The sequence below is a fragment of the Typha latifolia genome, chromosome 7, assembly GCF_019914945.1.
Source record: "Typha latifolia isolate L0001 chromosome 7, TyphaL0001v2, whole genome shotgun sequence".
NCBI lineage: Eukaryota > Viridiplantae > Streptophyta > Magnoliopsida > Poales > Typhaceae > Typha > Typha latifolia.
In genome coordinates, this window is record NC_133092.1 from 6,072,484 (window position 1) to 6,144,572 (window position 72,089).

General features: G+C 36.6%; 3 protein-coding genes across 6 annotated transcripts in view; 1 reads left to right on the top strand and 2 right to left on the bottom strand.

The window, feature by feature from the left end:
- The first annotated feature begins 15,516 nt into the window (after nt 1-15,516).
- On the top strand, nt 15,517-31,994 carry LOC140792724 (CMP-sialic acid transporter 2-like). Of its 3 annotated transcripts, none has more exons than XM_073143884.1 (16): nt 15,517-15,824; nt 16,277-16,512; nt 16,943-17,059; nt 17,997-18,053; nt 20,091-20,168; nt 20,372-20,416; nt 21,999-22,058; nt 22,361-22,483; nt 24,359-24,436; nt 24,609-24,678; nt 27,029-27,136; nt 27,247-27,380; nt 27,459-27,535; nt 28,680-28,728; nt 28,821-28,883; nt 31,547-31,994. In XM_073143884.1, exons 2-15 carry the CDS (start codon nt 16,360-16,362, stop codon nt 28,869-28,871), a joined length of 1,200 nt encoding a protein of 399 aa, XP_072999985.1. In that variant the 5' UTR covers nt 15,517-15,824; nt 16,277-16,359; the 3' UTR covers nt 28,872-28,883; nt 31,547-31,994. The 3 variants fall into 3 exon arrangements, with proteins under 3 accessions (XP_072999985.1, XP_072999988.1, XP_072999986.1); XM_073143887.1 differs by having other exon boundaries at nt 15,561-15,824; nt 16,412-16,512; XM_073143885.1 differs by having other exon boundaries at nt 15,568-15,867.
- A 1,912-nt stretch (nt 31,995-33,906) lies between these two features.
- On the bottom strand, nt 33,907-60,194 carry LOC140792743 (PTI1-like tyrosine-protein kinase 3). Of its 2 annotated transcripts, none has more exons than XM_073143905.1 (8): nt 59,988-60,194; nt 59,005-59,140; nt 56,013-56,263; nt 55,740-55,866; nt 55,381-55,654; nt 49,597-49,729; nt 34,602-34,688; nt 33,907-34,456 (listed from the first exon to the last, which is right to left on the bottom strand). In XM_073143905.1, the coding sequence occupies exons 2-8, from the start codon at nt 59,096-59,098 to the stop codon at nt 34,310-34,312; spliced, it is 1,113 nt and encodes a 370-aa protein (XP_073000006.1). In that variant the 5' UTR covers nt 59,099-59,140; nt 59,988-60,194; the 3' UTR covers nt 33,907-34,309. The 2 variants fall into 2 exon arrangements, with proteins under 2 accessions (XP_073000006.1, XP_073000007.1); XM_073143906.1 differs by lacking the exon at nt 59,988-60,194 and adding an exon at nt 59,817-59,882.
- Nucleotides 60,195-64,892: 4,698 nt separating this feature from the next.
- Nucleotides 64,893-72,089, bottom strand: part of LOC140792472 (probable methyltransferase PMT19) — a 7,815-nt gene continuing 618 nt past the window's right edge. The window contains exons 1-6 of the mRNA XM_073143497.1: nt 71,754-72,089; nt 69,907-70,117; nt 69,106-69,403; nt 67,213-67,602; nt 66,630-66,707; nt 64,893-65,593 (exon numbers count right to left, since the gene is read on the bottom strand). The exon at nt 71,754-72,089 is cut by the window's right edge and continues 618 nt beyond it. Coding sequence (XP_072999598.1) covers nt 65,386-65,593; nt 66,630-66,707; nt 67,213-67,602; nt 69,106-69,403; nt 69,907-70,117; nt 71,754-72,089 — 1,521 coding nt within the window. The 3' untranslated portion in view covers nt 64,893-65,385. The remainder of the gene's footprint in view (nt 65,594-66,629; nt 66,708-67,212; nt 67,603-69,105; nt 69,404-69,906; nt 70,118-71,753) is intronic.

Sequence of the window (72,089 nt, forward strand, 5' to 3'; positions counted from 1 at the left end):
CATGATGTACTCCTTTGCTAGATAAACTGCATTTTTCAGTTAAAGATCTACAATTTTGATTGTACAATAAACTCTACTTTGGTAGCTTTTCTTGTTGTCGTAGTGATTGTTCTGCATATATTTATTTATGCATATGAAGTAACTTCTTAACTCGTTCAGGTTCCGCCTAGGGGATAGGGCACTCTTTTTTACTTGTAAAAGCAATCTGAACTTGCTTATTTTGAGATTTCATCAAATTGCTTCCTTGGGCATTTCATGCTAAAGTACCTCAAACAAACAGGCCTTAAATAAGGTTTGCTTGGACACAACCAGGGGGAGGAGGGAGGCACAAGTTGTGTTGAGTATGTTCTTTTACCCTTTGGATAAAAGTGTAATTTTACTGGTCATTTGCTTGACAGTTTCTAGTGAACTTCATTGGTTGTGCTTTTATTGCTGCTGGTGTTAGTATGTTCTTTTCCCTGCTCTAGGGCAGTACTTACAGGAATGGATCTCGTTATCATTCCTGCTGGTGTCCTTAGAAAACCAGGAATTACAAATGATGATTTGTTTGACACCAATGCTGGAACTGTTCTCTGTTTTTATCAATTACTATGATTGAAACTATTTTTCTATGTTTTCATCATGAATCTCAGTCAAAACTAGTGGAAATGGATTTTTAGCTTTTATTTTCTATCTAACATATACTTTTCTCCACCCTTCACATTTAACACTGAGCTCACCTAGTGGTCGCTCTAACAAATCTTTTCAGTTGCTCTGCATTTTAGTAAACTTAGTAAGTGTTTTTTTTTTCATTTCTTTTTTCTCTTTTTCTTACCCATTCTTTTAAGTTCATCGTTTTTATTATTGCAAAACAACAGTGAAGAAAGATAGCATTTTACTCCTACAATCATAATTTAAGTCCACCCTTCACATTTAACACCGAGCTCACCTAGTGGTCGCTCTGACAAATCTTTTCAGTTACTCAGCATTTTGGTAAACTTGAGTAAGTGTTTTTTTATTCATTTCTTTTTTCTCTTTTTTTTACCCACTCTTTTAAGTTCATTGTTTTTATTATTGCAAAACAACAGTGAAAAGAGATAGCATTTTACTTCTGTAATTGTAATCTATGAGTATATAAATTTATCAGGTCCAGTTTGAAATTTTTATTTTCAAGGTGGACTTGGTAATATGTGAGTAATTTCTATCTTCTTACTTTTTTTCATTTTTTTCTAAATATTTAAAAAAATTTATATACCGTTAAATAATATTTAAAATTTTACGTAATTAAAAAATAATTTGATTTGATACGGGCGGCCGATAAATATTATTTTTGTTTTTCCGAGCTGCCAATCCCAATTCCTATCTTGAGTTTCAGAACTTTAGTTTTCATGTTCTTTAACTGTCATCAATATTAATAGAACTAATACCCGACAGTTCCGTGATTGTTTTGTATTAGTCGATTTAAGTAAGTAGGAAGTGAGTTGAGTTTACTTCTAAGTGTATATACTCATTAAGAATTAATAAAAACAGAGTGATAAGTATATTTTGGTACTTTCATGTGATGAGCTATATAATATTTGTCTAGGCTTTGCTTTGTTTGAGACCAACCCCCAAACTCGGTTAGCCAGTCTCACCTTTTAGTGGTGTTCTTGATTAACCGGTGTTGTTGGAATTTGAATATGGGTGTACTTATCTAACATAAATTTCAGAAATTATTTGAGCACCATCTCATTGGCATCAAATGATCTTTAGTTGAAGACTGCGGATGATGCTTCTTTTGAAATGACCTATCAAGAGTTATATTGTAGGGATTAGGGATTTTCATGTTTCACTGCCAGGACTTGAAGGGGAACAATTGATAGTTCTTAGTGCAAGAGTGCTGCTATTAATTGCAAAGAGGATGAGAAGGAACGAAGAACAAACTATAAAGAAGTACAGAAACAATCTCTTGAAAAGTACCTATGATCAGTGATTAGCTGCTTAAAAATTCTAAGTAGCTGATGATCTTTATGGCCAATTAGGTAAAGTCAATTTAGAAGAGTAATCTCTCAAATATTTTACAGACAAAATGGAGGTGCATGTAGTAATGTAGAACCAGGAGATATAGCTCATCATTGATGATATTATTGCCATACGAGGAACTCTTATATATATATATATTAGTTGTTTGTAGTTTTCTAACATAATTATCTTTATTATTTGTAATTTATATTTTGGTAATATTTCTATCTTTATAATTGAATTAGGTTTTATTTCAAGTTTGATTCAAACTTGGTGATTCAAAAATAGCTTAAATTGATAAGGCTTGAATTTGTTAATTGAGTAGTTCGTTTAAGCTCGAGATTGGCTCGAGTTTGGAATAAACTCAAAATTAGCTCGAATTAAATTTTTTTTTAATTCAAGCTTGATCATGAGTCAGAGTTGAAATTAATTTCAATCCAAGCTTAATCAAAGCGAGGCTTAATCCACTGTCAGGCTTCTAAATTGTTTCTAGCATCCACATTGAACTTCTCACTAATACATGATTGCTTGTGTTCCCGTTCACTGTTTTGCTATTCTTTCTTTTTCCTCGAATATATAAAACTCCCATTTCTAAATTATTATGTGCAAAGGCATTTATTTCAATTTTAGCATGTTAATGGATGAAAAAGAACTGGAGATTCCTACATGTCCTTGGCTTTAGAGAGCGTTTGGTAAATTGTCATTTCATATTGCTTCTCAGGACTTGCTAGTTTCTTCTACTGAGTTGGTCAATTTTACACCTAACTTTTTGCTCAATTTGTTGTCATAGTAATTGGTTTTTGCATATAATTATTCTACGAACTAGCACTTATCTCTAGTCCTGTTCGATCTCTTCTTTTTGATTGAGAAAAATAATTGTAGTGAAAAATAAGAGGAGGAAGAGTTACCAGTGATGAAGATGACCAAATAGTAGGAAGACAAGATTTTTGTATTTATTTATTATTATTATTAGCTTCTACAGGTTTAGAACCCATAATTAAAAACCTTTTAATAGCTTCTGCAAGTTGATTGCTTTGCAGTTCATGCTCTTTGATTTCGTATTGTTAAACAGAAAGGGATGAAGAGTGACACCATGAATTCTTGTTTACTACTAGCTATTAGTATTGACTGCCATGATCTTGTTTACTGCAAAGGGATGAAGAGATACTTTTTTAATAGCTTCTACTGTGGTACCAGTAAGTAAAGGGCTTTAGGAGTTACTGTAGCATTGACTACCATGCTCCAGGCATCAAGCCTACTGTGACCACCCTCATGCTTAAGGGCTAATCTATAGAGGAGAATCAGACAGCTCTTGTGAAATGGGAGCCCAGAGAACTAAGGTCCACAGTTTCCTTTTTTTCTTTACAAAAAGAGCACTGGTCCTCACTACTAGGAAAATGTGAGGTAAATCCTCCCAAATGACAACTTGTCTTTGACAAAATGACAACTTAAGTGAAACACCCAGACCTCCAAATACACGTGTAAATCGCGTGGGTAAATCCTCCCACGCGGTGCATCACATGACCTGTCAGTACAAGGATTTCACAAGGCACACAACAGCACAATTTTACTATAAATAAACTCAACTAAAAGAGTCCGGATACAAGTTCCACAGGCCACAACAAGCCTTCCAAATATACATCCAAAATACTATGCTAAAGTCCAAAATACAACATCATCATCACACCCTCGCAAGAGCTTAATACAACTAATATACGTACTAGAAAGGAAAAGCAGCTACTCCTCGCTACCCGCACCTGCGTCCCTTAGCTCTGAAATAATACCGCCACGAGGGGTGAGCTTACAGCCCAGCGAGTAGGATCCATACAATCTAAAATAATGACATCACATGTGTATATCTAATGTATGCCTATATTTGCTAACGATAACGATATGCTTTTTGAAGTGACTTACAACAATTTACTAAGTCAATGCAATTGATAAAGATTACCAATCACTATCCTGGAACATGCTAGTTCCTAAACGTATCATGATAAGTTCACATAGATATAAAGCTTGATACAATCTCTTATTCGTACACATCTCAATCATAGGTTTTACATGTTATGCATAGCAATAAAATAGCAGTTTAGTTATCTCATGCCTACCAAAGCATTAATCATACTTATCATCGCTCACCGAGCTATTCACCACACAGGGTAAATACTCTCATGAAATAATCATCCATCACATAATCATCCATCATCTCATACATCAAGGGGGGATATATATACATCTAGCGGTAATGTCACCTACACGTGTATGGCGACACTACATGTGACCAGTTGTCTATGGCCATCAGACTAAGGACCCCAGTCGTAAGCCCGTATCTCACTCTCTCTAAATCATCACCGCTCTCAGCGGGAGAATCAGGAGCCCTTGGCTCATCCACAGACGCCCTAACCCTGCGTCGTCGGGTACTGCTAGAGTTATATCCCCGCCTCATAATCATATTCTTCTATCATCATAATCTAGTCCTAACTATGTAGTATAACTACCTGAATGCCACATAGGCTTCCCGACCTCAGGTGTAGGCCGCTAATAGTATAGTTATATAAGATACACTCTACCCTTAACCCTGGGCTGAGTGAGTAAGGGTACTGCATAGTTAGAATTCGACTACTAATAATAGGTGGAAGTGGTGCAGTGTCTATGAGTGTATAAAGCATGTTATAGTTATCATGATCATTACATTCTATATTCACAGCAATCATACATCTATGCAATAGTATACCATACAGGACACATATAAAGCATTATCGCACTAATGTTTATGCTACATTAACATTCTCATAATGTTATGATGAGCAAGTTATCAATAACCACATATGCAAGGATATAACATGGTCTACTAACTGCATGCATTAATACTGACATTTTTTACAGTGTCATGACAGGTATAATGACTGTAATTATGTTATTCTAGATTTGTATAACTCTACTCGCTTGGGGGGTCTCCATAGTATGGTAAAACTCGTCAGCTCCGGAAGCCCAAAATCCTCCTCACGCGGTGTCAATCCTATTAATTCACGCAAGTAAGCCATACGTAAGATTAGCGAACTAATAGAATTAATTATCTTATTAGCGTATTTATGTTTGGTAAAATACATGAGTTAAGGGTCTCCTAGGAGTCTTATGTTATCCCAAAATTCACACGAGGGATCAAGCTAATCAAATCAGGAAAAAAATAAATAGGGTTATAGGGTTCAAATGGCCCCAAATGGGCTAGGCTAGAGGCAAAGGGTAGGCTCAAACCCAACCCAAAAAGCAATAGGGCCTTGGTGGGCTGGGGGCCAGCCACAGCCCACCAAGGTTGGAATAGTGGGCTGCAGACTGCAGCCCACCCAACAATGGGCTAATGTGCTGCAGCCTGCAGCCCACCCGGATCCAAGGCCAAGTGGGCTGCGCCCTGCAGCCCACCCAAATCTAGGTGGGCTGCGGCCTGCAGCCCACCCCAAAACCGGCTTACTGGTCTGCAGACCACTGCAACCCACTAAGGGGGAATGGGTGGGGGTTTAACCCCCACCCCTCCACCCCATCTCCTCCCGATAGAAGGAGGTTGAGACGGTGAGAGGAATCCACGGGGTTGCGGGGCTGCAGGCGGCGTGGCATGAGGCCGGCGGCGCAACACAAGGTCGGCGACGGCCACGAGACCGATGGGTAAGTGAAAAGGGAAAAGGGAAAGAAAAAGGGGAAGGAGGTGAACCCGACGGCGACGGCCGCTGCCGACGGCCATGGGGAGTCCATCCTCCCCCCAATACCAAGGGCTCGAAGCCCAGAGATGGCTTCTCTCCCTCCATCGAGGCTTCTCGGATCGGCGGCTAGACGCGAGGTCGTTGGCCGCCGAGGGCTCCGATGACGGCGAGGGAGGGGGGGTTTTACACTATCAAGATTAAAGGCAGGGGGAAGGCTTACCGGGGTTTGGTCGGCGGGCTCGGCAACTCTCGGTCCGGCTTCGGCGGCAACGGTACTTCGTCGCCTCCGGCTCCGGCAATCCGCGAGAGAGGGAGAGAGAGGTGAGGTATAGGAGAAGATGAGAGGCTGGAGGTGGGAGGGCTGCAGTGAGGGGAAGGAGACAGAGGAGGTGGGGAAGGTGGCGTGCACGGCAAGGGAAAGGGAAGAAGGAGGACGGGAGGAAGCTGGGGGCAGGGTGGCAGGCGCCTGTGACGCACGCGCTCGTGCGTCACGGTATTTTTTTTTTTAATTTGGGGTGTTACATTAAGTGAGTCAAGAATTAGTTGACTTGTAGTGTTTATAATAGTCATTTATGGGCTTAAGTGCATATTTGCTGGCTTATATGATGCTTATAATAGTCATTTGCGAGGCTTAAATGTATATTTGTTGGCTTATATGGTGTCTATAATAATTATTTTGTGAGCGCATATTTGCTGGCCTATATAATGTAAAGAGAGGAGAGACTCGATTGAACATGAAGAGATATGATTGATAAGATATATTGAACTAGATTAGGAAAAAACATAATTTGATGTCTGGTTACTAAATTAGGTTAAAGATCCTTGAACTAGTTCAAGACCCTCCCCCCATCTCCAACCAAGAAACAAGATCGTACATAGACTTGAGCAAAACGATCTACCATAGTAGGAGGAAAGAGTTAATTGACGACGAACTAGTTGTCCTTCGTAAGATTATGAACTGTCTTGATATTGATAGAGAGAATGATGTTGTCCATTTACAGTTTCAAAGTTATGGACTACAATGATCGTTGACAAAATATCAAACATTATTGTGCAAGGTCTCTCTAACCTGCTTAATGGTGCACTAAGCCCATGAGTCTATCAAAAGAATAAAGTACATTCCAAAAAGAGGAAACTCTATAATATCTTTCCTTTAGAACTTTGACCATAGAGCTACAGGATTAGAGATCAACCTCCATGCAAGCATCATGACCAAAGCCTTGTTAAGAGTAGAAATATCTTTAGTTTCTAGTTCCTCCTCTATCAAAAGGTGTAGAAAACTTTTCCTAGCTACAAAGGTGCAAATGCTTTCCATTATTGTCAAAACCCCACCAAAAGCTTCTAATAATAATATGCATCTTAGCTAGAAGATATCTAGGGAAAAATTTTTTGTTCTTGTAGTATATGGGAATGGATTGCAAGACAAATTTGATTAAAACAAGCCTCCCTGCAAAAGGTAACGCCCTAGCTTTCCAATTGGCCATCTTAACTTTGAGTTTGTCAAGAATGAAGTTAAATACTTCACCTTTATATCTAGGAGGAAGCAATGGTGAGCCGAAGTATTTGCCTCCCACCTGGAAGACTTTTAACCTTGGGAGCAACCAAGATGTATTGTTTCATGCCTTATTTGTTGAAAATGATAGCATATTTATCAAGATTGATTTATTGGCCTAACACCCTTGAGTAGAGAAGTATAGAACATGAGCACCATTTTAGGGATGAGCACAAGTTAATGGGACAAAACTCTCTCACTCTAAAAGGGTTGTCCATTTTAGGGATGAGCACAAGTAGAATTTTGCAAAGATTTTTATCTAAAATATTAGAAATGATGAAGTTACTATTGCTTTACAAACCCCCTCCTCAAGTCATTCTAAAACATATGAACCCGAAGATTTGTTAGGGTCAAGATTTAACGAATTTTCGTTATTTCCTCAGTTGAGTGCAACCAAGTCTACAACATTTGCAAATCTTAACTTAAGAAAGTTAGTCTAGTCTACCAGATTGAGAGAAAGACGACAAGGGGAGCTAGTAGAAAATAAAGTGAGAGATAAACTCCTCCCTAATGAACTTTAAATCATAGACCTGATCCCCATGCTCTCGTTGGAGAGAAGTAATGGACCTGCGATGCTTTCGAGTAGTCGTAAGGGTATGGAAGTACTTGGTGTTGTGATCACCCCAAGATAGGAACTTAAAATAGGATTTTTGATTCTAATAAATCTCAGATGTTCACAAAAGATGGCTTACATCTTAACACGTTTAAGCGGAGAGTTGCTACCACCATTTGCATTTTGAGAAGCTTATCTTCGATATCTAAAAGCTATTTTTTCAAGTTACTAACTTTATTTCGAACCTAATATTTTAGCTCCCTATTAAGAGAAGTCAAGCTGTAGAAAATAGGTTTGTTTGCTTTTTAAGAACGAGCCTAAGCCTCCTTACAGAAAAATAGGAACAAGTCAACACTCACCTACTAATTCTCAAACTGAAAATATTTTTTATGATGGCTGAGAGGCTTTGCTATCAATAGGGTAGGATTGTGATTACTAGATGCCGCCAAAAGGTGCAAAACTCGAGCCTAAGAAAAAAGCATTGTACCAAGAGGCATTAGCTAAACCTCTATCAAATATTCCCTTATCTAACTAAACTCTAGCTGCCTATTTAACCAAGTAAAAGGTGGCCCAAGGTGCCACCATGATTGAGATTTAGAAGAGTTGGATCCGTTGCCACCATTTTTTTCCAACGGAGAGAAAATTGCATTAAAATCGCCCAACAACAAAGAGGAGTACCATTGTAAATAGAACACTATGCAGGGCCAAAGGTGCTCGTTAGCTGAACCATGGGGATCGCCATATATGATGCACAAGATCCAAGTGTCCAATGGTTGATGTTAGGAATTTTTAAAAAATGAAACGATTAGAAGCTTCTAAGACCTCTACATTGGTAGCTTCATCTCAAAGAAGCCACAAACCCATAGCATGACTAGTAGAGCTAATCTCGAGTCTATCTTTTAGAGGGAGGGAGTCAATAAGAACATTAGATTTAGAACTATTATATTTTGTATTTAATAGGAACGTAACATTTTGCTTTGGAGATGAGAAAGATGTTCCATAAATTTAGAATTTACTATCGGACCTCTACTCCACCCCCTCCCCCTCTCTTCGCCACCTTGAGAAGGAGGGTCTTAGTTGACTCTCTATTTTTAGGACAAGACTTTTTATCCTCTACAAAATAAGAGTTATAGCACTTAGCAGTTGTATTGGCTTTAATGATAGGTGTTTCTTTTGATGGGAGTTTGTGGATTACTAGATGGTTTACACTTGGACACCGACTTTGACAAGGTCTTAGAGTGGTTTGATAGGGAGGAAAGGAAGGTTTTTGGAATAAAATGGATAGGAATGGAAATGCCTAAGTGCAAGTTTTACATGAAGGAAAATGAGATTACTTTTCGCATGAGTAGCACTTAATGCCCAAGATGGAGTAAATAGAAGAGGAAACGACATTTAGGTAAGAAGGTTGAGGGACTAGTGAGATTTTTGTCTTTTTGATAAGCTTCGATTTGCTCCACCAAAACTAGAATGAGTGTTGTCCCCTTCTCTTTAGTTGGTGCTCGAGAGAGAAAAAAAAGAATGCATTTCCTCGAGACACATGTCTAGCTTAACTAGAGAATGGTCAGCAATGGAAGAGACATATAACCTTGGATAGCTTCCTTCTTTGAAGCTTCAATGGGGTGACAGCATAACAACAATATATGTGATATCTTTTTGTAGCGCAAAGAATGTAGGTTCATCTTTTCTTCTCCATGGCAGAACATTTTCGAAGAGGAAGGCAGAGATCTAACACCACCTAATGAGAACTTGCACAATGATCCCTCTGACAGACTGGACATCGTGTATAGTTAGAGAACTTGGGTAAGAGCTTAGCCAACAAAATTTGGTGCATGCAAAAGGGATAGCCACTTTCAACTTTCACTTCCAACTCTATTCTCTCCATGCACTCTTCAAATTCGGGGCTGATCCTTCTGTAGAAGGAGCAATGCCTTGGCAACCTCTCAAACATGACTTGCACTTCTTGGTTACTACCATCTAGCAAAGTAACCAATAAGGCACTAACAAGAGGTCTTATGCCATTTGCTTGACAAACCATGGGATTGCATTCAAAACTCGCTATGGATAAAGCTCTATTTATCAACAGCGGGATTTGGAGTGAATGAGGCAAAGAGAAAAAGGTCATTATTGAAAGACCAAGGGGAATCATGTAAAATCCTCCATTATCAGTGGTCAACTCAAACTCTAGAAAAAGGTGTTCTTGTTGGCTTCAATAAACTTTAAAGTATCTTTAGTTCTCTAGGCTTTCACGAGGGTATTCCTGAAGGCCCCCACATTGAAGGGATAATCAATAACAAGCTTCCCCAGGAGGTAGGTCTTCGGATTAATAGTGTGGTTGCTAGTGTTTAGACTCAGAGAATCTCTTCAATAGCTTCTCGTTCGTAGTTACCATGACTAGGGGTAAAAACAATTCGGATACGGATCGGATAGTGCTCAAACCACATCCGGATCCATATTTTTACTCCGGATGCGGATACGGATACGGATATTGGACAGATAGCAAAATGCAAAATCATATCCTAACTAAACATATACGGATATTTTTCAGATATGGATCGGATATTAAATGGATACGAATATGAATCGGATACGAATTGAATTTTAATCGGCTACGAATACGAATCGGATATGAATTGAATCTTAATCGAATACGAACACAAACTGGATAAAAAAAATGAATTATAATTGAATACGAATACAAAATGAATCTATTACTAGCATCTATACATAAGATAAAGATCACCATGTCCATGCAAAAAAATGAGATTACTATGTTCATTCTTAGATATAACAAAAAGGGGATAATACTAAAATTCACTACAAAAGAAGATAACACTATAATTCACTATAAAAAGAGGGATAATACTACAATTCACTACAAAAGATGATAACACTATAATTCACTATAACATAAGACCACAAATTCCAAAAACATAACAAATTAGCATCTGGTGCAAAAATATAAGATTATCCTGGTCATGCTTAGATATAACACTACAATTCATTAGAAAAAGAGGATAACACTATAATACACTACAACATAAAAGCACAAATTCTAAAAATATAACAAACTAATATCTAGTGCAAAAACATAAGATCACCCCATTCATGCTTAGATTTAACACTACAATTCACTATAAAAAAAGGATGACACTACAATTCACTAGAACATAAGACCACCAATTTCACTACAATTCACTATAAAAAAAGAAGATAACACTACAATTCACTAGAACATAAAACCACCGATTCTACTATAATTTCACAATATTTCATGACATATATACTTAGATATAATAAAAAGATGATCAACTTGTTCACATAGTAATAATAACCATACTACACCAAAACTTAAAAACTAATGCAAGTACAATGAAAAGACCAATATTCCAAAGTGACCACCAATTCCACTACAATTTCATGACATTTCACATTTTTCTAATCTTCAATCAAGCCAACCGAGTAGTGATACACTTTAAAGAGGATATGCAAAAATAAATGAATGACATTAATTTAATTGTTGAACTAAAAATCCATGAATTGAAACATATCAAGTAATACCATTAATTATTCATACAATTTCATATGCAATTCAAATTCAATTTAAAAATAAAAGATTGCATTACATTTAATCTAGTGAACATGCCATTGATTGTATGTCAGAAACTAAAATGTGCCCGGACACTTCAGATTCTTCAACATCCTTAACAATTGATGCTAGTTCTACTAAAAAGAAAAAAAAATATTGAGTGCATACTAATTTATAAAATTTAAGAAAATAAAACAATCACTATCTTTTCTTGTAGATCTTATCCAATCATGAGTGCATACTAGAGCTTCCACGGCTTCAGGATCCAACCTAGTATGATAAGCATCTACTACTCGATCACCTGTGCTAAATGTAGATTCAGAGGCAACTGTGGCAACTGGAATTGCCAACACATCACGGGCAATTCGTGATAATATAAGATACTTTGCACCTTCTGTTTTCCACCAAGATAGTATATCAAATTTAGTATTATTATGTTGCCATAGAAGTGAGCCCTCCTCAATATATAAATCCAAATCTGTCTTAGGAGATTGATGTTGAGATTTTTCAATTAAAAATTGTTCAAATCTTCTATTTCTATCCTCGTCAAACTCATCAAAAACAGCCCTAGTACTTTGGAAAACTTCACTCGTGCTTACATTCACATCACGATCAAAAAGACATGAAAATTTAGATGCATATTCATCATGCAATTTCTTTATGATTTCACGAACTTCTTTAAGTTCCTTAACACCACTAAGAGAATAAATTTGAGGAAAGTAAAATTCTATAATACTCATTTTATACCAAGGATCTAGAAATGAAGCCACAACTAATATAAGATTGCATTGCTGCTAATATTTGTCAAATTTCTCTTTCATTGATGTTGCCATAGAAAGAACAAATCCATCCAAAATTCTGCACCATTCTCTAATTTGCAATTAAATATCACAGAATTCTTTAAAAAATAAGTTAGCAGATGGATATGAAGTTCCTAAAAATAATTCAGTTATTGTATGGGAGGTTTTCAAACATTTGCATAACATTCTAGCATTATCTCTTTGCTCATTTGTTGGACATGCAACAAATTTAATTGGATCAGCACAGTGAAGCCTCTTGAATGCATTCATATAATATATAGCATCTCTAAGCATCAAAAAAGTAAAATTCCATCTTGTAGGTACATCAATAGAAAGAACTTTATTTGTAGCTAAATTACATTCCTTTGCTCTCTTTTGAAAATCCTCCCACTGCAAGGATGAATTTCTAAGAATTAAGATGATATGACGAATATTTTCCACTACATCCTTTATCTTTTTTAAACCATCTTGCACAACTAAATTGATAATATGCGTGACACTTTTGATATGAAAAAATATCCCACTATAAATAAGAGATTGTTGATCACTGAGCCGACTAATCACATCTCTAACACAAACATCATTAGCACGATTATTATCCAAAGTTAAGGAAAATAGCTTCCCATCAATATTCCATTCAATCATATTCCTTAGAAATGCTTGGCACAGATTTAGCCATGTATGTCTCCCTTTAAATGTATAAAATTTATAATTCTTTTTTGAGTTCTTCAATCATCATCAATGAAATGCACTGTAACACACAAATAACCCTTGCTCTATCTAGAAGTCCAGAGATTCATAGTAGCACTCATACGACATGAAAGTGAACCAAACATATCATATACGTTTCTTTTTTGCTCAACATATAACTCTAAGATCTCTTTTCTAATAGTAATCCGTGACTTTGTTAGAAAAGTAGGTTGTAGAGATTTTATAAATTTAAGAAAATACTCATGTTCTACAATAGAGAAAGGGTATTCATGCATAACTATTGCTGTTAGAAGATTTTTTGCACTTATTTCCTCTTTATATTTGTATGACTCTAAAATTTCATCTTCTCCGACTCTTGCAAGATTAAGTAACAATTGTCCTCTTTCTCTACCATGCTTATTTTTGTAATGGTTCCTCAAGTGTGTCGTTCCCATAGAACTTTCCCCATTAAATTATTTCTGACAAAATTTGCATATTGTTTTACACTTGCTCATTGTTTGCCCATTGATTATTTTTATCACTTCAGCTTTATCAAAGTTATCCTAGACATCTGATGTCAATTTTTTTCTCTTTGTTCTATCATTTTGAGTAACACTATTACTGGTGTCATCTTGAACTGGCGAACTTGTAGATGCCATTACAATTTTCTCTACTACATTAAAAAATTGCAGATGTCATTAAAAAAATTATCAACTATATTATCTTAGAAATAAATTTCACAAAACATGTTCCAACTACTGCAGAAAATCATAATGTAATAATGTTCCAATTACTGCAGAAAAATCACCTAAATTTAGTACATGATACAAATAGAGGAGAGTAAAATTAGAACTCCTCCAAAAAATTAGAAGTAAGTCCAACCTATGTACAGATGATAGATCGAATTACAACTACTCCTAAAAATTGAAAATAGACATCAAAGAAATAATATGTATATATAAGATATAAATAAAAAAACAAATAAAAATGCTTGCCTGTGATGAGGAAGAGAGATGAGGATGGCGTCGGATGGTCGGAGTCGTCGGAGTTATCGGAGTTGATGATGGTCCGGGGAGCATCGTTGGTGTCAGTGGAGAGCGTAGTTGGGTTTGGAAGGCATTACTGCCGAAGGGATATGATCTAAATCACTCGGCGGTGTGTGACGATCCAAGCGATAGAGATCGAGGCGAAGGTACTCGGCAACGACACCGCTGGTGTCGGTTAGAGAGACCGAGACGGGCTGCAGGATGGCGGGAGTCGATGTTGAGAGTGAGGGAGAGATGGGGATGGGGGTTGATGTGGTGAAGAGATGGTGAGAGTGCGGCGGCTTGATGTGGTGAAGAGATGAGGGTTGATTGTTGAGGAGTTACCGAGTTAGGGTAAGTTGGTGGGTTGGGTGTGGGTTTTATATTAACGGGTCGGGTTAGTTTTTAAGGGTAGGATGTTTGTTAGTATTATATAATATACGGGTATTCGAATTCCAATATCCAAATTTATATCCGAACATATATGATATACCCGTATTCGTATCCAGATCCGGATATTTTAATAAACTACTATCCGTCTTCATATTCGAATCCGGACCGGGTAAAATATTTGGACCCATATCCGATCCGACTTGGGTCGGTTAGCGGGTCAGATCGGATAAATCCGATCCATTTTCATCCCTAGCCATGACACATAAAACAAGAAGTAAGAGGGATAACAGCAAGGCAAAGAGGAGGAAAGGGGAGGGAGGAGGGCAATTAGAGGAGAAGATGAGTCAAAAGAGGGGAAAAGAAAAAAGGGAAATGGGAGAGGGAAAACCCTAATAGACTAGAGGGAAAGATACCACTTTAGAGTATTCTACTCTATGCTGGGTCTCATTCGTCTTATTGATTGTCTCCCTGATATCAATAACCTAAAAGTTCCTTTTATGTTAGTTTTGAATAGAGTTGCTCAATATTCATATCATCACTAGCACCTGTAAAAAAAACTGCTTCTCAATTTATCTATCCTCTTCCTCACCAACACATGAAGACTATAAAAAAAGGACAGATAGAATAAATCAAAGTGATTCTACCCCTTAAGGGAAGTAACATCTAAAATAAAATTTGTCAATTGTATTCCATTGCTACAGTCAATTTCTCTCATGTATGCATTGCACTCAGTATATTCACACCTAAAATAAACTTTGCAGGTATATCATATATTGGTTATTTGGTTGACCCAGTGAGGGCCCCATTTAATCCATTGGTTGGTAGTGGGTCACAATGACAATAACTTAATGCGTACGCATAACCATAGTCAAAAGGCTAACTTCCTTGGATCCGAAAATCTAAAGTGCAAATCTTAAACAAAAATATTTTCAATCGAGTATAATTTGTTACCATTCTCCCAAAGTTGTATAGATCTCTTGTTCATGAATCCAATTTCCAAGTACCCCTTTTATTATATTCGTCGTATTAGTAAAAAAATAAACCCTTTTAATGAAGTAAGTCTTAATCATTGTTCCACTACTAAGTCCAATCCGTTACAAGAGCACACAATATTATCTAGCAGAATCCCACCTTATTCTATTCCGCTCGCTATCCCACTACTTATCCGACCCCAGCGCAGCTCAAATACCGAAAATGCCCATCCGCCAGCCATCTTTTTCCACTCCGCAAAGGGCATGATGAGGGTAGAGTTGGAGGGCATTATCAATAATTTGACTGCTCCCGTCGTCCCGAGACGGGAACGAAGCGAGGAGCGTACGGAACACTAAAATATTTTTGTATACTAGGAAGCGAGAAGAAGGCCGGGTCTCCTTTTTCTATTTGAGTCCTTCTCTTTCTAGGATTTTCCATTCGAATTTTCCTTTTTGTGTGCATTATTTGGTCTCAATTCTCATCTCGCGGCTCCGAGGACCTTCGGTTCCTGGTTGAACTCTTCGTTTGTGATCGAGAAGAAAACCCCCGGGGGGGTTTTGATCGTGGCATTCACTTAGGTTAGTTTTTTGGCGAGATCGATGGTGTCGATTAGTGATCTTGGTTAGTTTTCTGTTCAATTTGGTGTTTTCCTGCTTGTTATTTCTCTTCTTGGTGATGGTGTTGGATTTAATTCATATATGTGGGGTTTGGTTTGTCTTTATGTAAATAGAATCCGATTTTTTATATAATAAGGAGCATTTGGTAGTCTTAGTACCTGATTTGGGTGTTTCATGCATTAATACTTGGGGCGGATGGTACTAAACCTGTTGGGATAATGCATATTATCACGTGGAAGGTGCTTTTCGATGGTTGCTATGAGTGGACTATGCCATTTGCATGAGACTATTAGTTAGTTATCGGACGCCATTTGGACTACATCAGTTGCATTTTTGTGTTGAATTCCTTTAGCTTTGGTTCTGACAGTGCATGCATTGGATGCCTCTATGATTTATTATAATTGGTTTTTCAGCTACTTGTTTTTAAGTGCCACAAGGGATTTGTTGGGTCTGGTGGTGATTTTTTGGTGAAACGTGTGAGATTCTGAAGAACGGGATGATAGAATGCAACGTTTGCCATTCTAAATTGCTTCCTCCAATGACCACAGCAGTATCGAAGGCATATCATAGCAATAGAAGCAAGTCCTCAAAGCTCCATGCTCTTAAAATTCTCCTTGTTGTTGGTGATTGCATGTTGGTTGGACTTCAGGTAACTTAGCCATTACTTTTATCTTGAGATGTTGATATGAAAGGAATGCACTTGAAAGGAAGTGATGGAAATCTTAGACATATATAAAGCTAAAGTAAATGTTAATTATAGACATTAACATTTAGAACTGAGCCCCGTGAAAACCAAATTTCTCATACTAAATGCACGCAAACAACTTCCTCTGTGTGCCAAAAAATTAAACTCGTACTTGTTACTGGAAAGAAATTTGAGTTGGCAAAATTGTTGTTATTACATACTGGACAGGTTCAGTTGGTGGAGTATTAACCTGCCACTGGATTAAGATAATCTATATATGAGAATATGGCTCTGTTTGTGAACTTAAATTTTATATCAGTAACAAGGATAATTGTTTCTTGTAGCAAATAGCTGACAGTTCAGCAGTTTAACAGGATTTTCTATTTTCTTGCAGCCCATTTTAGTGCACATGTCTAAGGTGGATGGAAGATTTAAATTTAGTCCCATCAGCGTGAACTTTTTGACTGAGGTTACAAAGGTTATCTTTGCCATTATCATGGTACTATTGCAGGTCTGTTAAATCATACTTTGTTTGCTTTCTTTTGCTCCTTGTTTACTGATAAAATATACTTTCACTAGCCAACTTTGGATGCTAGATAGAAGATACTGAATCTGATTGCATTTAACTAATTCATTTGATTTAACAAAAATGATGTGGGAAAACTTGACCTTTTATTTCAATTCTCATGTCAATGACACTCCTTAGAAAGTGTTGGTAGTTTTTTGTGATTTGGCTGATTTCTACTGCAAATGAAGTTTAAACTCTCAAGTACCTGGGACTTTTTTTAGACAAACATATTGTGGTTCAAAAAATTGTAGCAGCTAACTTAAGTTATTACAAGTTTATAAGATGGACATATGGAATTTTAGAAGAATTTGGTATGATTAAGCATTACATACATCAACTTACTACACTAAAGCTACTCTCCAAAGAGTGAAAATAACTATCAAAACTCAAAATATGAAGGAATTTTACTATATAAAGAAGAGCCTAAGCCCATATCTCTATAAAATATGTCGCAACAACCTTATCCTCATCTGTTCAATATCTCATCTTGTAACTTTGTGCTGACTAAATTAATGTATGCAAATGGTCAATATTTTGTTAACCAAGAATTTGACGGTCATCTAAATATAAGTGCGAACTAGGTAATTGGTGGTTCCGTAGCATAGCTTTATACATGTTTGAGAATTGTCTCCTTGCCTTAATGTTCCACATTTAGATACTTTGCCCCTGTGTCATTGTCTAGTTGATACTACTCGCAATTCATGTTTTCAATGCTAGTTCTGCACTTGCAAGCACATTAAACAATGCCGATTGTACTTTGACCATGACCACTACACACCCCAAGTAATTAATCGTGTAATTATTTGTTGTGAGTTCTTTCAATCATATTTAATGACTGCTACAAATTAGTCATTTTGAGCCCACCCACTCGGATTGGCAGGCTAGGCGGCAAAAAGTGGGAGAGAAACCTCTTCTATCGATTTCTACATTCCTTCAGGTAAAAGATGCTCTATGCTGGACTATTTATAGTATTCATGGTCATTACTTTTTTAAGTTGTTTCTTTCTAGATTTCAAGACTACTTTTGGTTGAGGCTGCAACCGACAACCTTGTATCCCTAATCCAAAATGATAAACTTTGTCTCTTTATTCCATTGGGTAGTATATTATCAGCTTGTTTCATGGCTTCATCCAACTTCTTTAGAGATTTTATTGTTCTCTACAATCGGTCGGCACCCCCCCACTACACGCCTCTATGTGCTAGTGGCATACTCTTGCACATGCCATTGGCACACCTTTGGTGTACTTCTAATAAAATTTTTAAGGTATTATTAGATGTTTTTGAAGTCTGCAGCACAACAATCCATAATTTTTGGTTTGAATAGATATATATATTAAAGCCTATATTAGAGTTTTTTATCCTTAGATAATATTGTAAATGACTTATTTTATTAATATATCAAAATAATTAAGTAGATATATAATTCAACACATAATATGATTGAGTACATTCATTAATTGACAGTAGTTTAATAGTTAAAACCAAAACCTAGTTGAATGTAGTCAATACAACATGTTGCTATATCAATTTTCACCCAAATTGAATAAATTTGACATGATGAATTTTGGATTTTTTTAAATGTGGGAGAAATCTAGTTATACTGAAAAATTTGGGCTCAAGTCAATTCATATCGAGTTAATCTAATATACTCCTACACTAATTTTGATTTAGTTTGAATGAATTTGACATATTAATTTTGATTTTTTTTAATTTGGAGTAAATCAAGGTTTTCCTTTAATTCCTATATTTTAAAGAGTATTTTTTATAGATTTAGCACCAAAATGCTAGATCTATGTAAAAAGATTCTTACAGATAAGAGATATAGTAAAATTGGGCTAGATTCATCATTTGTACACCCAAATTAGCTTTTCTTTTAAAAGAAAAACCATGCAAATTGACACGAGTCAGCACGAGGCTATGCCCGAGTGTCATGCCCTTATCAGCATGACCATTACTGGTTTTCTGTATAATATTTTAGTACAGCTCTTTCAGATTTTGTTGCTTGTGGCGAACTAGTATTAATCTCTCCTTAGGTGGCAGTATATTAGTCTGGAGGCAAATTTCATGTCTAAGGAAAAAGAAACTGGGTGGTCTAGGTATAATAATTCTGGAATTACTCTGATGCATCTTTTGGATCTTTACCCCTTAAGCAGACTTGCAGACTTTTGTCTTTTGAGAACTTTCTATTGTGATGATCTTCTCTTCTGACATTTTAGATGATGTCTTAGGGGCATCACTTAGTGTGCCGGTTAAGCTTTTCAATATGCTCTAAGGAACATGAGTTCGAGTCATAAAAGCAATTTCTTCAGTCTCATGCAAGGCTATAATATATCTTACTGGTTCCTAGAACCTGCACTAACTGGAGGCATAAAGATGAGAAGTAAAACTTTCTCCTTCTATCCTTTACCCTTTTCCTGCCCTCTCCTTGTTTCAGCAATTCATGCCTACAGAGGTTCTTTTGCTGAATTTGGATTATTATGATTGATGATTGAGAAAGAGGAATGATCAAAATTCCCATTGATTTTCCGAATCTTTGTGTTTTATACCTCTATCTACTATCTATTATTGGATTCTTTGTCAAAGCACTCATTGGATTTTAAAACATTTGTTAGTTTGTAATGTCTAATGCTGCTGAATTCCACAACTACCTTAATTAAAGCTCTTGGGCTGATTTAATATTCTTTTATTCTGGTACTTATATGATATATATATTTTAGAATGTCCTAGTTGTAAATTCTGCTAGTCTGTTTACTTGCAATCTCCCATGTTCAAAATCTAATAGCTGATTTGAACTGTTAAGGATGTTTCGACTTCCAAAGTCTATTCTGCTTGCAGTTACTTATGGTAATTGTAATATTTCTCTGTTTGATATCATGGCATATTAAAGTCTTCCTGAAACTTGAGAATCACCTGCACTTTTATTCTACAAGTAGGTGCCATCATTTTATCTCCTGGTACACTTTCTGTTTCTGCAGGAAGCTCACAATAATGTTCTTCTGGCTGTTCCTGCTCTTCTTTATGCCATCAACAACTACTTAAAATTTATCATGCAGGTATGTAGCATGTATAAGATTCTAAAAAGTGGTGAAGTACGTACAGTCTTCACATCTTCTTCTCTTAAAGATATAGGTTGAGCAATTTGTGTGATCATTCATGCTAATCTCTTAAATCTTACGTATTAGCCATTTGAGTAATACTGAACTGAATTTTCAATTTTGTATATATTCTCTGATTGTTGTGCCTACATTCCATGCAGTTATACTTCAATCCTGCAACCGTGAAAATGCTGAGCAACCTGAAGGTACTGACTTTTTTGGACTTACAACTGACTTGCTTTGTTTCCGTGACAATTTTCACAGTAAATCACAGTTTAATTTCCAGTCTAGTTCTTGTTGAAAGGATTTACTTTTGAATTTACATTGACAAATACTCAATCTGTCTGAATTTCCATAAATTTTTCTACATTCTTCTTCTCCTTACAGATTTGTCTATTTTAACATGCAAAAACTTGGATGCCACATGATTTCGGTGCTTTCATGCTAGTGTTGTTGGTGGATCTTTACTGACATGTAGCTGCTTTTTTCTTATTGAACTCTGTTCTTGTTAGTAGCATGGATCTCAAAATCGGCTGATCCCGAATCAGATTGGCCGATCCAGATCGGGATTGGCCATAATCGATCCAACAAGACCGGTTTCGCCTAGTTTCGGGCGATCCGTCTCGGTCGTATCGGCCGAATCTGTCGAAACTCGGTCATATTAGTTGAAAACAACAATATCGGCTGAAATTATTTTTTTTTTTAAATTTGGATCGAATCTAAAATATATCTAATATAGGAGACATTAATAATTAATTTCATCAAGTGCTTTATTTTCAAATTTTTAGTTTTTACTCTCAATCTCACACACACTCTCCTCTCACTCTCATACTTCACTGATGAGCCCTCTAGCTAGTCCCCACTTTGGTGAACTCGGATAAATTTTTTTTCTCATTTTTTTTCGTTTCTCACTTACTTTTTAACTTCTCTTTTCTTACTACTATATAACAACATTGAAGAGAGATCTTTCTTTTATTTTTAAATCCATTATAGTTTTGGGTGAGTTTTTTCTTTTATTTTTAAAATTCATATATGATTAATTTTATTTCTTATTTTTCTATTATTTTTAGAAATTTTTAGAAATTTTTCTATATTTTAAATAATATTTAGAATTTTACGTAATTAAAAATAGTCCGATCCGATATGGGCGGCTGATACGACTGATACAACTGATTGATGCGACTGATACAGCCGATTGATACATATCGTTTTTTCTAACGGTTGATTCTGATCCCGATGCCAAGTTTCGGAACCTTGGTTAGTAGTATCTGAAGTCTGAACTGCACTTTTCTTATATGCAGAAATGTCTCTGCATAAGAGTTTGCAAGATGTTGATGTCCGAGTTGCATCATTCTTTAAAGTAATTGAACAAATCAATGTTGAGTTCATATAACTGAACTCAACATTTCAGGTGAATTACCTCGTTTTCAGCTTTCCATATAACAAATGAGATCAACAGTCCTTAATCCTCATGGCTACTGTCTTCTGAGGTTCACTAATTTTACCACTTTCTCAAACTCGTTTTCCCATCAGAATTTTGAGGAAAAATGTGTTATCATGACCTTAATGTTTGGAAAGTTTATTCTCCTCAAATTATTCATCTGTAGTTAATTATATAGAACTTATATTGAGCTGTGATTGTTATTTTTATGATCTGCTTAGTTTTGCTATAAGCTTTGTCTTGAAATTGTTCTCATTGGACTTTCGTTATTATTTCTCTGTTTCTTTGTATGTTGCGTTGAATATACATGAATTTAGTGCTGACAGTACCTCTTGATTCTATTGTAGGTTTTGATCATTGCCATCCTTTTAAAGATTATCATGAGAAGGCGCTTCTCAGTAATTCAGGCAAGTTCCAGCTTTGAGAAAAAAATATGGGCCATGTTATTTGACTATTTGAATTTCATGTGGTCAAGCATATGGAAGGAAAGTTGAACTTACCGTCCACTGATTACTTTCACTGACAGGATTTATCATTATAGCTACTTTAGCGGCTTGGAAATCATGATTAGTAATTAATAATTTAGTATACTATTTTCTCCCTGTAGAACCAAAGAATAATCTCTCTCTCTCTCTCTGCCCTTAACGTATTCATCAGTTCATTTAAGTTACTGATATGTGAAATTCTCCCTCTTTTTCTTATTGCATAGTGGGAGGCCCTTGCTCTTTTGCTTATTGGAATCAGTGTTAATCAGCTAAAATCGCTGCCTGAGGGTACAACTGCACTTGGCCTTCCTGTAGAAACGGGTGCCTACTTATGTACATTAATTTTTGTAAGTCATACCATCTAATAAAGGTACTGTTGCCATTCATACAAGATTTTCAGGTTTTGAAAATTGACTTTTTTGTTTTTTTTTTCTCATAGAAGTTTATACTTAGTCCATACAAATATTGTTATTTCCCGTATACTATTTGGTGATTGCAATGCCATCAGCACTATGAAGCTTAACAAAATGATTTTGAGATTTATTGTTGGAAGTTCTGGGATCTGTTTCTTTTAGGCTTACTTCTCAATTTGGAGATAACTAGGAAATATTCATAATTTGATGTCTATTTTAGCTCTCCACTTTCTTAATAACACTAAATAGAACGTGGGATGGCTTGGTAGTAATAATCATTGTAATCAAAATCATTTGAAACCTTTTTAGTCTTCAAAACATTTATGTTGTTCTATGACTAAAATTTTGTGATGATAAGGTATGTCAATTCCATTCAAGAGGTCATGGGTTTATGTCATGGAAGGAACCTCTTTAGTAACAAGGATAAGATTACCTACATCTTTCCTTCTTAGACCCCACCTTGGTGGGACTCAGTGGAAGCCTCATTACTTGATTGCCTTATTGTTTATGATCAATTTTTTTTTGAAGATGTTTTGGAAAATAATACTGATACGTTTAGTTAGGATCTTTTCTTACTGCATTAGTTGTTTATTTTCATTAAAATAAAATTCCTGTAAGTCGCATTCGAACGCAGGTGGAGTTGCGTTCGAACGCCCTTGCGAATGCCTGCATCAGGTTTGCAAATACAGAGAACACATATCGTGCGTTCGAACGCGGTCGGGCAAGTTCGAACGCCCGCATTTGAAAGCCTGCATCAGGTTTGCAAATACAGAGAACACATATCGTGCGTTCGAACGAGGTCGGGCAAGTTCGAACGCCCTCGTTCGAAAGCCTACATCGCGTTTACACATATAGAGAACGTCTTTTGTGTGTTCGAACGAGATTGGGCGCGTTCGAACTCGATCGGTGGGAATCTTCTAGAATTAGGGTTACATATTGTTTTAGGACTTATTGGCTAGCCTTTATATATATGTGGATGACAGCCAAATTCAGGATGCTATTGGAATATTGATTTCTTGCCTCTCTATCATTTATCTACTTTAATCTCCCTCCTTTCTCTTCACCATCCTTCCACCTTTACAGTTGGTAAGGTTTCTCCTAACTTCTAATCTCCCTCGACTGTCGAGTCACCCCTTTTCTTTGGGATCTCGACCACTTCGTTCCCTTCATCTACTTCCCTTAATTATATCCACCATCCACCTTCATCTCTATACTTATCCATAACCCTAACATCCCCTCATCCATCACCACCATCATCACCCACGTTATTCCGTAATTTCATCCCAGTTGCAGTTCGAATTTGCGAAGGGCGTAAATACAAAAGTTGTAGATCAGGAAGTTACGAATCGAATCCACTTTGTTCGTAATTTTCTGACTACCAGAGAATATTTGACGAATATTTTTCCTCGATTGCGCGGACTGATTCCTGTAATAAATTCAGATTTTAAGGAATTGATCCGTAGTCGACCTTTTGGTACAAAAACTTATCAAGTGGTATCAGAGCTTATCAAATACTCATATTTTAAGTAACAACTAATAGAAGTATAAATCAAATTCAAGAATGAAGTGCTTTCCTGAAACTTCCACATCTTTGATGGATCAGTTCTGTTTTCTCTTTTATTCTTGCTATAAGAAGTATAAAGTTTATAAATTTAAAGTATTTTTTATGCGGTGCACAATTACTTATCGAGTTTACTCACTCAGTATAATAGATCATTAAAGCTGTATGAATTTGCAAATAAGTAGTTCTTTATCTTTTATCCTGTATCTCATTGCACAGATTTTCTATTGGTGATAAAAATATATCAGGTAACCATTCCTTCATTGGCCTCAGTTTTCAATGAGTATGCTTTGAAAAGCCAATTTGATACAAGCATATATCTTCAGGTAACTCTTCTACATGTTGGATTTAGACTAAAGCATTTCATTGCTACCCTCCAATATTGTGCATGCAACAACACTCTCTCTGTCTGATTTGATCTGCAAGTCTTGTTGATTATTCTGTTATCTACTTTGTTTTAGGTGTCATTTAATATTAACATTGATGTTTTGTTTGCAGAATTTATTTTTGTATGGCTATGGTGCTATATTTAATTTTCTTGCCATCATTGTAACTGCTATCATCAAAGGTAATTCAGCAAGGATGCTTAAATATTGCTGTAACTTAAATTACCATTTCTTGCAGCCTGTGCAATATTTTATCCTATTATTGAATTTTTTTTATTCAGTTTAAAGCATTACTTTTTCCAGTTTCATGACTTTATGTCGATATGCAAGAAATCTATTTAAGAAATAACTTAGAATTATGTGACTTTAGGTCACTGCTTTGTCTCACTATGACCAACTTGTCATTTAGAATCAGCTTACTCTTGCTATAATACAATGAAAAGAATGTAGGAGTCATGGATTGCTAGGCTGGTCGGTATGGGCCAATGTACATGTTGTGCCAGTGAATTACTGGCAATGATATGGGGGGTAGTATCTTGATGCTCTCTTGTGTTCACTCATGCTGACCCCATGTCGACTTGTACCACTAGGTATTGAACATATCTTACTTCAATTGGACTAGATTTGGTGTCTTTTTTATTCCCCTTTCTACCCTTTCAGTTTTACCTTTTGTTGTTTGATCTATGTAAATTACAATCTAAATTTCAGAAATCAAAGGAAAATGTAAGTTTTCCTGAGATTGTTGGAGCATTTTGAGAAACTCTAAAGAAAATTAGGAAAGCTAAACTGATTACTACGAGAAATTTTATGTATTAAATCAATATCTAATGCTATACAACTTCAGTTTTGTCCTTAAAACATGTTTTAAGGTCTTAAAAAGATTTAAACAGCATTTTTTGAAAATATTTAGCTATGCAACATGCTAGCGACATATAGGTTTGGCATGGCACGTGCCACAATATGTGACGTGTCGATGTGCCGAGCCAAGACCGGCATGCCCCATGCCTTTTGCACGGCAATCCTTGGCTAGGGGTGTACTTTGCTTTCACAAGAATCCAAGTTACTACAATTTTAACCATTAATTTAGCTTCTAGAGATTTTTATGTTGAGTGGGTAGTGACATCATGCTTAATTTCTCCACCTTGAACTGAATGAGAACAAAATTGTCTTAAAATCTGACACTGAATAGTGTAGAAGCTTTGCATCTGCTGCACCAGTCCATAAGCTTTATACTCCTTTAATGACACTGCCACGGACAGTAGTTTGATCCATGTTCTTGACCTTATTCAGTAACATATTACCAGTAGATATGTTTAATTTTAGTGTTTAGCTGTTAAAATATCTGGGAAGTTTCATTTATGAATATTTAATTCCAGATTCTTTTCTGTAGTTAAATGAATTCATGATGAAATAGCGCTTGTGGACTTTTCTTCAAACAAGTAAAAATAAAAATTCTGACGCAGAACATAATATACTCTATAATGATCATATTTATAGTTCAACATAATCCATCTTCATGCTTTTATGATTACTTTCCTTATGTTGGTGAGACCAATATTCAATATTTCTTTGCAACACTTATGAATGTTATTGGTATTCAATGAAGCACGGACACCTCTCCTAGGAGGACCTGTTTATATTGTAATTCCTGAAATGAAGATTAAGGGTCACTTTTTACATTGGTATTTCATGGTTATCCAACTATATATGATAAGAATCTGGACAAAGGGAAATTGCAAGCTGTTGACACTTTGACTTGCTAACCAGGAATAATTATGGGGTGGTGGTTTATGCTTTTGACTTGCTGAGTATACCAAATTGGGGAAATGACTTGTATCTAAAGAAAGCTAACAAAAGAAAATATTGGTAAGTTTTGAGAAAGCAGGCATAAGTTAATTTTAGAGAATGTGTGCAGATATTCCTATAATGTCAAGCTCCAAACAATAAATTATCTCGTCAATCTACTTGCTTGTGTCAGGCAGGTGTGGCTGTCTATTTGTTAGACTCTTGATTCACCTAGTATGCTGGAGCTTTTTTTCCCTGAAATAAAGAAAGGCTGAAAAGAGATTGGAGATCTTGAAATAGTATGAAGGTGGAATGTCAATGGATAGCTTCAGACCTCGAGAGTTGATTTTTGCAGGAATCACTGGAGTAATTTGGATCATCAAAATAATTAAAATGTTTGAGATCTATATTTAATGAGCAGTGTTCTGTTTTTCTTGAGAGATGCCTTTGTCCTTTGAAAAGCTGATGATAAGAGGAAAATGTTGATTTCAATTGAAGAAGAGTGATTAATTCTTGTTTTGGAACTGTTCTATGCTAAAGTATTTTATGTTGTCCATTGCATTTGTAAAGGTTTGCAAACATCATTACGGGCAGTTTCAGAGCTGTCTCACTATTTCTACTCCTTATTGGCTCATCTTATTTTGCTTTTTTTTTCCTGTTGCATTCTAATTTAGAGACCAATTTGCAAATGCCTCTTACATCCATATTATATTCATAAATATTTGGTCCGGCATCTTAATGTTTCAGGCCCCATTAGCTTTGACATACTTCAAGGCCACTCAAAGGCCACGATGTTTCTTATATGCAACAATGCAGCACAAGGCATATTGTCATCATTTTTTTTCAAATATGCAGGTAAACTAGCTGCTAAACTTAATAAAATAATTTCCTGATTCTTGCAGAAATTTTAACTTCATTTAGCTATTAAACTGCTAGTACAGCTAACAATCCAAACATTCGTGCAGACACAATATTGAAGAAGTATTCATCAACAGTAGCTACAATCTTTACTGGCATAGCATCTGCTGCACTGTTTGGCCATACTCTGACTATGAATTTTATCTTAGGAATATCAATAGTGTTTATATCAATGCACCAGGTAGCTATCACATTTAAAGGCATTAATATTCAACGGTTTTTACATACTAGACACCGCTGACTATGAATTCCTTATCAGTTCTTTTCTCCACTGGCAAAAGTCAAAGATGAAGGACCAGATGGTAAACTTGAGATGGTTGATGCTCAAGATCTCAGGTTCTTATCTTTTCTGTTCTTAAATATTGATTAGCCTGATTCTATATTATGTTTGCTTGCTCTGATGTAATTAAACTCCCATTTTGTAACTGACCATTCAGAAGAAAGAATAACTTTTGTTCTCTCTGTCATATTTAACATAGTTTCACTGTAACTACACAAACAAAATGTCTATGAAGCATAGATGATTGCGTAACTTAGACATGTCTCTATCAAATGCAATGCTCCCTCAGATCTTCATGCTTGCATGTCGATTTAACATAATTATTCTGTAACTCCACTAAAATTAATTGTCTATGATTATGAAGCAGGGATAATTGTATAGATTAGCCATATCTGTATCAGATATGATACTCCCTTGGATGCTTTAAAATTATGTGTCAGATACTTCCTTTATGTATATGATTTTTTAAGATAAAAATAAGAAGATATGGCTTGGATACTTCTTGTTTACTTCGAGGATACTTCAAGAAGCTTCATATATAAGCTAAGTTGAAGAGATGTTATATTTGTAATAAATGTCGATCCTACATGTTATTCTTATAAGGCAAGATTAATTAATTTAAGGAGATTTCTATTAGGATTTCATGGCACAACTAACTCATGATTAGAGACTGAAATGTTATGTCTTGTTGATGAATAAGTTGGAGATGTGATAACATATACGTTATCACATGTACCACAATATTTTCTAAATAAAGCAAACCATCATTGTATGTATGTATACATTTCATCTGTAGATGGATATTTGTACATGTAATATATAGTTGTATACTACTATGTATCCTTAGTGTATCATGTCCTCATTTTCTAAGGTTTGTTGCATCAATGCCCATATCATATTATATACATGTAGTGTACCCTTATCCACATTTCATAGTTAATTGCTGTTGAACTACTTGAAACTGAGCTTATGGTCAATTTTTGTTGCCTTTGCTACACTCTCTGCAATCCATTATTAAGAAACAAGTTTGTCAATCTACAGATATTGTGATGTTCTGTGAATCAGCTAGCATGCCAAACTTTGTCATGCGAGTTCCACATATACTATTGTCACTGTTTATACTTTATACACAACTGATTTACAGTTTATGTACTATCTATAAATTTGCATGATATTCTTGGATACTTTTTGTCTTTACAGATTGAAGGAAGCATCATTCATTGATATGAGTGCTGGTGCAACTGAAGATGTAAGGATATCTCTACTGCTGAGGCTATAAGGGTATATAAGAACTGGTTGGTTACTGAATAAAAGTTTTTTTTTTTCCTTTTTCTTTCTCAGGCTAGTCATCGTGTTGGATCTGATGAAAGAAAACTGCTTCTTCCTACCTGATTCTAGAACAAGGCATGTATCTGGCTCTTGACTTATTTCTAAAACGAACATCTATTGCATATGCAATTCACAAGTTCTGGTGTCGGAAATGACATGAGGGAAATATGTGTTGTATTTGGAAGGTTTGAAATCTACCTCTTTCTGCTACCATAGTAAGCCACCTCAACACCATATATTGCCAAGATTTAAGGTAAAGAAGTCATAGGATTTTGGAATCTGTACCAGAAGAAAGCTAAAGGAACCTGTCTTCATCTGACAATCTAATCTGTTTAAGATTGTCATTCCAATTTTAATAAAGTAGTTTGTACGGAAAACATTATTTGAGTGTAGATAATTTGAGTTAAACTTTATTAAGTTATGAATATAAATCAGTTGCGGAGCTCTTAGCAAAACTTGATCTCTATTCCATTAGTAGTTAACATTTTATACTGTCTCCTATTGGAGTCCTGCATAAATTTTAAACGACATTTTCATTTAAAAAGTTAGTTATTTTTCATTCCTTTATGGCAATTTCTTGAGTAGGCTTGTTTATTGTGCATAATCAGAAAATTTTATTTTTGACTCTATTAAGATATTGAGGCTTTGGCTATTACATATGCCCTTGATTTGCACACTGGTTTAATTAATGTGTTTAACATCTTATTCCTATAATGTGGACTATGCATCATTTGCTTAATTGTTAATAGTACTATACATGACAAACTTTAGCTTGTACATTGTGCAAACAGCAAAATTTAGCAGCTAGGTTGTATACAGAAGGAGAATTTTTTTTTGTATACTGTTAGTATATTTCTAGAGTTTTGGAAGACATTGGGTAAATTTTTGTTATTAGAATATTAATAAAAACCACCATACTCTAATAGCTTAAGCATTAACTGTAGTTGGGTGGACCTAAGTTTGAATCCCACCTGGCCTAGCTTCTCAAATTTTTTTTTTGTGTTGTTTAAATGGCTTCTCAATTAAATAAATGGAAGGCATCCGCCTAGTAAAGTCAAGTACACTTAGGACTATTAAAAAATGTCTCAAATTCAAAAATGAGGGGATCGTGAGAATATGAAAGATAAAATTATCACGCTCTAACAATTTAAGCTTTTAGCATGGTTGGTGAGTTGACACGTGCATTTTTTTTGTTCTAGCTCCAGCGTTGGGTGCCAGGAATCGTTATGAAATGTATAATGAAAAGTTTTGGCCAACGACCAATAACCACTGTCCATGCCATATACAACACGAAATTGACTAAAAATAGTAAAGTGATTCATGATGGTGTCCAATAAAGTGCTTAACAACAGTTCCAATTTGACACCTTAAGAAGAGAGAGGGCACCTTTCTGAGTTGGGACTTAACTTTAATCAACTGTAGCTTGCTGTTGAGGTAGAATTGTGGCCTTAAGGAGGAAGAGGATCCTTCTTGTTGTATCTTTAGAATTAGATTCAAATACTACCATGGATGGCCATGCCGACTGGCACTTGCCGTGCCGACAGCGTACCGGCACATGGCACAAGGGGTGCCACACAGCACCCCTCCTAATAGTTTCGCTGCTCATCGTCGAGCTACTCGTTGCCGATCACCGTCGCCAAACGCCGTCGCCGTCGTTGATCGCCGTCGCCCGAGCGCGTCGGGTGCCCTAGCCCGAGGGAGAAAATGAGATCGAGATATATATAGGGCACCCGACGCGCTCGGGTGACGGCAAGCGGCGATGGCAGGTGAGCAGCGAGCTGCGGTCGGCGACGACAAATGTGAGTATCTTTTTTTTTTTTTTTCTTCTCCTCTTATGGCACGGTTCGTGCCTGTGGCACAGCCATAGTTGGATACTACTAATAAAGAATCTATCGGAAGTGGCAATTACTAGTAATCCTAGATCTTTAGGAAATTCTTTTGAGAATTAATAGTTTCCATTGTTTCAAAAGGCACCTGCATAGGTGGCATATGTGACCACTTGGGCAGTGACAGTGGGTAAACTGCCCTCTATATTCATCATGCCGTACTTGTATGCAGCCTGACCTCATGTGGTCTACATGCATTTGAATATGTACCAGCATATGCACCACATGTAGACTCACATATACTGCATATCGACCATATATGCACTGCATATGAATGTGTCAATTTGTATCATGTTTTGGTAAGTACTTTGGTGATTAATATTTTCCTAGTGATAGTCAATATTTATTACATTTTGTTGGAAATATTTAGTTCTCGGTTTACTTGAGTAACCAAATTATTATAAGTAATTAAGTGTCAACACCTTTGATGGATTGAAGAGCTTATATTATACCACATATTATATGATTATCTTAACATATTTAGGATATATTCTCTACATAAATTGTATATAATACACCTTTTTTAGTAATTTTATTGCTAGACCGTATATACAGTCGGAGATGCACTAACAGTTGGCTTGACAACCCATAGATCATGAGGGCTTTCCCCAGCATTGTTATGTATGAAACCAGGCCATGTGGATGGGGAAGGGTGTGGAAACTTCAAGTTTATAACCTGGAAGACATCATATATCTTTTCTGTTCTTTTCTGGATTGTATGTTTAATGCCTTCACCATTGGCTACCTGTCTTATTTTCTCTTTTGCAGGAACATTTTTGTTTCTCATAATTATCTCCTTACTTTTTGATCTTTCTAATTTAATACTTATACAAGGATGTTTTCTTGTCGCAGGAGCTTTCAAAATGATATTCTTTGACCGGCATGATACAAAGATTAGGCAGTTGTAAATAAGGAATAAAAAGCTCGTTGTAAACAAAGGAGAGAAGTATATCTATATGCATTTGGGCCAAAGTTTTGTATATAGACCCAAAGTTTCAAGCTATGTCATTATGCTGTAGCCATGCAGTAACAGGGGGTTGGAGAATGAGTTACCAAATATGCAGCAGGATGTACACAAATTTCAGCACAGTTGACAAGGCTGTTCATATATGAGAATACAGAACTCTTCATTTGTTAGTGTTACAGTTGATCTATACTATAAGTTCCCTACACCCCAGTTTCTTTTATAAAATTTTTTCCCCTTAATGCATTTTGACTAGCTTTATCCAGCTTTCTCCTTGGAAAAATTGGAGGCACAAATAATATATGGCATCGGAATTCTGCAGTTTAGTCGTATAAATTTCCAGTTCTTTTTGTTCTTAATAATCGTTGTTTCAAAGTCATGGAATGATGTTAGAACTAGGGCTGCTATGCTATTGGTGTAGTGAATATATATATATATATGATCATATTTAGATCCCAACTTTTGACTTAGTAAATATGATGTTAGAACTAGGTGTTTTGGGTGAATTGAAGAACAATCCGCCCTTATCAAGATGAGGGAAAAACTGAAGAGTATCTTGTGCAATAAAGTGTTGTATGAATGTTTTTGGGTTCAAATCCCAACGGATATCAGGAACCAGATTTGAACTGGTGCAAGAAATTGCTCGAGTTTTATCAAGTTCTCATTTCTCTTAAATTTTTTTTTGGCCAATTCCATTTTCACTGTTTGCACTATGATCCAATATCACATTAAACCTCTGAAGAATTGCCTCCCCTGCACTATCAAAAAACCGTACAATCTGCACCCTAACAGATGGTTGGAGATTTCTTTGTTTAGACAGTTCAAAGATCAGATTGTATAGATTTATTCTCTACAATGTGATAGTTCAAGAAGTGACCATTTAAAACTTTAGTAATTCCAACGGAATAAGTATAGCTTTCAATCATTTGTTGAGACCAATGCTTTAGTTTAATCGAAGTCCTTGAGAAACAAATAGCATGTTCTCTATTTTTCCTATTGCTCAGTTCCTTGCACCAAGCTAAGCTAAACAAGGACTACTAGAAGAATCGGCAACTGGTTCTCTTTCGACTTGGTTTAATAATAGTATACTAAGCATTTTAATGATCTCTGGCCCCAAATAGTTCGCTTTTCCGTAGCCAATAGTATAATAGTACCAATGGGTTAAAAGAGCTCATATCATATAAGTGTTCTTAAGTTCTAATCATATCGATTAAATTAGAATCCAAATATCTAATACTTATTAAAAAAAAAATCAGTAACACATATTTAGCACTCTAAGCTTCACAATAGAATCAATTATACCAGCAATTTTGATGGCAATTGTTATATTTTAAATAAGATAGCGGCAATTACTACATTTGAAATGTTTAAGAAATTTGCACCAAAAATTCATTTGCTTTCCTTTTTTTTTGTCGGTCAAGCCCATTTTTGGTTTACTTTTCAGATGAGGTTTTTTTATTTTATTTTATTCCAAGTTTATCCTTCTATCATTTAGCCTCCTTCTAATGCACGTTTTTCTATCTATCCAACTTTTTTTTTCTATATAAATCTCTTTAATCGCTCTTTAATTAATAAAATAAGAGACTAATTAAAAAAACTTTGAAATTCGTAGATTAACAACGAATTTCATAAATTAACTGTATACCTAATAACAAACCATATAATAAAATAAATGTTTGTCTCTTTCTTTTAGCTACTCAGCACAAATGTTCTCTCTTTTTGAAAGGTTAATTATAGCAGTTGATTCTTTTAACTCTTTCAATTAGGGAAAAAAAAATCCCATGTACACTTAAAAAAATTATATTAGATTAAAAATAGTGCTCATAACCATTAGAAAAGTATTACTAATTATGAACTGTCTCCAAAAGTTTCAATAGAGTTGTAATTGGAAATCTCTCTTCTTTTTATCACTTTACTTCATAGTTTACAAAATTTATAATAAAAAGATAAACATGAAGTGAAAAAATAAAAAAATACATCTGCAAAGAAAATTGAAAATGATATTAAGTGAAAACCAAATATGCCCAAATGTGCTTTTGGTGCAAATGTCCCGAAAAGCTGTGACGAATATGAAAGAAAACATTAACAGGCTGCACACTTCGGATGTGCAACCCACTAATCAAACAGAAGCAAGACCTAACAGATTTGAGTGAATATGAGAGTGTTTCTGGATAAAGCAGGCCAGAAAATAGTTCAATCTCCAGTGGTCCCTACATATCTTTTAAAACAATTCAGCACAGATGAAAACTGGAAAGAACAAATCTTGTTATCAAACATAAGATTAACTGTTTTCAAGCTACTGGTACAGGAATTTGGTGTTGTTAGAGACTAAAACACACTCTAGTGTTTCAAATTATGTCATACGACAGCTGCAATAGGAGAAATACCAGGACTATCAATATACAGGCTCAATTAACCATAACTGGCTAACACCCGCCAGGAAAAAAAATGTAAAGCCAAACATAAAGGTGGAAAAATCAACCATGGAAAGCAGTTTACAAGCTGTAGAATGGATGTGAATAATTATGGATCCATGTCAAGTCCTTGACATAAAACTGGGAGAAGATTAAACCCAGAAGAAACTTGATGGTTGTGTGTGATTGTGCACCAAAAAGAGGCCATTTTCTTGTTTATGTGCTTAACCCCAGACCTCAACTATCTGGAGCTGAGGCAGCTGTAGCAGCAGGTGGTGGAGCCTGCTTATTTACGAGAAGTGGAGATAACGCCTTCACCACAATTGTCATATTGGGCCTGAACTCAGCTTCATACTGCACACAGAGAGCAGCCACTGCTGCAAGCTACAGGAACAGAAATAAAGGACATGGTAAACCTTCAAATATTGCATGAATAACACCAGTGATGCTGTCAATTAACTGGTGATAATTATTCTTCTTTTGCCAAAAACAAAAAGATTTCTGGTTCACTAAGGTTATAGATAGGGACCTTGGCAACTCCTTTTGGTGGATATTCTCCCTTTAACCTTGGATCTACACATTGTTTGACCTTGTCCTCACTTAATCTTGGAGTTGCCTGTATAAAGGATAAGAAAACACATGAATAAATAGAGAACTTGTTATCTGCAGGTTTCTTATTACGCACAAAAAGTGAATGAATATATTAGCAATGGAATCATCAACTCTAATATGACAACTGCTCACTGAATGGGGGATAAACAAAGTTCATTACTAGCATGGATGCTAGTTATTTGCATGTAGGTGTAGATCTCAAAGGTCTTTGCATTAGTAAATAATTTAATTTAGAAGAACACTAAATCAGATTATATCCTTCCACTCATCCCCTTATAGGGTGAAAAGTCATAACTTGGCAAGCTTAAGATTGTGAAATCTATGATCGCCAATCTACACTTCCCAATCTACTGCCTCAGCCCTTATAACCCATGTAATATAATCATGACATTCCACCAAGAATTGTATGCCAGTAGCGTGTATCATGCCAATACCTTGTTTGCACACCCTGTGCCGGTTGGGAATGCTTATTGTGCCACACGCACGCCTACTGGTATGCATCTAATATGTTATTTAGATTTTATATACATATTTTAAATTTTAATATATGTATTAAAGCCTATATTAGTCTTTTGATCCGTAGATAATGTTGTAAATGACTTTTTTTTTGTTAAAGATATATCAATAGTCTAATAGAAATATGATTCGACATATGATATGATTGAACACATTTATTAATTGATAATAGTTCTTAACTTTCGGAAAAAAATATTTATTATCAAGTAATTTCTAATTATGTTAAAATTTTAGTTCAAAGCTGTAAACCTTGGGTTCAAAATAAAATCATATAGAGTTAATCTAACATTTTTTTACACCTATTTTCACCCAATTTGAATGAATTTGACAAATTAATTTTGAATTTCTTAATATCTAGGAAAAGATTTGAGGGAAATCGAATTTCCCCTTTGATTCCTACATTTTGAAAGGTACTTTTAATAAATCTAGCATCAAAATATCATATCTATATAAAATGACTTACAAATGATAGATTTAACAAAATTAAGTTAGATATATCATTTTGAGTGTTTTTTATTTAACTTAATAGATTTCGAGCAACACAATGAGTGTTGTCCGATACTATACCCATATCAGACAATACGAGCCCAGCACGGCCCGAAATAGGGTTGTGCATAGCTCGTGCCATATGTTGATAGATCACTGAAACAGCATGTGTCGGTCGGCACGTAGCGTGCCGACCAACACGACTATCCTTGCATTCCAGTAAGCATATCATAAAATCACACAAACATCCCAATTAGCCTACAAAATGCCATGAGAGATCATAAGCAGAGGAAGTAAATTTATGCTCCAATATTTTCATTATTCTATAAAATGTCCTTGTCTACATTGTGCTAATTTTGAAGTCATAATTGGATATTCAAGCCTTTCCGGTTGGAGCAAATTTATGGTAAAACACAAGTTACTTGCTAACTGTTTACAGGTTTGGAAAAGAAGTAGATTAGAAAAGTAAAGGGTAGGTAGGGTTCTCATTCAAAACACTATTGACAAAGGAAGGATGTTGATTATCAAACCAATTCATCTCTCCAGATCTGCCTTAGGAATACTTGTTTCTTTTAGCATGTAGCACTATTTTCCCTCCTTTCCTTTTCTATACCTAGCATTTATTTTATCACCTATCCCATCCCTACAAAATTCATCCGTTTGACCCAATGGTGGATGCACAGACATCCAAAGGGAGTAAAAAGCCACGTCATCATACAACTGAAAGTAATTCTTGCAAGTCCAATTGTCTTACTGTATGTCAACCAAAAGGAAGAAGTAAACAGAATATGGGAAAAGGGATAGTGCATGGAAATGGAGAGGCAAAGTAGAAAACTGAAAGTCACAAGGAAAAATGGAGTCCATTGGAATTTAAGAGATTTATTCTTAGAAGATTCAGAGTTCATTGTTGAATGTCTTAAATAACGAATATGAAAATACTCAAGCAGCTCACAATAAGGTAAAGGAACCATTTCACATAACCTGTGACCAAAAAAGTAACTTAAATTATATTGGTTGATGGAAAGGTGATGATAATGCAAGGAATTAAGACAATATGGCTGTTCCATGTTGCTTGAGTTATAAACTTAAGGTACAATAGATAGATGATGATAGTGGACTGAGGTTTTGACATTGAAACGTGAAACAATAGATAGTGTACATTCTCCAATTTACATCGTGCTCAAAGATTTCCTTGCTCTTTGCAGGTGCTATGAGGCATGCCAGCCAACAGTCACACAGCATGTGCCACGTCAACACACGGCATGCCAATGACAAGAAGAGAAAGGAACAAGCTGAGAGAAAGGGAAGGACAAAAAGAAAGAGAGATGTTAAGGAGCTATAAACTTGATTGTTGTTGTCAAAGAGAGGAAGACACCCTAGCAGTTGCATAGACTGATTTCTTTGTTAAAACTTAAAAATACTGTTCTTGGTGGTACATCTTGAATTAATGGTATCCTCTTGACTCCTAGCAATTTAAGGGGGAAAAACAAGCTCAGTTGCTCTTGCAGACCAGGCATGGTAGCAGCAGTACAATCCTATACTTTTTCGTTGTATGTTTGGTCAATCAATGATCTAAGATTAATGCAAATCAAGTAATATGACATCACTGTTAGACTCTGATACCAATTGTTAGGCTATGATACCAATTGATAAGCTCTGATATCAATTGTTAGGCTCTGATACCAATTTGATAAAATCTGGAACCAAAGATAGGCTACGCTAAGATTCCTTCAAGATCTAAATTTATTATAGAAAGCAGTCCGCGCAATCGAGAAAAATATTCGTCCAGATATTCTCCGATAGTCAGAAAATTACAAAACCAATTGGGTTAGATCTGTAACTTCCTAATCTACAACTTTCGTATTTACGCCCTTCACAGATTCAAATTGTAGCATGGACGAAAACACGGAATAACGTGGGTGATGGTGGTGGTGATGGTGGTGACGGGTGGAGTGGATGTTAGGGTTATGGATGGGTATAGAGATGAGGGTGGATTGTGGAAGTGATTAAGGAAAGTAAACGAAGGAAACGAAGTGGTCGAGATCACAAAGAAGAGGGGTGATTTAATAGACGAGGGAGATTAGAAGTGAGGAGAAACCTTGCCAACGGTAGAGGTGGAATGATAGTGAAGGGAGGAGTCTAGAGAGAAAATAGGAGGCAAGAAATCAAGAATCCAATTCCAATATGAAGTTGGTTGCTATCCACATATTTATAGAGGCTAGCCAACAAATCCTAAAACAATATGAAACCCTAATTCTAGAGGATTCTCGTCGATCGCGTTCGAACACGCCCGATCGTGTTCGAACGCACTCAAAAATCCCCTTCTCTGGATTTGCGAACACGACACAGGCGTTCACAAGTCGTTCGAACGCGGGAGTTCACAAACGTGTTCACAAGCGTTCACAAGGCGTTCACAAGCGTTCACAAGGTGTTTACAAGGGTTCACAAGCGTTCGAACGCGACTCCACCTACGTTCGAACGCGACCTACAGGAATTTTATTTTAATGAAAATAAGCACCTAATGCAATAAGAAAAAAATCCTAAGTGTATCATCACATCAACAACTTTCAAGATTATCCATGGTAAGGCTAAAAGGTACAAATATTAGAGCAACAACTATATTTTTAACTGAATACTGCTGTGAGTAGTGTCCTTATATGGCTAAACAGTAATCGACAAATTTTCTTGCAACTTTTCACCTATCAGCAAAGTCAAAAATATCATTAATAAACAACAATTTAATTTCTTCCCATATGTTGACATTATCATATATATAATGTGTTAGAAAGAAACATGTGTTAATTCCTTATGCAACTTTAACCGGACCCCCTATCCTACCATCGAAAGTTGTTAGGGCAGAAATTTGAATGATGTGTCGCCGAAACAAAGGTATTGCAATTTATAGAGTTATCATGAATCATCGGATCGATGAGCAAAGCCCGCATCAGCCTTTTATCTAATAAATGCATCCCTTCCGGAGGTTAGGGTTAGCTGCATGTGCTTAGTAGTGCCATTCTATTAATTCCTTTAAGTTTCAACCTTGCGACCATACTTTTCTCGGAACTCAAAAACTTTGATTTCGCATAGGGTGTCGGTGGAGTCCTTAAAGTAACATATGTCTATCCTTAGTCAGCATCATTTATGATTGAGGTTAGAATGGTATCTGATCATCTTCGAGCCCCCAACTTTCGTTCTTGATTAAAAACATCCTTGGCAAATGCTTTCCTTCTTGTTCATATAATAATTAAACGAGAGAAAGAGGGCGCACGAGCTCCCCCTTCCCCTCCCCCCTCCCTTACCATTATGCGACAAGAGCAAGAGTGCCCCGGGTTTCTTGACCAACTTGATCGGTTTGCAAAAATAAACTAAATCTGCCCCTATAACCCCAACTTTTCTCCCTACGTTGTTATCTATCTCTCTCTCTCCTTCCTAACCATGTTGGAGCTTTCACTAAGGGACTGGACCACCAAAGTAGCGCCAGAACAATCGGAGCTTATACAAAAAAAAAAAAAAATCTAAATTTTTTGTGCTTGCGGCTTCATCAACGAATTTGGCCAGCTGACAGCTTCAGGTCGCTGCTACTCGTGCACCGAAGCTTTTCAATGTCGGCCTCGTGCTATTGAAGTTCTTACTATGAGTCCTCGTGGCTCAAATGGTTGTAAAGGCAAGCTCCATGACCGTCGGTCGCGCACCACAGAAGTTTGGTAGGAGTTGTCGAGGTCGCGTGGATGCTTCGGCTTAGCCCTCTGGCAGCATCATCACTATGGATCTCCTTTCCCTTTCATGATGACCTCCATCAATGGAGATGAAGGTTGACCTCGAACTCAACCCGAGTCAAGCCTTTTTGGCTTTTCGACTTCGGGTTGGTTTCGGGTTTGGGTTTGGGTCAGTGAAGACCCAACCCAAACTAATAAGTGGGAGGGCTGCGGGCCAACCACAGCCCAACCTAGTCTAATATGTATTAAGGAGTTGGACTTTAAGGCCCAACTTGTTTGAGGTTTAGACCTTGGCATAACCCAATTATTAAGAGTGTGTGGGTTGCAAGGCTAGCCATAGCCCAACCCAACTCTTTGGGCTTAAATTAAACCATTTTAATAATTTAATTAATTTTAAATATAAGAAATTATTATACAACCAGAAGCAGAAGGTAAAATATGAGAAACTTTATTGTTGAGTCTAGCTTTTATGGAAGCTTACAATTTATGGACTGGTCATGACATTAGCACTTTTATTTGCAAATCCTGAGTGTCTATTTATTTTCTATCAGTATCTATGGATTGATCACAAGTCGAAACATATTTAGAGCACTTATGTGTCTTGAGCTTATACTAAATTCAGTTAATATCAATCTCGTAACATTTTTTGATATATTTGATAGTCGTCATTCAAAATGTCTCGACGCCTAGGGTAGCTATGGGCCTAGCAAAAGAGAAATTGAGATAGGTTCCTATAGGATTGGATTCCCCTTGTAAAATCGATATTTTCTTGAATCATATGAATTAGGAGATTCATACCAAGTGGAAGTGCAATGACGTATGCAGCTTAAATTAAAATATATTATTCATTTATAATTAAAGGTGATGATTTTAAGAACTAGAAAAAAAAATTAAATTAAATTAATTAGGGGTTGAGAGATGAGGGTGCATGTGCTCTACACGTGCAACCCCTTCTCCTCTCCCTCTCCAGCACGCGACGAGGCAGTCACAAATATCTAACCGAATCTAAATCTAGTTTAGATTTGATCTTTTAATCAATAAATCAAAACCCTAATCCTCTCTCTCTCTGCTTAACCACCTCAGCCCCCTTCTCTCTCTTCTTCCTCCCCTCTTTCGCTTTCTTCTTTCTCACCGTCGGAGCCACGCCGTGGAATCGGCTGCGCCGAAGCGCCGCTGGAGCCAACGGAGATCACCACGTGACTCCTTGGTAAGCCCTCTCCCACCCATAAATTTTAATTGAAGTTTAATAAGGTAAAACAAAAATACCTAATTTTGGGTTTCTCGACTTCACCGGCAAATCACGCCGGCCCGCGGCTTCGGGCTGTTGTTGCTCGTGCTCAAGTCTATCTAGAAGTCCCGGTATAAATCGATTTCAATTGAGATTTTCCATGAGACTAGTATTGGTACGACTTAGAGAACAGTCCCGGTATAAATCGATTGAGATTTTCCGTGGTGACTCAAGTCTATCTGAAAGTCCAAGGAAAAGTCCTAAATCAGATCACTGCAATGACTTTCTTAGGTGCCTCTGATGGGGTTAGGAAACACTCCTAGGATGAATGAGAAATTCCTAGGTGATTCTAACTTCTCTCAACGGTTAGTGGAAAAGACAGAGTGTGTTGATCACATGGTGATACCATTTGATGACCCTAATCGGATCAGCTATAAAGAAAAGTCCGGAGCGTCATCTCGAGGTGACTTCTAGTTAATGTGGATCTACAAGATTTAAACCCATTGAGACATATGACAGTAGAAATATTAAAAAGATGTTAATATGTTGAAACTGTGTAAGATTACAAATTGTGACACTCTATTGTTATCATTGTCATTATTTAAAGAGCATGCATAATGCAAATTGTTATGTACATTGTTGATTTTAGTTTTTTTGAAATTATTTGATTTTCGAGTAGATTCCACTCACTGAGCTATAGCTGTTGGCTCATGGATTCTTTTTATTTATTTATTTATCTATCTCAGGTAATAGTTAGCGGGGCAACTGAGCGAGATGTACCCGAACTATATCTCCACTTAGGATCCACCTATTTACTTTTCCGCTCTGTTGGATTTTATGTTTTAAATTAGAAGATAAATTTATTTCGTTTAGAGACTCAAAAACAATAACATTATTTTATATTTATTGTAATTAGTTTTAAATTTAATAAAGCAGATCTTCATTGTTTATTTATTCTTGCTATCATACACTTATGAAGTATTAATAAGGCTTCGTGTATCTCAAGCATATTGAGGTGCATGGCCGGTCATGATTCCTATCTCGGGTCGTGACAATGATTTTACTAGCACATGAACTAGAAATTTCAATTGATTCACCTAGACAAAGGTGAGTAAATTCACTCACATTTTATTCATCTTGTATTTCATACTTTTTACTTGATCACATATATTTCTATGTGCAAATTAAATATTATATTTCTGTGTACAAAACACATGACTTAGTGTATTGTTATACTTTATGTAAATAACAATTTTAATCATCATGAATATTAGTGGAAACACATAATTAAAGAAAAGTTTCAAGTTAAATTGAAAACTTCCTATGGTGACTCTAATCTCTCTTAATAGTTAGTGGAAGAGACATAGTGTGTTTATCACGATAACAACTCCTAGTGACCTAACCGAATCAACTTTGAGGAAAAGACTTGAGTGTCGTCTCGATGTAACTTCGTATTGATATGAATCCATATGGCATTGACCCAATTTAGACATGAACATTATTAATATTAAGAAAGATTCATTATATTGACACGAAACATGTTATGAGATATGATTTACACTATTCCCTTCTAACCCCATGATCGCTGCAATCCAAATCCGAAAGACAAAATTGGATTCCAACTCTTGAGCAAATAATTAGAGTTACCGCGGATCATCAAGGTAAAGATGAAGATATAGATCCAATGGTTAGACGAATGCGTGGCTTTGGGAATGTGATAGATTTGGGATGGAGTACAAATCTATCAGATTTGATCATGGAAAGGGTGGCTAAAATGTGCCCAAGGTGGTGATCTGCCTAGGGTAGTGGAAAGGCGGTAGAGATGGCGATAGTGAAAATCGATGTAATCGAAAGGAAATGGATAGATAAGTAGGGTCGTTCCTTAGGGTTAAGGGGTGCGGCAAGACAAGGAGGTAGGCAGCAGTGGCCAGCCTAGATGGTGGCTAAGGCAACCACGGCTCGGGGCTAGTCAAACAAGAAAAAAGAAGACAATCTTGCAAAAATAATTCGATAATCCAATATGACTAACCAGGTGCACACCACATCTATTTATAGATGGTTCCCTGACTTGACTAGACTTGGCAGTCAGATCAAACAGGCTCAAGTCCGACTACCCAACATAAGCAAAAGTACTAAACGAAAACACCTAGACCCGAGGACCTCGTCGTCGAAAATTTGCGTTTGAATGCTTGGAGTCAGATCAAACAGGCTCAAGTCCGACTACCCAACATAAGCAAAAGAACTAAACGAAAACACCTAGACCCGAGGACCTCGTCGTCGAAAATTTGCATTTGAATGCTTGGAGGGGCCCCATTCAAAAGCCTTAAAGCTCCTTCTGCTCTCGAGAATTGGTGTTCGAATGCCTAAAGGGCGGTTCGAACGCCCAATCCCAATATTAATTATTTTGACTATTGGAACCTTTATTTTATTCACAAGCAAACTATTAGCTATTTGTTATAGTCCACCACACTTCGCCACCTTGTCCTCAAGGTATAGAGTAAGGAAAATGATCCATCATCATTTCGAGCTCACATATTGCCTCGCGGGTCTTAGCGCCTCATGCTCGTACATGATCTGCCCCTGAGTCTCCTCAACACTCTCCTCCTCTACAACCATGTCCTCGTCAATATCCTCATGGCCATCTATCAACATCACGCTTCCTATCGTCTTTGCACCGATGACCGGGCATGAAGGCTATTCATAGCGAAAGCAAATACCCTTTGCTTGTCGCTTCTTTACCTACGTAGATATGAGAGTTCAAATCTAAGGTGGATGGCCTCCCCTCACATCAGATGAAGGCTTAAGTAGAGCCTAAAGACCTAGAAAACCTGTTACTGGTCTTAGTATAGCAGCCTACTCACTCGTAGTCACGATCGACCAAGCCGGGTCGTTGTTGTCTTATCCAAGATATGGTTCCTTGCTTTTACCCCTCAGCTCTTTGTGCTTCCTCTCTATCAATATCGCATATTAAGAAGCATCATCTAAGGTGGCTAGACATAGATCTTTGACGCCCGTCTAGATCTCTCCCCGCAGCCCTGACACAAATGAACTTCGTAGTAGCACATCCGGCTATGCGGATTGCAACTACTACTGATTTTCTCGAACTCCTCTTAGTAAGCACCAACATTAGTTCGCTGAACAAGCTTGCTGAGGAGGGCATCAAAATCTTCATATCCTTTGGCACTAGAATACTAAGAAATTCCAGCACTTAACTCCTCCCTAATGTTTTAAAAAGCGGCCGTGGGTGGCAAGCGGTCACCCCACCGCCTAGCGCCTAGGCGAAAGGCGGGCGACAAAGCGGGTGACAAGGCGGTCTAACATTTTTAATATAAATAAATAAATAAGTGTAGTATATATACTTAAATAGCAAGCAATTAGTAATTCCCCCAATTAATAATGCATGACAGTGAAAAAAATTCCTTCTCTTGTAATCTTAATTCAATAATTCATAAAGCAATTAGCAATTAACTCCTCTAAATTGGTTAGTTTTATTAAACCCGGTCCGCTATAAAACCCAACCCACTCACTAATAACCGCATCTCGACTTGGCGGGCCGAAGCGCTAGCCCGCCAAGTCGGGCCAGGCGGCCCACCTAGCACTATTTAGCGCCTAAGCAGCCCGCCAAGGCGCTTGGCTGCCTTTTGCCGACGCCTTTCAACATGGCGGGGCGGCCGGTGCACCGCCCCGCCATGGCGGCCGCCTTTTCTGCTTTTCAAAACAGTGCTCCTGTAATAACCCAAGGTTAAAAAAAATATATATATATTAATTAATTATTCCTGCACTGCATGGCACGACAGCTCGTGCCATGCAGTGGCAACCGAGATGGGCGCCACGCACCCCAAGCACTGGCCCGGCCAACCTGGCTGAGCCAGCTGGCGCGGTGGGCCCCCGCCGCCGCCGCAGCCTCCCTCCCCACCGCCTCTCTCCCCCTTTTCTTCCTGCACTGCATGGCACGACAGCTCGTGCCATGCAGTGGCAACCGAGATGGGCGCCACGCACCCCAAGCACCGGCTCCGCCAACCCGGGCCGAGCCCGGGGCGCGCGGGGCCCCCGCCGCCGCCGCAGCCTCCCTCCCCACCGCCTCTCTCCCCCTTTTCTTCCTCTCTCTCTCTCTCTCTCTCTCTCTCACTCTCAAACACTCTCTCTTTACCCACTGCCGCCGCCACCTCCTATAGCTCCGGTGAGCCTCCCTCCCTCTCTCTCTCTCTCCCTCCCTCTCTACCTCTCTCTCTCTATTTCTCTTTTTCTCCTTGTCGGCTTCCTCTCCGAACCGTCGGAGGATTGAGCCGTCGGCGAGAGGCCGGCCGCTGAGTGGCCACTAGCGGCCGCACCCCTCCCCCATGGCCCAACCCTCTTCTTTCCTTTTCTTTCCTCTTCTTCTTCTTCTTCTCTTCCTTCTTCCTCTCCTCCTCCTCCTCCTTCCCTTCTCTCCTATGTCTGCACCCTGCAAGTGGTGCTGGGCTCGCCCGGCGCCTTGTTGTGCATGGTGTCAATGAGCCCAAACTAAATGCAATTCTATTTTCTGTTTTTTTTTCTCTCTCTTCTCTTTCTATATATATATATATGCACAATTAGGTTAGCTTAGTTAATTCAATGTAATTAAGTTATACAAATTAAATATAATTATATCATAGCTAGTATATAGTTCTAATTATACCATGTTTAGCAAAATGCCTGTAATATAAATTACTATTTTAATCCTAAGGAATTTTTAGGGTTATGTACATATATTCTTACGTAATTAATTGCAGTAACTTAATTCTTATTTTCTTAATTATCAAAGAGAATAATAGACAGATAAAATATATTCTAAATACAAAAATAAACAATATAATTATGATTAATAAATAACAAAAACAAATATTTGAAGAGTACATAATTACAATAAGAAACTATTCTTTTGTCTGGTTAATTTTAAATTAATAGAAAGACTGACATATTTGCTATAAATAATTTCAGATTCCGACCCCCCTGTTCAAGATTCCGTGGACTTAGCTATCGAGGCGTGATCGATATCGTAGTAGCGTGAACGAGTGGTGGTTTGGTATTTGCAGTGGGGTGAGTAGGCTTATCCCCTAGACGCCTTTCTCAAATTAGGTTATAGTATATATGATGTACATGCATGTTTTGGCCTCCGGCATGATTATATGATTTTATCTAGAGATGATTACAGTCGAGCATATTTTATCATGCATTCAATTATGCTGATTTGGGATATGAGTACATTGGTGATATATATAGAGATGATTAGAGATGATTCTACTGTTATGATTGTTTACCGAGTTGATCTGTAGCATAAGTATGCATGTGTTGACGATACAGTTGGAGACTACATTGCATCATTTTCTCTTGATTCCTATTCCACCTAAATTTCTGTTAAGCATTGACTTGTTATCGTACTGGATATATGCATTTGCTCTGTCATTTAGAAGGAAAGCATGAAATGTGATTGATAGGATAGTTGATAGAAAGCGTGAGGATACCCGAGTGGGCGCGAGGGTTAAGACACGCTTGGTGGATGATTGGTCGCTCGACATAGTCGTGATCCTGTTGGCCTTACGTCCGAGGTCGTTAGTCTATGTGCGCAGCAAACATTCGGACACATGCCGTTCGCCAGGGCATATGTGGCGAGTTATCCTCACGAGGTTTCTATCAACTATGTGTGTGCCCGGTCTGGATAGATGTTGATACCCTAGCAGGTGGCGGGGTATAATTATATTTGAGATACTCCTTGCGGATGGCAGAGTATGCTGCGAGCCTTCGGGCATGATGTTGAGACCGGGGTGCGGTGTTGATGTGCACGTGGTCTAGTATGACGATATTATACCGAGATGTCGGTAATGATCGTGATGTTAAGAAATGCATATGACTTCATTATTATCTGACATATCTGATTATTGAGTGGTTAATATACATCATATATAATTGTATCTGATATCATAGCATTGTTAGGGTCGGCATGCATCATGTGTTATATTTGAGAGAGAGTTATGATAATCATATGACGTGGTGATCTGTTTATTCATTGTCGAGGTTTATGTATTTTTATCATTTATGACATGACATGTTATCTATATTTTATTTATGTAGTATTGAGGACACATTCATTTACTCATTCATGACATGATACTCTTTCTGATTCATATTATCCAGTACTTGATTTACTCTCTGTTTAGCATCACTGATTCGGGGTAAAGTCTATTCACTGAGTCTTTAGCTCATGACTCTCTTGTTTTCTACTTTCCAAACACCCAGGTGATCGAGAAGAGCAGGATACTCCCTTAGAGGTTTTGCTGGTGCGTGAGGAGTAGGGTGTGGTTAGTGTTGTATGCCAGTTGAGTTATCTTATCTGATGTAATAGTTGACATCCTCCAAAGTGTATCTGTATCCTTGTCTTTTACTTTAGCATGTGACTTTGTACTTGTATAATTATGTATATACCTCTGTTGTGTATATGTAGTTGTGAAAAGCTCTTGATGATGTGTTGTGGCCTGTGTGGGACCCAAGTAAGGTTATTTGTATGTTGTTGACAGTTAGACTTGAGTTATTCTTAGTTTAGATATTGTGGAGAAAATTATGATGTTGCTACGTGTTTATTTGATTGTCAGTAACAAACCGATTGGTCAGGTGCTATGCACGTGCCGTGTGGGCTCGTGCTATGCACGTGTTTAGAGTGTGGGTGTCACAGCTCCTCTTAGTTCTCCAACCTACCGTTAGCAAAAGCCGACTTGTACCAATAAAGGGCAAGCCCTTCTAAATGAGAACTTGCTAGCAATACCTTGGCATCTTCCTCAATTCGTTGAAAGGCAAAAAATTGCTCAACATGGGTACAACCGCTCGACAAGGTCTCCTCCTTTAAATTTGGAAAAGTCAATGCTCATCATTCAAGTGCAAATGCCCCAATCTTCCATAGGTGAGCGCCTTGTGCAGGTCTGTAAGGAGAGCGTCCTCGGCCTATTCAGTGGTCGTCTTTCATGTCATCATGATGTGGTTCATCCTCTTTGGAGTAGTGCCACCCTTCGTCTTCCGCAAAGTCCCTTGGGTTCTATTACTTCTCGCCCTTATGGCATGGGCAGCAATGGTTCATTCCTTAGTGGTGGGTTGTTCCGACAAGGTTCCGACGGTGTAGGGACAATCACCCTAACTACAAGTGCATCGACTAAAAGTGCCACCATCTTCTCTTGGGCTGCCTTTGCTGCTTTTCGTTCCGTCATTTCTTCCAACATACAAAGGAGTAGCATGTCCGTGGAGACACGTCTACCCTTCGACCTAACATGGCCAACCGTAGGTGGTTCCGAGTGGCTAGGCTTGATTGGAGTATCTCTCTATTTTTCTTCTCATGACGATCTGATGATCATCCATATTCGCCGTTTCTTCAAGATTCCTTCGGGATCTTGTGTTCAACATTAATGGAGCTTCAAGATAGTCCAAGGTCAGAGCTACCCTGATACCACTATAACAATCACCTTACTAACCCCACAATTGTTGCGAGTCCAAATCCGAAGACAGAATGGATTCCAACTCTCGAGCATAAAGTTAGGGTTACCGCGGATCGTCAAGGTTAAGATGAACACATAAATCCAACAATTAGAGGAATGTGTGGCTTTAGAAATGTGAGAGATTTTGGATTGAGGACAAATCTATAGGAGTGAATCGTGGAAAGGATGGCCGATCATGGTAGTGATTGGCCTAGGATAGTGGAAAGGCGTTCGAACGCCTTAATGCTCCTTCGACTTTCGGAAAATTGCGTTCGACACCCTGGAGGGGCCATTCGAACGCCTTAAAGCTCCTTCTACTCATAGGAATTGGCTTTCAAACGTCTAATTCCGAGATTGATTCTTTCGACTACTAGAACTTTTATTTTCTTCACAAGCAAATTATTAGCTAATTGTTACATGCTATTATTATTACTGTTGTTATAAGCAACAATGGCCGTGCCACAGGCACGACCCGTGCCGACCGCCGGCTGGCACGGCACGACACGTGCCGCAGCACTTGCCGGCCGTGCCGTAAGAAAAGGAAAGAAAAATGTACCACCTTGGCTGTCGCCGTCGTCGCTGGTCTTCGCCGTCGCCGCTCGCCCGAGCTCGCGTCAGGTGCCCTAGCTCTCTCTCTCGATCTCTTTCTTCCCCTCCCTCAGCTAGGGCACCCGACGCGAGCTCGAGCGAGCGGCGACGGCGTTGGCAAGCGGTGACGGCGACGGCGACGGCGAGCTCGACGACGAGGTCGATGGCAAAGCTATAAGGAGGGGTGTCGTGCGGCACCCCTTGTGCCACGTGCCGGTACGCCACCGACACGGCCATCCTTGATTATAAGCATGTTTGGTGAAATCGTCATTCTATATCGTTGGACTCGGATTTATTGGGTTCTTAAATGGATTCTATATCGTTGGACTCACTGAGCTATAATTGTTGGCTTATGAATTTCTCTAACATTTTAGATACTGGTCAACATGGCGACTCAGATTTATTTGGTTTTATATTCGGGTTGGTTTTGACGAAGAAGGGTTTGGGCTGGGGTGGAGAAGAAAGAAGAAGAAATAAATGAATGAAGAAAAAAAGAAGGTAAAAGAAGGATATTCTTGTCCTAATTTAAAATATATTTATATTCTAAGAGCATATTTGTTACAAATCCCACACATGAACCATACGTGACTATTTTCAGTCAAAAAATAGGACGTCGGTACAACGGAAAGGCAACACTACAATGCTCGATTAATTTAGGGATCTAATTGTAGCGTTTTAAATGTCAGGGGGTGTTAGTGTAATTAAACCTTATTTTTATTCTTGTTATTGTTTACATAACTATGCATTTTTCTAATCATCACATAGAATGAAATGGACAGTACTTAACATAAGAACAAATAATTTTTAAGTTTAAATCACATAATATTGTAATCTGTTCGAAATACATTCAGTACTGTCACTACTCAAAACAACAATAGTCAGCTAGATAATTAAGCTTACCCATGTAACCAGACTCTGCTGCCCTCTAGGCATCGTATGATCCACAGGTTTCCTTCCTGTCAAAAGCTCCAAAAGGACAACTCCAAAGCTATATACATCACTTTTCTGTGTCAGTTGGCCAGTCATAGCATACCTGCATTCCATTGGCACATAATACTCCTTAGGAGATGAAAATTAGTGCTCTGAACATTATGCTTAACTATGTAACCACAAGTCAAGTTCTATCATAAGATGGGTGGGCATCAAGTTAGACTGCAGCACTAACAACATTGGAAACAATGAATTTTCTTTTCATACACACTTTTTCAGCTTTTTACATTAATCTTTTCAAATTTTAGTCATAATTAGGTTATCCCTCAATAAGGATTTGACGGATCAAAAAATTCATATGGGTAAATAGTTAACTAATTCAAACTTCAAACAAGATATATCTGAAAAAAAAACTATCTATTTTACTTTTCCAGCAGCAGATTTTGATCAAATTTCAAAGGTCTACTTTAACATATAAAAATTGAAAGAATATGTAAATTCAAAAGAAAGCAAAGATAATAAGAGTAAGAACATATATACACGTACACTAGATATTTATGGAGAATTCAAAGATTAAGAATTATAAATGTTTTGGGCATGGAAGATTTTAAAGGCTCTCTCAAGGAAGAGCAGCGCTTAAATCTCAAAATCAGAAAAATGAAAATGATTACAAAGTTATGAAATAGATAGTCATAAATCTTGAAGACCAAGTGTTTTCTTTCTAATATATGCTACAACTGAATTAAAACAGGTGGACGATGTTTGAGTGAGTTGCTCATGTGATGTGAGCTTTTATACATGTCAGCTAATGGTGCACTTGTTGTTAGCAGTTCCTCTTTGCATTTCATCTCTATTGTATGTGGTGTTGTGATGAAGGTACAGAGTTTCTAATCTGAAATATACAAATCTGAATCATCTGCTTCTTTATATCTCTCTTATTCTTTAGGTATGTAGCAATATCTCAATGTTGACAATTTAAGACATCAACCATCAGTACTTTTGAAAAGAAAGAACTACATTTACTTTGATTGCATTGGCAACCTCAACCATAACCTTTCCAACTTAAGTCCAATTATAATCTGTGAAGGTACAACATAAAGCAATCAGGTGTTAGGTTCAAACTAGTGTCAAATATTAATTTGGTTGCAAATTCTCAAATTCAGCTGAACTTACAAAAAAGAACTGCTGAAACTTGATCGAAATTAGATACTTCTGTTTAAAACCAAATAGATATAAATATATATTGTTTCAAACAAAACTTCAAAATTAAACCAGACTTAGTCCAAATTTTGGTGCACTGTTTATGTTAACACAACTTTCCCCCAATCAAGATGTGTGCAGCCTGATCTTTCCAAATTTAATTGCATTTTATCTTTTAGGGAGGTGTGCGTGTCAGATACTTCCTTTATGTATCTGATTTTTCAAAATTAATAATAAAAAAAGGATACTTCTTAGTTCTTGGGTACTTTGAGAGTTCAAAGATAAGTCAAATTAGAATTTCATTAGGTCATTTGACCCTAATATTATATTATTGTTCATGATTTATGAATTTGAAGGGAATCAATATTAGGATTTCCTCCCATAGATGCACAATCAATTCATGATTTATAGAACAATATTCTTGCTCTTATATAAATGTCTCACAATTTGCTATAAATAATTATAATTTTTTGTACATGTATATGTGTATATATATAGGCAATGTATCAGTATCCTTATTTTTTGAGATTTGTCATATCTGCTTATCCATATTGTCTCATATCCATATCCTATATCCACATCCATACTTCTGGTTTCAGCACTTTTTAACATGAAGTTATAAAAATAATGCTAAAACTCAATATAAATATTAAAGTTACTACAACAGGGACCAATTACAAGCAATTATATGTCTCTTCCATGAGTGGGTCTTTTTCTGTTTTCATAAATGTTTTCTTGTGTTGTCCTTCAAGTCGGTGGACCCACTAAAATTAATTTTTTATGTTGTGGCAATATTCATCTCTATAATCATGAAAGGACATCTAGTAGAGCATATAGATAAGAAATTCATACTTGTTTTTCTTTATCGCACATCCACTTGACAATAATGATACCATAAGATCTTGTTTCTCTTCCTTATTTCACCCCTTTCCTAGTCCTCGAGAGAGCAAGATTAAGGGATTGGTGAACAGGGAGGAAACGAGGAAGGAAATGGTGAAAGAAGATTCTTCCTTAGCACTCAAGGAAGCAAGGAGGGGAGAAAGACCCTCCTTGAGAGGGCTGAGAAACTGACAAAAAAAAAAGTTGAGGAGAAGGATGACCCAATCAAAAGAGAATGACTTGAGGCTTCGTTGTTACTGTGGCTTCTATTTTCTGAATCAATTTGGTAGTAGCATAAGGCTTGTTTGGCATCAGATCCAATTCTATGAGCACGTGTAGAGTTGAGGAGGCCATAATAACTAGACTATTTGGAGCATGGATTGAAGTATCGGCCAATCCTGATTCATATTGTCGAACTGGATTGGACAATTCAGCTGATTTCCAATCCAAATCATCCGAAACGAAAAGCCAATACAGCCGATATGGCCAATATATATTGTTTTTTCAAACATTTGATCCCGAAACTGATACTTAGAACCTTAATTTGGAGGACGAATGAAAATGAGCTTAGTCAAAAGACAGTGGAAATTATTTCAGATGGGATATTTTCTCTTTTCATTTAAAATCTGGAAAGCCTGGAATGGAACACTAGTAAGTTCTGAGAGCAAAAGCCCAACACTATTCTTCCTGGTCAAATCTAACCTACATAAAGAGCCCTGAGGTAAGGGTAACGAATTTCAGATTTCCAGATCAAGTAGATGAGAGACAATATCCCTACATATGACAAACTGGGAAATAAAGACATTACACAATCCATTTGAAATAAAACATTAGCTCCTTAGTAACTCAGCCTGAAATACATATACTGTCAAAAGATTGGGAATGGGGGATATCATGAGATTGCGATTCTTAATTGACTCTTGTGTGAGATGAGGTCACATGTTGTCAAAACTAGAAAAAAAAAAAATTTGGGGGTTGAGAGAGGAGGGTGCACGTGCTCTGCACGTGCAAGCCCTCCCCTCTCCCTCTCCGGCACGCGACTAGGCGCAGAGAGAAATCGCGCCTAATCCGGATTGGATTAGGTCTGGATTTCTCTTCTAATCTATAAATTAAACCCTAATCCTCTCTCTCTCTCTCCTCAAACCCCCCCAGCCTCCTTCGTTTTCTTATTTGGTCTCACCGTCGGAGTTGTTGCTGTGGAATCGGATCGCCGGAGCATCGCCGGAGCATCGCCAGAGGAAATTAGGACCACCACACTCCTCCCCAGTGAGTCCTCTCTCATCCCTCTAGTTTAATTTAAATTTAAAGAGATAGATTAGAAATACCTAATTCGAGGAATTCGGCCTCGTCGGCAAATCAGGCCGGCCGGCCGGCGGCTTCGGGTCGTAATCGCATCGTCACCGGAGGCTTCGTGCTCCAAGCCAGTGTCAGTGATGTTTTCTAGGGAGCCCTCGTGGCTCCAATCGACGCCGACCTTGGCGTCGGCCGTCGGTGGTGAGTTTTCCTCCACCTCATGAGGACGATGAAGAGAGAGAGAGAGAGGGAGAGGAGAGGTTAAAAGTGGTCGAGAATGGGTCGCCGGTGAGGGGTCGCCGGCGGTCACCCTCTCCCTCAGTCCTCTTCTCGCATCGGTCGCGAGAGGAAGAAAGGGGTTGGGCTGGGCTCGGGTTAAACCCTAGCCAACCCCTTTTTCCTTTTAAGTCGGGTTCGGTTCGGGTTTGGATTTCGGATCCACAAACCCGACCCGAACCGAACCACTTATTTGGTGGGCTGCGGGTTAGCCCGAGTCCAATTCAATTAATTTGGCTGGGCCTCGGCCTAACCCGATTTAATTGGTTTCTTTTTGGATTGGGCCGGGCCAACAGCAGCCCAGCCTAATCTAATGGGTGGGTTAAACCCATTTTAATTTTTCTTTTAGTTTTTTTTTAAATCTTAGAAATATTGCTATTATTCAAATTAAAAATTTTGATTATTATTTATTATTTAAGGTGGTGATTTTTAGTACGTAAGCTAGAGATTTGAGATTTCGGTTGTCTTACCTAAACTCAGGTGAGTGGGTTCACTCACATATTTATTTTATAGTATTTTGTATCTTAGTCAGACCATGTAAATTTTCTGTGTGCAATTTATTTATTTCACCCTTACGTGTAACAAATTAAATTGTTGCAATTTCTGTGTGCAAATCTATTTATTTCATCCGTACATGCGAAAATTTAATTGTTATGTTTTCTGTGTGCATTTAATTATTATATTCAGTGCATCATCATACTTCGTGCAAATATTGAAATTTGTGAAAAGAAAAATGAGACTAGTATTGGTACGACTTAGAGAATAGTCCCGGTATAAATTGCTTGCGATTTTCTGTGGTGACTCAAGTCTATCTAGAAGTCCAGAGGAAAGTCTTAAATTAGATCACTGCGGTGACTTTCTTAGGTGACTCTGACGGGGTTAGGGAACAGTCCTAGGACGAATGAGAAAATTTCATAGGTGACTCTAACTTCTCTCAACGGTTAGAGAAAAAGACAGAGTGTGTTAATCACAGAGTGATACCCTCTGATGACCCTAACCGGATCAGGTATGAAGAAAAGTCCTGAGCATCATCTCGAGATGACTTCTAATTGATGTGGATCCACAAGGTTTAGACTTATTGAGACATATGACAGCATAAATATTGAAAAGATATTAATATGTTGAAACCGTGCAAGGTTACAAGTTGTGACATCTCTCCATTGTTATTATTTAGAGAGTATGCCTATTGCATATCGTCATGGATATTGTTGCTTTTAGTTTAATTTATTCAGCATTAATATGATTTAAAATTATTTAGTTAGTGAGTGAATTCTACTCGCTGAGCTATAATTGTTGGCTCATGGGTTCTATTGTTTTTGTATTTGTTTATCTATTTCAGATAATAGTCAGCGGGGAGACTAAGCGAGATATACTCGGACTCCACCTCCACTTAGTATTCACCTATTTACCTTTCCGCTCTTTTAGATTTTATGTTTTAGATTAAAAGTTTTATTTATTTAGTTTAGAGAGTCAAAAACTTTAACATTGTTTTATGTTTATTGCAATTAGTTATACAATTTAATAAAGCACATTCTCATTTTGTTTTTTTATTTTGCCATCGTACACGTAGAGAGTATTAATAAGGTTTCGTCCATCTCAAGCATATTGAGATGCATGGCCGATCATAATTCCTATTTTGGATCGTGACACATGTCATCGACTTAAAAATGTGCATCTAGAGGACAAAAGATATTTCTAGCTTTCTACAATATGATATTAATATTTATGGATAAAGAAAGTGATGAAAAAAAATGATGCATCATCTTCCTCACACAATAATAATATGTACTCCTAAGCAGTTAAATTATGCTAAACAGACTATAGGGAAAGATTTGTCTTCAAAGATAGCAAGATTTACAGTTATGTTTCTCAGTAGTTAAAATGAAAGATTAAAGCTTTGACCTTCATTAAAAGGGCTACACATTCTAAGATTGAAATAATGGTAAATCAAAATTAAGGGTAATATTAGTTTGCCAGCAACATATTTTCATATGAAGAAAAAAAAACATAATTGAGATGTAAAGAAGACTAAATATAACAATCTAGGGAATTAACTCATTATTGATGCCAACACATACTGCATGATTATATGAGTTGAGTTATTACTCTGGTGCATGATAACCGAAGGTTCCTAAGACACGAGTAGAGTGAAGACGAGCAGCCATATCTGGAGCCTGATTTGAGAGATTAAAGTCTGCAATTTTTGCTTTGAAGTCTTCAAACAAAAGTACATTGCTTGATCTGATGTCCCTATGTATTATGGAAGGCTGAACCTTCTCATGAAGATATTCTAGTCCTTTCGCCGCATCTATAGCAATTCTCACCCGTTGCATCCAGTCAAGCACTGGACCTGGTTGTGCACCTTGGACTCCTTTCCTTCCTGTTATTCCAGAAAAGGATTAGGGCTCCTTCTAAGAGATAAGCAACCTGAGGATACATGCATTATAGAGAATGCCAGGTTATACCATGCAAAACATCATGCAAGGAACCCATAGTTGCAAATTCGTAGGCCAACAAACGAAAATTTCCTTCAACGCAGTAACCAAGAAGTTCAACAATATTTTCATGCTTTAATCTTGATACCATTGAAACCTAACATCACAATGTAATTGTGAGTGCTTAAGGCCTATAAAACAGATGGATAAGTAGGTAAAAAGAGAAACAGCATGACCTAGTACCATAATACGAAACAAATAAGAGTGACAATCTTTAGCCATAACAATTATTAGCAGCCAGACCTGTGTCAGAAATTCAGTGTTGGAATCAGGCTCAGACGAAACATCAAGTTTTTTAACAGCAACATGTTTCTCACTGTCTAAAACTGCATAATACACTCTCCCATATGACCCTTCACCAACCAAAGCCTTTGACCCAAAATTATCAGTCTTTTCTTTCAGTTCTTCTAATGATAGTGCAGGCACTTCAGGAGGAGGTGTTTTGGGGGTTTCAGCTTTGGCAGCAGCAGAAGTCTTTGAACCCTTTTGAATTCCTGTAAAATGCAAGCAGAAAATCAAAGAGGAACAGAAAAAGCACAAATAACACCAGACAGATATAAAAAGAAAAAGATTGCAGCACATCAATGATTCAATATAATGGAACCACCTCCCTATGAAATTCAGAGTGGTGATTCTGCAGCGAGATAATGCAGAACACCAAATAGAGACAAGAAAAATAGAAAAGAAGACCAAGATTAAACATGCACATATATACATGAACTACTTTAAAAGCTTAACCTGATAGAGAATGGTAATCTTTATATTTTATAGTCTAGTGTGTGTGCATATATGGACTTACAAAAGTACTAAAAGAAACTGGTCACTGGAAGATGAGAATGACAGTTTGCCATCCCTAAGAGGCTTAAGATGTAGAGATCAAAAAAAGCCTAACCAATTGAAGGTTAAGAACAAGTTAGAAAGAGTACAGCCTTCATCAACGATCTACAGTAGCTCAATTTGCTTCCAAGCACCATCTCCAGTGAGAAACTACTGGGAAAATAAAGGTGGTGGCCACACAAATCTTAAGATAGATTTGATTTGCATAAATTACTAAAGCCCTAAACTGGTAAACAAGCATGAACATGATCTGTTTTTCCTTGTTTTATGAGCAATCAGTTTTATCTAATGGTCTAAATTCTAAAAGACCAAAGAGTTTCCTAGATTTCGAACTCAAAAGTGCGGGTGTGTGGATACTTCAGATAGCATGTCGTGTCCATGTCCAGCACTAGTCAAACACTACTTGGACATGTGTCGGGCATTTCTAAGAACTATCAGATATTTAAAAAATAAATAAAATAAATTCAGACACTCGGGACACGTATTAGCATTATCATATGTGACTTGTTAAGATATCTTTGTCATATTGTGCACACGTTGATTTTCTCTCATGAATAGATTGTGCATACTTGTCTATATACATTATAATTTAGAAATATATTTCTTTACATGTATCAATAATATATATATACATATATATCATGTTTTTATTTATTTATTTTGTCGTGTCTTAAACATGGTTCGAAGGATTAGCCAATTCTAATCCAAACCCAATCCCAACCAATTGAGTGGGATCAGGTAGGATCGGCCGATCCGGGCCGATCTCGATCCAGATTTCTTCTTCTCTTTCACTATTTCTCTCTCTTTCACTCTTTCACTATTTCTCTCTTTCTTTCTCTACTATTGCTTCTCCGATACAGATATCTATCTCTAGCAAACTCCACCATGCAGATCCAACTCCGGCGACCTCAGCTATGTAATTTTTTTTATTTTTTTGCTTTCTTCCTATCTCTTCTCTTATTTCTTTACTGCAATTTTTTTTCTCTTCTCTCTCCTTCATTGTTGTAGAATTGTTTTCGTTTTTACCTTTTCATTTCTTCCACTCTTTCTCTCCTTCATTGTAGCGGTTTTAAGTAAGTATTTTTTTAGTTTTTAGACTTCATACATGAGTAATTGTTATTTTCTTATTTTTTTAATTTAAAAAAAATTTCTACATTTTTAAATAATATTTAAATTTTATGTAATTAAAAATAGTTCAATTTGATCCGAGCGGCCGATATGGCCAATCTGACTGATTATTTTTTCGGGAGGATCTCTATTTTGATTTTTCGAACCTTGGTCTTAAATATATTGCGTCCTATTTTTAAAGATCTTCCATAAGTATCATGTTGTATCAGTATCCTATGTCCGTGTTTGTGTTTCTTAGATTTTGAACTACCCTATATGGTGGCTCCAATTATTTAAACTAAAACAAGCCTTATAAACCAACACAAAGAAGTAAGACCAAGATAGGCCTGGACTTACCATCTCAAGCATGAGATTAACTAGATCCGCAACAGTTGCAAAAAAAAAACAGCGAAAGGTAATATTTAAAATATACAGATGCCCTAATTTATAGGAATATTAGAAAGAGTTAACTTTACAAAAGGCCTGTATCAATAAAATATAAGCCTCATAGCACAAAGTACATCTACAATAATTTCAATTGGAACAGCATGGCACTCTGCAGTTGCAATTCCTTTGAGTAAAAAATGTGTATTTTAAGCATGAAGCAGTAACAAAGAAATATCATTGAGATGTTAGCTCAAATATCAATGTAATTGCCAACATACAAAGGTGTCAAAGAAATAAGTTCACATAAGATGTGTAAGGTGTTCCAGAATGAAGGCAAATCAGGCTCTGCATAATAACTGCATGGCACATAGGCCAGTCAATTCTGCATACATGTTAGGATGAAGGTCATTGGAGCATAAAAGAAATGCTTCCCAAGCTACTTTGTTGGAGGAGATTAGATATATTTTACTGAAATCTTAATTGTCAAATGTCGATTAAATTAGTCATTAGTAATCACGAACACAAGTAGAAAAGCATAATACTCAATAAGGTAATATTGTAATGAACAAGATTATGACCAGTCATACCAAGTAAAACACCAAATAATTTAAGAAGGAAAGTGTTAATATATGTGTGTCAGATGTCTTAGATCATCTCCAAAGTGAATATAGGATCAATGACAGACCTAACAAGTAACTGTAGAAAAGGATATTCTCATGCTCAAGATACTACAGTACGAAGCTCTTATCAATCATCAAGCACAAATCTTTCATGTTATGCAAGCAAAATCATAGAAAAATTGTACTACAAATTGCTAATGTCATAGAATTAGATATTTCTTTTACTGATTTGATTGTCAAGACCACTAAGTAGACACCTAAAAATAAAGCACAAAAGAACACACCATCTATCTTGCTACCCGGGCTTTTGAAATACTCATTTTCATGTTCATGGGTAGACTCATCCACTTGACAACGACAGCAAAGCCAGCGGCGCATCACACACTTCTTCTTCAAACCTCTTCTTTGTGATTCAAGTACCTTTAAATCCAAAAATAATATAATCATTTATGAGATTGTGAGAGTTGCATATTCACGATGTAGCAAGGGATACCCAACAGGAATGTTTTTATAGAACATAATCATGCAACAGAATGTTGGCAAAGCCACAAACATGCTTTCAAGGTATCAGGGCTAAATTCATTATTCATAGGCTCTACAAGTTTATCAATTATGTCAATTATTAACTAGGGACGTTTAAAAGCTAGGAAAATATTGCAAGCTAGCATCTCCACTTATCAACAACAAAGGGCATTTTTACTCCACTAATGGAATACGACTAAAAAGAGAACATTTCCTTGGAAATAGAAAGCAAAATGGAAGCAAAAGAGATACAAGAAAGTTTCCTTATTTACTAATAATCAACAATTATAAGGAAATGGTTCAACAGGGAATTAGAATTTGCCCAAAAAGACGAATTATTGGCGAAAGTCACGCCTCACGACACTGCTAAAGATTTCCGCTAGTAATTAAGAAAACCCACATTCTTACAGGATCCAAAAAAACAAAACAAAAAATCGAATTTCCAAGTACCTCAAATCAACAGCCTACATGAAAAACAAAGAATCAACAAAATCCAAAATTAATCCAAGGAACCACAACCCCACAATTTTCCAATCAAGAAAAAACGCCTCAGGTCAATGGATTGCTTCCTTACAAAACGAGCCAATCGTACGCAGATTCTCCAAACCCCAAGGTCCGAAAACGAGCCCAACGAAAAGGATCGGAGGACGCACACAATTAAGACCTGTCTCAAAAGTCCGACAAACCCATCGCAGAAATTCCAACGGGATAGAAAGCCTTGGAATGGGAAAGGAGGGACTTTTACCTCGAATCTCGCCGCAGGGATAGCTGCTCCTGGCTCTCGGGGTTAGGGCTTCGGGGAAGAGGAGGAATCAAAGGAAGAGGAGGAGGAGGTGGTGGTGGTGAGGAAGAAGGCGGTGGTGGCGAATCCGCGCGTTTGGAGGCCAACCCACCTGAGCTTCGCATAGAAGTGCTGCCTGCCCCCTTGTTTTTCTCTCGTTCCGTTTTTGTTGTTCGAATGTAGGCTTTGTATTGTCCGCATTTAGTACCCAAAGGGTAAAAGGGTAAATCTAGGTTATTATATTTCATTTTTTGAGTTATTCTTCATTTATTTCTTTAAACGGTTGAAAAAATGGTCAGTTACGATTCAACCCCTTAAACTATTGCTTATTATCACATAAACCTTTTTATTTATTTATTTTTAACACTTTAACCTCGTCAAAAAATTTCTTTACAAAAAATTCTATTAACCCCCCTTTTATAGAGAGAAAATACTCAAATGACTATTTTACCCTCAAGTTCATCTCTTCTCTAAATTTTAGATAAAATAATCCTCAGAACATTTCATGTTAATTATGTGATAGTCACTTAACATTTTTTAACGGAAAAAATCAAAATAACTAATAAAAAAGTCATTTGAGAGTTTTTTTATATAGTCAAAAAGGTCAATGTCTTTTCAAAAAAAAAACAAGTCGATGTGTTATTTTATAAGATATTTTACATAATTACCATTAAAACCTTTTAAATATTATAATTGCCACAAAATTATTATGCTCTTTTTTTGCTAGGTTCAAATTCTAATAGCAGCAATTTAGTTGGAACATTATTAAATTCACGTTTCTCTTCAAAAAAAATTTAACAAAAAATAAGCTATCGAGCTCTTTCAAAAATATTATTTTATTAGTTAAATATAACTTGCCAAACTTATTAAGTAAAAATAGATTTGTTTACCATTGCATAAATTGTTAAAATGATTTAAAAGTTGTCCAATATTTTACCCAATATTATATATTTATATATAATAAATTATATCTTATTTTATGTGAGATTAAAATTATTAATAAATATTTTATACTAAACTTGAAGAAAGATTATTCATTTACATGTATTTATTAACTTTAACATAATCCATTATGAATATTTTATTAAAATCTAACCATAATGTCAATTCCGAAAGAGTCACAAGATTTTAATAGTAATTATTAAATTTTAAAGATTGTAGCGGCAATTATTATATTTTAAAATATTTCAATGACAATTACATAGAAATAGAAATGTATCTATGTGAAAATAGTGATAATTCACACAACTTAAATGTAATTATCCAACCAAAAATATATATAGAAACCGGAACAAAGATTGTATTACTCACATATTCGGTTGTTTTATACAAAAGAATCTTTGTCATTAATTTGCCCCTTCAAAATAAGTATGGTAGCTAAATTTAGGCCTCCACCCTTGAAGTACTACCACTATTAAAACTGTTTATCATATTCTAAATATTTGCTATTTGTAGGCAGGGGACTGAAAAATTCTTCGGGGTTTGCGCATCTCTCCCAAAGATAAGGTTTTTTCTTTTGTGAAAACTTTGCTAGAATAAACTGTCCACCAATGATACTTAACATTCACTTAGGCTCTGAAAATGTATGTCCAAATTATGGGCTTGTTAATGAAATCATTCCTCATTTGTTTTACTATCATGCTTTTGCGTAGACAAATTTTATAACATTCTCGTTCGGCGGCCATGTACTCGCTCACGTGCCACATAGCATGCACAATGTACATAACAGGACGAATGAGTCTATCACACAGAGATAAATCTATACTTAAAATAATTCATCTCAAAGATCATACTATAATCCACATAAGGTAAAATATAATTCAAATTTGTGATATACAAATCACATCTAATATAATAGAATACAAATATATATAATATTAGTATAACTCAATTTTTATATAAAATATCTATTATACTATCTCACGTCTAGTATTTCCATATAATATTTCTAATAGTACAATCAGAGATAAATTTTTTCAAATATAATAATTCTAACATATGATGCGTGCCGGTTATAAACATGCTATGACAATTTTAAATAGAATCATATATAATGCATAATGGCCACTCAATAATCATGTGTATAAATATATAAAAAAATTAACGCATTTCTTAATATCTCAATCATTAATGTTAATTATGAATAACAAATCATATTCCACCCCTTTAAACCATAATAAGTGGATAGTGAAATGAGGAAGTGAGGGAGAATAACCCACTAATGACAACGGTTCACTGGTTTTAGCTATGGCAATGACAACCTGGGCAGTAGTCTAATGGTGGTGGTAGAGGGTGTAATTTGGAGAAGAGTGGCAGCGAACCGAGCTCAAGAAAGAGCCTTCCCCCTCCTCGTCTAGCCCATCGATCGTCGAACTTGGCTCGGCCGACCACAAGCTGTCGTCGGCCTATGAATTTCACACAAAGCCAGGCCGCATGCACCCGAAGCGCCACCCCTTTAAACCAAAACCATTCGCGTATGCCATATCGATAGCATGCGCAAAAGGGGTGAGGGGGGGTTAGGCTTGCCCCCTCCCTCCTCTTGGCTTGAAAAAGGAGCTCCTGCAAGTGTGGAGAGGGGAAAAGAAGGATAAGGGAGCGCCACATGCCCTCCCCTCCTCGGCGTATTTTTTTTGGGTGAGTGTTATATACAAACTTATGTAACCTTTTTCCTAATTATCTTGTTGATATGTTTTCATTTGAAATTTTTTTTTCCTTTTGAGAGACGATACCGCTAGAATTCAAACAGGCAACGTGACACCATTTATTATATTGACTTAAAATAACAATCTGTAGCTATAGTAATACTTTATTCTTTCTATTCTATTATTTTCTTCCTTCTCAATTTTCTAGCTAAAAATATATTGTCATTAGCTATAGTAACCCAACACTACTTTGTTAATTGGCAAATTTCTTTTCAGTCCAGCAACTTTTTATATTATATCAGTGGCACTATCTTAACTGGTACATCATAAAAAAAATTAAATTACATGTTTTGAATACTTGAAGCACTATATATGAATTTTTATGTTTCTTCATTTTCTGAAATTTAATAGTTTGCATACAACAAGCAATAACCAAATGTTTAGATTTTATAGTGGTGAAAGGAAGTATATATATATATATATATATATTTTTTTTTTTTTTTTTTTTACCGTTACACCCTACCTTTTAATCGTATCCAAATCCTCCCGCTTTTTTGGATTTATTGTCTAACAAGCATCTATCATTAAAAGTTAAGGTAATAATAATAATAATAATAATAATAGTAATAGTATGTAAAACAATTTAAGTTAAATAAAAAAAGAAATTGTAATTGGGTCTGTGTGGAATAAGATTTAAATTAGTATCAACAGTATTTTAATATAAAATATGAATAATTTAATATTTGATCACAAATTTAGAACGACATTCCTTAATTAAAAAATAAGAAATTCCCTAACCAGTAACCAAATGGGACCTATCTACAAACTATTTACCAAACTACTATATTTTTACCACATACGCAACATATAAAATTTTTCAAGTATATCACACTCACATAAAGCGATTTACTAAATCACTCTCTCAATCAACAATTTTTTATTATTTTAGGATCACTCCTTAATCCTTATGACAACAAAATACTTTGCGATCTATTAACTCGCTGTCCGGAACAGCAATTTATCAGACGTGACACATTACAACAATTGTACTAATTTAAAAAATGATTTGAAAACTACAACATAATGGTAATTTCTTAATCAGAAATAGTAGATCTATCAAAACCTAGAAATACTATGAAGCGAACCGGGTCAGATCACATCAAAGAGAGATTATGCTCAATGGATTGAGTCTAATTATCTTATTTAGTTATTTGGTTTAGTTAGAGTATTAGCAGGTTAAGATTTTATTTAATTAGCTAAATTCAACTCTGCGCAGTTTTAGAAAAATATTTACAGAATATTTTACACATATCCAAATAATATCAAATCAATTGGATAAGGTCGCCAAACTCCATATCTACAACTTTTATATTCATGACTTCTTCAGATTTGGAATATATTTGCGACAAAATAAAAGGTTAATCTAAGAAAATAAGCGACGAAACGAAGGGTTAACCCTGGTTTAATTTGTTTATTAGGGTTGTTGAAGTTGTTTAATTTAGTTTAGGAGTTCTTAGGGTGAGCCTCTATATATATGTGGAAGAAACCTTAATTAGAGTCTTATGATGATGATAGTGAAATTGGCTTTGGCTTTTATCTCTTTCTCTATTTATCTCTAGCCATTAGTGTCTTCTCCCTCTCTCTTCTTCCTCCGCTCAAGACTTTGGTCGACCTCTTTCAGCTTCTAACCCCCCTCTTCTACAACAACTTCTCTCTCTTCACACTAAGAACTAAATCTAGCATCTATCTAGTCATTGGTAGGCTATCAAACTAGAATCTAATTGACCTTTAGCCACTATTTGGTCAATATCTTAATATCTAACCGTCCAAATTTCGTGATCTTGAATTCGCTGGAAAGCTCTCTCTAAGAGCAATAATATATTCAAAATTCAGGAGGATCCGTTAATTAGATTGTTCGCAAATCTCTTCAAAAATTACGAGCTTTACCGAGTCCAGAATCGTTGCGGATCGGATTAAGCCGGTTCATAGCATACCATTGCTTAGATTAAGCTCAGTTTCATACCAGAAAATGTAGCTTGGAGCACCAACTAAAAGTTGCAAATCGAATTACTACCTTTGCTTTGTTTATTTCACTTTGTTGGCATTTTATTGTGAACGGAAGTTCATTAGCAAAGGACTAATTCCAGCCTGCACTATTCCATACAAGTATTTCAATGATAAACAAATTGCCAAACACCTACCCGAGACCAATTTTGTATGCATGAAATAAGAGAAACCAGTGGGGCTGGCTTTAGCAATTTGCGTAACTAAAAGTCAGAAATGCTTCACAAAAAATGTCCACCAGTCGTTACTTCTACAGAACTAATGACATGAGCAAAATAATCAATTTATACTTTTCAAACGACCCTAATCCTCAGCAAAGCAAAACCTTTTAGCAACTTTCTCCGGTGAAAGAAACCTATGCTTCAAACGACCAGAAGAATAGTCTAACTGCGAAGAGGTCAGCCAGCCAGTTAATGTGGTTTGAAACCGGGAATCTCCTAAAGAATCTGCTAACATCTGAGAATGGAAAAATCCAGGATTTTGGAACTCACACAGGCATAATGTAAAGGTGCCCCCATATTTTCTCACGTTATTCTTCTACTTTATGACTCCTCATTTCTTATTATATGAAGCAGGAAGACTTTCTTGGCTCAATCATCACAATATAATGATATGTTGGTGAAATATAATTGTGAATTATTCCCTTGTAGCTTGTTTTAGCTTGCGGCGATTGAATTGTCCACAATAAGAAGCTTCTCAGGACTGAAAGGCCCCTCTTCGCTATTAACGATTCGGCTTTGCCATCTTAGTTGATCTGCAGCTCTCTTTACTTTCAGTACAATATCAACATGGTCTCGGACTATCACAGCCCCATCAGGACGAAGGATCCGATCCATTTCAAGCAAGATATCAAGAATGTCGCACCTGCAGATGAAATGACAACACAATGATGAAGAGTATTGCGTTTTTTCTTTCCCACTGTAGAAAATTGAGATCATAAATTGGGTCACATACACAACGAACTGCTACTGACACAAGCTAGAATATAACTTCAATTTTTCAGCTGGACAAATATTGAACACACTAGAAGTTTAGAATGATACAGAACTTTCACTCTTAGAATGTCATGTTCTAGTCTGTTTAATGGCAGAAACTAAAATTCCATAATTATTTTTAAGTGGCTTCACTTTGGTTGATTCTGTGTGTAAGCTCTCTTGTTAGTTCCATCAGTCAATCTGCCAGAGCTAGTAAACTTTCTGAATGGCTAGCAGTTTCTCTTGCCAACCCTTATAAACATCTTATGTTATTGTCATATGTGTATATCTTGCTTCCCCAATGGATGTGCACTATTAAATGAAGTACTGAACCACTTACTTAATTATCTCACCATGTGATATGGAAAATGGGTTATTTGCATGATCTATGATACATGTTAGCCACCACAGTACCATGGGATAATGGGAGTGAAGTCTCCCGCGCCAGATCCAGCGCTGAGAAACCCAGGGCAAGTTAGAAGTTAGGCCCCTGACTTGAAATTATGAGTATCTAGGTCCCTTGACCCAAGCCACATCACATACCCACTGCCTACACTAGTATGGACCAAAAACTACATAGAAAGATATCAACTAATAAATTTCAAGTCGTCTGTCCTTAAGAGGCTAATTCTGCTGTCTGATGGTGAAATTTGCCAATTGCATACAATACCACCCAAAAAGACTAGCAACTTTAGGCAGTGCATCACAAACTGAATCAGTTGCAATAACAGGTATCAACTTCAATAAAGAGAATCTGCTCAAATATTATGTAATGGCACAAATCCACATGTAAATAAAGTATCAAATTTTGTAAATTAATTAGCTAATGCTTCTCTCTTCTATCATTTTGATCTGCATCACCAACACATAAAAATACTAGATAATGAGAACTATTGATTTAAGATTTTAAGGAGTAAAAAACTTACTTGTCCATATACAAGCTGAATATTCCATTAGCATGTATGAAATCATATGTACGTGGGTAAGTAGAGAAAGCTTCACACCTGCAATTACGAGTAAAAAAATTCAGCAAATTATAGTCCCTTAAAAATTTAAGCTGATGGCAGTAGTGGAGTTTACAACAAAAAAATTGATAATGATATCATGAAGACAACTTTGTAAGTTTATTTGAAAATTTTGAAACATCCAAGACATCATGCAACTGAAAATAAGACAGAAACTACAATTCTATAATGATTCTTAGTATTTTTCCTCTCTTTTTTATATTTTTTTGAATGCTCTCTATGAGAGTGCAAAACAACATAGATCTGTTTCTGAGGAGTCCAAAGATACTAATATAAGGATGTGTATGACTTAATCTATAAGTGGAAAAGGAACAAGGAGATGCTTCTATCATCACAAATCTCATGAAACATGAATCTTTTTTGGGAAAGTCTCTTCTAAGATATTAGGGAACTGCAATAAAAGGTCCTATATGTGCAGCAGAAGCTATGATATATTTTTTGAATAGTCATAAAAAGAAAATTGTTTGCTAGAAAAAGTTAATACCAGTCCATGTATGTTCCAATGAGTCCACGTTCATAAATAATGCCTAGTGTATTGTTTGTTCCGACTGCAGGAACTACATTCATAACCCAAACAGGATATTTGGATAGGGCAGCAGCGAAACCTCCCAAACCAGCATTCATGTCCATAATATTTCTGTATTTACCCTCTGAAAGAGCAGTGAGATATCCACCATAGCGAGATATGATCTTGCTCCAAACTACACTATCATGATTGTAATCATTAACAGTTATCCCCTCTATGCTTCTTCTGGTTATCCTTGGTGGCACTGCATTTAATCTTCTAGGCCACTTTTCAACAGAACCACCAGCTACATCTTCAATATCATCAACCTTTGGAAGAGGAGTTATGCACAGCTCCATCTTCTCATACCTGTTTTTACAGACAAGAAAAATCTCTAGGAGTTCTATCCAGAATCTGCTTAAGATTATGAAATGCAGTATAAACTAGAACCATATATACACAAATATCTTCCTATGAATCATGGACATGGAATTGGTCAGGACATGATAAGGATATGCCACCAAGATAGTCCAGGAGAAAGGAATACAAGACGACAATCATACAAACATATGGCAAGTGCATTGTTCATACATATATGACTAAATTATTCATATGAAACATTAACTGCTATATGATTTGCAAAATCTAGGGGTAATAATGCCGATAAGTGACTGTGAGCATTAACATGTTATTAATCATAGTAAATTCCTTACCATAAACAAGTCAAATATAAGAGTTATTTAACACTGTTATTAACTGTTCACGAGATAGAGAAACAGGATAGGATTAAAAAAATTTAGATGATTTTAATTGATTAGAAGAATGACATAAATCCTGGTGCAAAGGCGAATCAATTTATCTTCCACATTCTGAGATTAACGTCCAACATGTTCATACTAGAAGAAAATATCATGAGACACCATCTTTCTAGAGCTACACTCAGGAAAAGAAAAGGAAAAGAATAGAAGCTTCTTTCCAATTTGATGAGTTAATCAGGACTCCCATTGCTCTAAACCAACCCAACTCCTCACCATCTATCCTTAATTATCAAAGTTGTGTCATGCTTTGCAAAACTTTTCATTTGAATTAGTTTTCATGTACTATTATCAAAATCTTACTGGTCTTAAGAGCAAACAAAATATGAAACAGCTAATATTTTATAGTTTACATAACACACATGCTTATGATGGGACAATATTTTATAATTACTTCCTCAGAAAAATATGAAATATCCACATACTTAGACTGGAGGACAAAATTAAAGAAAACAAGAGTTGAAGGCACTATGAAGATTAGAAGGGAATGAAGAAAAAATGCTGCTTGCAGAATCACAATTTTCATCCAAGGACCAAGCAGAGTGACTTTCTCCCTTGGACAAAGTGGCCTAGAAGTGTATGCAATAGTAATACCATCAAAAGGCATAAAATGCCAAGCAGAAGTATATATTATGTCTTTGTAATTAAGGCCACACTAATTTTACTAAAGCAAGCTAGGACTGAGAAAGTATCTTCCCATTGCATATAGAAAAAGTATATGTTCTGCTGCACAGTAATGCAGCGACAATTGAAGATCAGATTTTCTAACCCAAAGGAGAGGTCATAGTATAAGAAGGATGAACTAGAAAGTAGAAAGTAAACCCGTTTGATGTCCAGAACAACAAATATCTCCAACTGTGCAATCAAAAGATCAGAAAGGTTTATAGGGAACTCGTCAGACAAAATGGTTTGTGGATAAAGCTTTTGGAGCACTTAATAGCCCTAATATGAACAGTAGGACAATTTATGGGCTTATAGCAAAGAATTCTACACATACTACATTAAGTACAGTCAGATAGCTAAGCAAATAGATCGAGGGGAGCAAGAAACACCTTACCAAGCATTATCTGGGTCAGTTCCTGCACAGAAAGATGGGGAATTCAAAGATTTTGCCTTTTTGGCACAGTGCATATGATTGGTCGGCTTTCTCCATACTGCAATGGAGCCCTTCTCTGCAACCTTCTTCCAACAAAGTTGTTTAGCAAGATCCTCTATAGCCTTTTGCTCTGCCTGTAGATCTTCACGTGTCCGTGCCCAACCCTTATACATAGTTTTCCAACTGATGGGTGGCCCAGACAAAACCCAATAGCCACCGGGACGGAGAACCCGGTCAATTTCCAATAGGTACAGCCCATCTGAAATCAGCTATAAAAGAGAGTTAGAAGTAGCATGTTGCTATATATTTTTCACTTTTCACAAGAGGAATCATCATCCTAATTATCATAAATATAAATGACTTCTTAGGACAAACCAATTAAGCAAAGAAAAAGAATTCCAAAATATTTGGTGTTTAAGAGGAACAAAGTTATTGCAAATTTGTAGGTACACTTCTACATGAACTTAATTAGGTTTCTAGAAGTTATGAATTTGAACAAAAGTATAACTACATATCGTTTATTAAGCAAATGCATTACTTCTTACAAGATATTAAAAAAAATCAGTAAGAGACATCCTGTAATGAATAATACGTTGTCATCCTTCATCTTGAATTTCTATATCTTAGTCAACTCATGAGATCTCAGCAAGTTCCATTTTTCAAGATATTATTGCTTAAATAAACTAAACAAAATTTAGAAGAGAAAATTGTGTGATAAAACAAGGTATGCAGTGCAATTGTGCAAAGGTAAATCGCATCTACCATGACCAGTCCACGGCACCAAGCATCTCGCGCAGTGAGCCATATCAAAGGACATAGATGGATATGGTAGCCTGTGAATACTCAATACTCCAAGCATAGCTGGCAATCCACGTTCAAGGGCAAACTGCACCTGAGCTTCATGTACATCTCTTGGTGCAATGGACATAGTCATTATTTTATAGTTCAATAGATGTCCACCAAAACTTGCAACCTGCAAAGGAGTCAGTACAGGATAAACATTTAGAAATAGTATACTCTAATAAACTACAGAAGATGAATACAAACTAGTGGGTTGACACACTCAAGAACAGCATAAATGAACAACATAAATTGCCTCCCATAAAGAAAAATGAACAGCTGAATGTTATAATTCCGACAGTTATGGCATTTATGCAGTACAAAATGAAACCACATATGACAATTTCCTTCGGCATGGAATACATAGGAAGAGGTAGGCTCCCTTTGAAATTAAAGAGACTAATCAAAAGATGTGGTGGGTAATTTTAATCAAAGGTCATATGACTAAATATGTTTGACACTACTCGAATATCTAGAAACCAAAACCCTGTTCTTCTAGTATCTTTTAGTACGCATAAGTGTATGTAAGATGATCGGTAGTATAAGCATAACCAGAGTCTTTACCTCAGTATAATCAAGCAGACAAGCACACTACCAAATACTAATTTGCAATGTCTATTACCTCGAATGTCATCACAAACTTTTTGATTTGCTTCTAAGTTTTAACTAAGTACTTGCATCAATGGTAGCATAACCCTCCTTTTCTCATGAACTCTTCATACAATTAACATCTTTCCATCATTCCATCCCAACACCTCCTGTAATTTTATTTGCATAAGCCAAAACTATCTTGAAAAGTTAATTATTAGTTTACTACTCTCTTTGCAAGTGCCGACTTATGTAGCTTCTACACTCCAAATTTTTATGCTTGTCTCAACTTTTTAAAAGTGATAACATGTGCCCCAATCTTTTCACTTTTCACCTCATTCACAATTAAATTCTATATAAATGATCCTAGCTTCTTAACAAGACACAAATATTGAAGCAACTATTTTATATCATAATTGTTCTCTAGGTTACTGCACGCATACAACACATTAAAGAATTTAAACACCACTTAACACATTCTATTCTGCACTAGTCCTACTGCAGTTGTCCATTTAATTTGAAGGATGAGGAGGATTCACAATGATGGCACGCAAGAAGTTTCTATCCAATAATTTCAGGTACTTTCTATTGTCTTTCCCAATCAAGGGAACAGTACCAGTAGACGACATGCATAATGGACCATAATGCATCTTCCTAAGTTTTTGGTAGTAAGTCTATAGATGGCAACTTCAATAGAAAGTTGAAAGTTCACTGTCACATACTAACTCAGAGCTCTCAAGATGTTTTGAACACATTCCATTCTATATATACAATGCAATTCCACAAAAGAATTTTAATTGTGACTCTGCATCAAAGAAGTAATTTCCTTAGATCTGAAATGATTCTGAATACTCCAAGACAGGCACCCCATACAGCGTGGGAATATGCATTCCGTATGGAAATATCAATTTTAAATCATTAAGTAGATTCCCTGAAACATCTTGATCTAATGTGAGATCAGGAAAACATGCAGCATCTCGTGTGCTGAGGTCATTACACTAATGCTCATGCTGGAGAATCCATCAGTAATTGATGAATACCTCCAAGTGAAAGAGGATCCGTAAACAAAATTAACCAAGCAAATAACATCAGAAATCTCACTATCAGAACACAAGCGAGCACTTGTAAGAAGCCAAAGCAACAGAGAATAAATCTATGAGTTAACAGAAGAATCAACTCACCCCACACCCGACGTCGAGCACCGTCCGGACCTCCCCGCTCTTCAACGGCACTAGCTTCGCCATCTGCTCAACATACGACTTCACTCCATTCACAAACGAAGTGCCACCCCCGGGAAACACCAACCACTCCCCCTCGACTCTGACCCAGTTCTGCACCTTTTTGGCCTCGCTCAGCTTCTTCGACGGCACGTTCGCGAACCACGCCCGATCCCGGCTCTCCGGCCACCGCGGCGTGGTTTTGTACCCCGCCGGCCTCGGCACGCGGCACCGCGCCCTCTCCTCGGGCCCCGGGCAGTGCCGCTCCCGGTGTTCGAGGTCCCTCGTCGGGAACCGCCT

Bases quoted from the DNA above. Each gene is read 5' to 3' on its own strand.
- LOC140792724 (XM_073143884.1), top strand. From the start codon at position 16,360: ATGATAGAATGCAACGTTTGCCATTCTAAATTGCTTCCTCCAATGACC. The intron at 22,484-24,358 runs GTAAGTCATACC...AAAATATATCAG, and splicing joins ACTTATGTACATTAATTTTT to GTAACCATTCCTTCATTGGC. The intron at 27,536-28,679 runs GTTCTTATCTTT...TTGTCTTTACAG, and splicing joins GTTGATGCTCAAGATCTCAG to ATTGAAGGAAGCATCATTCA.
- LOC140792743 (XM_073143905.1), bottom strand. From the start codon at position 59,098: ATGCGCCGCTGGCTTTGCTGTCGTTGTCAAGTGGATGAGTCTACCCAT. The intron at 56,264-59,004 runs GTGTGTTCTTTT...TGCATTTTACAG, and splicing joins CCCGGGTAGCAAGATAGATG to GAATTCAAAAGGGTTCAAAG. The intron at 55,867-56,012 runs GTCTGGCTGCTA...TTGTGATGTTAG, and splicing joins ACACTGAATTTCTGACACAG to GTTTCAATGGTATCAAGATT.